This window comes from Argopecten irradians, chromosome 11 (assembly GCF_041381155.1).
Source record: "Argopecten irradians isolate NY chromosome 11, Ai_NY, whole genome shotgun sequence".
Taxonomy (NCBI): Eukaryota; Metazoa; Mollusca; class Bivalvia; order Pectinida; family Pectinidae; genus Argopecten; species Argopecten irradians.
Window position 1 is genome coordinate 41064126 of NC_091144.1, and position 60948 is coordinate 41125073.

Here is a 60948-nt window from a genome sequence, read left to right on the forward strand (position 1 = left end):
GTCTTAAACTATCGTTAAAAAAATACGACCGCTCATGAAATGACAGCACGCTTCAGAAAGTAAGACGGTAACCCTCGCACCCCCATGCTACATCAAAGGCTGCGGCGGCGAATATCAAAGGAAATCAGTCGTCGCCCAACGTCACGGTCAGTGCACAAACACAAAAGCGCCTGCGCTGTCTTTGCCCAAAACTCAGTGTGACTAATCCTTCTCATATACGTCCTTGATTTCCGACATCGACTGTGCATTGTTAGGCCTACCTGTACCTGCAGTTATCGTGATTTTTCATGCAACTTAGTAGAATTTTACGATGCATACGCAGTAGAAAGATATAATCTAAAAAAGATTGTATTGTACAATTTCTCATTGCATATAACTTTGATATTCCATGGTATAAAATAAAAACTGTCGTTTTCTCCGTATCAACGTAACACGAGCCTGTCCTTCGTCTCGGCGAAATCTAACTCATTCCTCTCAGAGGGTGTCTTCACCGACGTTCGAGCATATCAGAAAAAAAATCAATAAAATAACAAAGATTATCGTATACCAGGTATATTAAAGAACAACGAGAAACTTTGTGATTTGTGATCAATGTGTTATTATCATTTTTTCACTTTTCTTCATGTTGAAACAACAGCTACATGCACATTACATTTACAAATTTTCATTTTTCCTATTAGGAAATACTCAATCATACATCATAAAAAATAACAATGTTATCTGCTTCTTATAAAAAAATCATCGTATATAAAAAAGCAGAAATCAGGCTTAGTTCTTCTGATCTTTCGATTCTCACCACCGGCGGCAATTTTTCCGTTTTTTTTAATATATCATGCAAACATGCCTATTCAAACTATTCTCAATATTTGGCGAGGGCTACATGTACATGTAGCTCTATTACTACAGAATAAATAATTATATAGCTGAGGATTTACATCGGATATATACACGGTCAGTATCTTACAGTAGCTAGGCCAAGGACGTGTCCCTGAATAGGCCTGTTAGTTTTATTTTGGTGTTGACACGGAAAGACGAGATGACTCCTGTCTCCTGGACATTAAAACAAATCATTTATTTCATCTAGGCAAATAATAATTTGAAAATTCCATATACCGCCTGCAAGGAGACGTCCTAGGCCTATCGCTACCCACAATACACTCGATCGTGGTCTTATACATATGTATTATGTAACTTTTCATCGATAATTTGATCCAGATATATCTGTCTTCGACAATTATATTTAGAATTATGAATATGTGGAAGGAACGTATGTACAAGATAAAAACAACCCATCTCAACTGCTATTCCGGGACCGTGAAATGTAATATTGGTCACCTCAGCCCAAGCACAGGGGCACGCAAATTATTCATCATGTAAAATAATTCCTATGTACGTCATGTCCACATGACTGAAAATTGCGAAAAATGAATTATATATTATGTAAATATCGGTTAGCTTGTTAACTTACATTATATATAATAATAATAATAAAAATACTGTAAGAGATATCTTCATAATTCCAATTGTTCTGAAATCAGAACGATTTTTTAAGTGTTCCAGCAAAATTAATGTAGTGTAACTTACTTACTTTTGGAGAAAATCGTCTTTTTGTGTCCCTATTTCCCTGATGCAAATTTTCACTTGGAAGGTCTTTATCACTACGGTGTTTATTCACGTTGAAAACAAGCGTTCTGACGCCCTTCGCGGGTTAAGTTCATTTTACGAATTTAAAATCAACAAAAGGAGCGGAATAATATCAAGAAACAATGCATTTTCAGCTGTAATATCGACATTAGTCGGGCACAAAACCCAATATCGGATAATAAGAATTTCCTGTAATAGTTGCAATAGGAAAATATTACGATGTCAGTAAATAAATGTTTAATTTCTTTCGTTTGATTCAATTTCTAAAATTGTTGACTTGATCTCGAACATTCCAGTGACGTCACTTTTAGTAGGAATGAATGAAACGGCAGTCAATCCCGCCAAACAGTGACGTCACAATCACCGGAATGAACATTCTGTGTAAATAACAGGCAATTTGCTTTCGTTTTGATTACCATCTTCTGTATGTATAATGAAAAAGTTGCAGGATAAACAGAATACCCGGTCGCTATCTTACAATACAAGTTTTATTTTGGTGTCGACAGGGAAAACAGAGATGACTCTGAAAAACCTCCTCATCTCATCTCATCTCACCTCATCGCACAAACGATAGCAGCAGCGATATTAATTATAGCAAAATAAAAATGTCCAACGTTGGAAATATTGCAAGTACATTCATTATTTACATAAACCAGTAATTAGAATAATCATTTATTTCATCTAGACTAAATAATTTGCGAGTCCCGTACATCGCCTGCAAGGAGACGACCTTGGCATATCGCTACCCACGATGCTCTCGATCGTGGTCTTATATTATGTAACTTTTCCTGGGATATTAATTCTAGATATATCTGTTTTCGACAGTTAAATTTATTTGAACATGTGTAAAACAAGCAGTCTCAACTGCTATTCCGAGACCGTAAAATTCAATCTTGATCACCTCAGCCAAAACACAGGGGCACGCAAATTATGACAGAAACGTTTACAAGTAATTTGATACGTATGTCATTTGAAAGTATTGGAGACCTTTTGATATGCACGTGTATGTATATCATGATGTTTCAAGTGGATGCCCGTATTATTTTTTGTGAAAAATGAATTATATATATTATATATATGTTATAAAATTCGGTTAGCTTTTTTATTGTCATTATTGTTATATACACTGTATGTGATATTTAAACGAAAACACATATTTTACCTAAGAAGCCAATCATATATATAATGTAAGTATCGGTTAGCTTGTAATTAACTTACATTATATATAATAATAATAATAAAAATACTGTAAGAGGTATCTTCATAATTCCAATTGTTCTGAAATCAGAACGATTTTTTAAGTGTTCCAGCAAAATTAATGTAGTGTAACTTACTTACTTTTGGAGAAAATCGTCTTTTTGTGTCCCTATTTCCCTGATGCAAATTTTCACTTGGAAGGTCTTTATCACTACGGTGTTTATTCACGTTGCAAACAAGCGTTCTGACGCCCTTCGCGGGTTAAGTTCATTTTACGAATTTAAAGTCAACAGAAGAAGCGGAATAATATCAAGAAACAATGCATTTTCAGCTCTAATATCGACATTAGTCGGGCACAAAACCCAATATCGGATAATAAGAATTTCCTGTAATAGTTGCAATAGGAAAATATTACGATGTCAGTAAATAAATGTTTAATTTCTTTCGTTTGATTCAATTTCTAAAATTGTTGACTTGATCCCAAACATTCCAGTGACGTCACTTTTAGTAGGAATGAATGAAACGGCAGTCAATCCCGCCAAACAGTGACGTCACAATCACCGGAATGAACATTCCGTGTAAATAACAGGCAATTTGCTTTCGTTTTGATTACCATCTTCTGTATGTATAATGAAAAAGTTGCAGGATAAACAGAATACCCGGTCGCTATCTTACAATACAAGTTTTATTTTGGTGTCGACAGGGAAAACAGAGATAACTCTGCAAAACCTCCTCATCTCATCTCATCGCAAAAACGATAGCAGCATCGATATTAATTATAGCAAAATAAAAATGTCCAACGTTGGAAATATTGCAAGTACATTCATTATTTACATAAACCAGTAATTAGAATAATCATTTATTTCATCTAGACTAGATCATTTGCAAATCCCATACACCGCCTGCAAGGAGACGTCCTTGGCCTATCGCTACCCGAGATTCTCTCGATCGTGGTCCTATATAAAAAAGCAGAAATCAGGCTTAGTTCTTCTGATCTTTCGATTCTCACCACCGGCGGCAATTTTTTCCGTTTTTTTTAATACATCATGCAAATATGCCTATTCAAACTATTCTCAATATTTGGCGAGGGCTACATGTACATGTAGCTCTATTACTACAGAATAAATAATTATATAGCTGAGGATTTACATCGGATATATACACGGTCAGTATCTTACAGTAGCTAGGCCAAGGACGTGTCCCTGAATAGGCCTGTTAGTTTTATTTTGGTGTTGACACGGAAAGACGAGATGACTCCTGTCTCCTGGACATTAAAACAAATCATTTATTTCATCTAGGCAAATAATAATTTGAAAATTCCATATACCGCCTGCAAGGAGACGTCCTAGGCCTATCGCTACCCACAATACACTCGATCGTGGTCTTATACATATGTATTATGTAACTTTTCATCGATAATTTGATCCAGATATATCTGTCTTCGACAATTATATTTAGAATTATGAATATGTGGAAGGAACGTATGTACAAGATAAAAACAACCCATCTCAACTGCTAATGTAATATTGGTCACCTCAGCCCAAGCACAGGGGCACGCAAATTATTCGTCATGAAAAATAATTCGTATGTACGTCATGTCCACATGACTGAAAATTGCGAAAAATGAATTATATATTATGTAAATATCGGTTAGCTTGTTAACTTACATTATATATAATAATAATAATAAAAATACTGTAAGAGATATCTTCATAATTCCAATTGTTCTGAAATCAGAACGATTTTTTAAGTGTTCCAGCAAAATTAATGTAGTGTAACTTACTTACTTTTGGAGAAAATCGTCTTTTTGTGTCCCAATTTCCCTGATGCAAATTTTCACTTGGAAGGTCTTTATCACTACGGTGTTTATTCACGTTGAAAACAAGCGTTCTGACGCCCTTCGCGGGTTAAGTTCATTTTACGAATTTAAAATCAACAAAAGGAGCGGAATAATATCAAGAAACAATGCATTTTCAGCTGTAATATCGACATTAGTCGGGCACAAAACCCAATATCGGATAATAAGAATTTCCTGTAATAGTTGCAATAGGAAAATATTACGATGTCAGTAAATAAATGTTTAATTTCTTTCGTTTGATTCAATTTCTAAAATTGTTGACTTGATCCCGAACATTTCAGTGACGTCACTTTTAGTAGAAATGAATGAAACGGCAGTCAATCCCGCCAAACAGTGACGTCACAATCACCGGAATGAACATTCTGTGTAAATAACAGGCAATTTGCTTTCGTTTTGATTACCATCTTCTGTATGTATAATGAAAAAGTTGCAGGATAAACAGAATACCCGGTCGCTATCTTACAATACAAGTTTTATTTTGGTGTCGACAGGGAAAACAGAGATGACTCTGAAAAACCTCCTCATCTCATCTCATCTCACCTCATCGCACAAACGATAGCAGCAGCGATATTAATTATAGCAAAATAAAAATGTCCAACGTTGGAAATATTGCAAGTACATTCATTATTTACATAAACCAGTAATTAGAATAATCATTTATTTCATCTAGACTAAATAATTTGCGAGTCCCGTACATCGCCTGCAAGGAGACGACCTTGGCATATCGCTACCCACGATGCTCTCGATCGTGGTCTTATATTATGTAACTTTTCCTGGGATATTAATTCTAGATATATCTGTTTTCGACAGTTAAATTTCTTTGAACATGTGTAAAACAAGCAGTCTCAACTGCTATTCCGAGACCGTAAAATTCAATCTTGATCACCTCAGCCAAAACACAGGGGCACGCAAATTATGACAGAAACGTTTACAAGTAATTTGATACGTATGTCATTTGAAAGTATTGGAGACCTTTTGATATGCACGTGTATATCATGATGTTTCAAGTGGATGCCCGTACTATTTTTTGTGAAAAATGAATTATATATATTATATATATGTTATAAAATTCGGTTAGCTTTTTTATTGTCATTATTGTTATATACACTGTATGTGATATTTAAACGAAAACACATATTTTACCTAAGAAGCCAATTATATATATAATGTAAGTATCGGTTAGCTTGTAATTAACTTACATTATATATAATAATAATAATAAAAATACTGTAAGAGGTATCTTCATAATTCCAATTGTTCTGAAATCAGAACGATTTTTTAAGTGTTCCAGCAAAATTAATGTAGTGTAACTTACTTACTTTTGGAGAAAATCGTCTTTTTGTGTCCCTATTTCCCTGATGCAAATTTTCACTTGGAAGGTCTTTATCACTACGGTGTTTATTCACGTTGAAAACAAGCGTTCTGACGCCCTTCGCGGGTTAAGTTCATTTTACGAATTTAAAGTCAACAGAAGAAGCGGAATAATATCAAGAAACAATGCATTTTCAGCTCTAATATCGACATTAGTCGGGCACAAAACCCAATATCGGATAATAAGAATTTCCTGTAATAGTTGCAATAGGAAAATATTACGATGTCAGTAAATGAATGTTTAATTTCTTTCGTTTGATTCAATTTCTAAAATTGTTGACTTGATCCCAAACATTCCAGTGACGTCACTTTTAGTAGGAATGAATGAAACGGCAGTCAATCCCGCCAAACAGTGACGTCACAATCACCGGAATGAACATTCTGTGTAAATAACAGGCAATTTGCTTTCGTTTTGATTACCATCTTCTGTATGTATAATGAAAAAGTTGCAGGATAAACAGAATACCCGGTCGCTATCTTACAATACAAGTTTTATTTTGGTGTCGACAGGGAAAACAGAGATAACTCTGCAAAACCTCCTCATCTCATCTCATCGCAAAAACGATAGCAGCATCGATATTAATTATAGCAAAATAAAAATGTCCAACATTGGAAATATTGCAAGTACATTCATTATTTACATAAACCAGTAATTAGAATAATCATTTATTTCATCTAGACTAGATCATTTGCAAATCCCATACACCGCCTGCAAGGAGACGTCCTTGGCCTATCGCTACCCGAGATTCTCTCGATCGTGGTCCTATATAAAAAAGCAGAAATCAGGTTTAGTTCTTCTGATCTTTCGATTCTCACCACCGGTGGCAATTTTTTCCGTTTTTTTTAATATATCATGCAAACATGCCTATTCAAACTATTCTCAATATTTGGCGAGGGCTACATGTACATGTAGCTCTATTACTACAGAATAAATAATTATATAGCTGAGGATTTACATCGGATATATACACGGTCAGTATCTTACAGTAGCTAGGCCAAGGACGTGTCCCTGAATAGGCCTGTTAGTTTTATTTTGGTGTTGACACGGAAAGACGAGATGACTCTTGTCTCCTGGACATTAAAACAAATCATTTATTTCATCTAGGCAAATAATAATTTGAAAATTCCATATACCGCCTGCAAGGAGACGTCCTAGGCCTATCGCTACCCACAATACACTCGATCGTGGTCTTATACATATGTATTATGTAACTTTTCATCGATAATTTGATCCAGATATATCTGTCTTCGACAATTATATTTAGAATTATGAATATGTGGAAGGAACGTATGTACAAGATAAAAACAACACATCTCAACTGCTTTTCCGGGACCGTGAAATGTAATATTGGTCACCTCAGCCCAAGCACAGGGGCACGCAAATTATTCGTCATGAAAAATAATTCGTATGTACGTCATGTCCACATGACTGAAAATTGCGAAAAATGAATTATATATTATGTAAATATCGGTTAGCTTGTTAACTTACATTATATATAATAATAATAATAAAAATACTGTAAGAGATATCTTCATAATTCCAATTGTTCTGAAATCAGAACGATTTTTTAAGTGTTCCAGCAAAATTAATGTAGTGTAACTTACTTACTTTTGGAGAAAATCGTCTTTTTGTGTCCCAATTTCCCTGATGCAAATTTTCACTTGGAAGGTCTTTATCACTACGGTGTTTATTCACGTTGAAAACAAGCGTTCTGACGCCCTTCGCGGGTTAAGTTCATTTTACGAATTTAAAATCAACAAAAGGAGCGGAATAATATCAAGAAACAATGCATTTTCAGCTGTAATATCGACATTAGTCGGGCACAAAACCCAATATAGGATAATAAGAATTTCCTGTAATAGTTGCAATAGGAAAATATTACGATGTCAGTAAATAAATGTTTAATTTCTTTCGTTTGATTCAATTTCTAAAATTGTTGACTTGATCCCGAACATTTCAGTGACGTCACTTTTAGTAGAAATGAATGAAACGGCAGTCAATCCCGCCAAACAGTGACGTCACAATCACCGGAATGAACATTCTGTGTAAATAACAGGCAATTTGCTTTCGTTTTGATTACCATCTTCTGTATGTATAATGAAAAAGTTGCAGGATAAACAGAATACCCGGTCGCTATCTTACAATACATGTTTTATTTTGGTGTCGACAGGGAAAACAGAGATGACTCTGAAAAACCTCCTCATCTCATCTCATCTCACCTCATCGCACAAACGATAGCAGCAGCGATATTAATTATAGCAAAATAAAAATGTCCAACGTTGGAAATATTGCAAGTACATTCATTATTTACATAAACCAGTAATTAGAATAATCATTTATTTCATCTAGACTAAATAATTTGCGAGTCCCGTACATCGCCTGCAAGGAGACGACCTTGGCATATCGCTACCCACGATGCTCTCGATCGTGGTCTTATATTATGTAACTTTTCCTGGGATATTAATTCTAGATATATCTGTTTTCGACAGTTAAATTTCTTTGAACATGTGTAAAACAAGCAGTCTCAACTGCTATTCCGAGACCGTAAAATTCAATCTTGATCACCTCAGCCAAAACACAGGGGCACGCAAATTATGACAGAAACGTTTACAAGTAATTTGATACGTATGTCATTTGAAAGTATTGGAGACCTTTTGATATGCACGTGTATATCATGATGTTTCAAGTGGATGCCCGTATTATTTTTTGTGAAAAATGAATTATATATATTATATATATGTTATAAAATTCGGTTAGCTTTTTTATTGTCATTATTGTTATATACACTGTATGTGATATTTAAACGAAAACACATATTTTACCTAAGAAGCCAATCATATATATAATGTAAGTATCGGTTAGCTTGTAATTAACTTACATTATATATAATAATAATAATAAAAATACTGTAAGAGGTATCTTCATAATTCCAATTGTTCTGAAATCAGAACGATTTTTTAAGTGTTCCAGCAAAATTAATGTAGTGTAACTTACTTACTTTTGGAGAAAATCGTCTTTTTGTGTCCCTATTTCCCTGATGCAAATTTTCACTTGGAAGGTCTTTATCACTACGGTGTTTATTCACGTTGAAAACAAGCGTTCTGACGCCCTTCGCGGGTTAAGTTCATTTTACGAATTTAAAGTCAACAGAAGAAGCGGAATAATATCAAGAAACAATGCATTTTCAGCTCTAATATCGACATTAGTCGGGCACAAAACCCGATATCGGATAATAAGAATTTCCTGTAATAGTTGCAAGAGGAAAATATTACGATGTCAGTAAATAAATGTTTAATTTCTTTCGTTTGATTCAATTTCTAAAATTGTTGACTTGATCCCAAACATTCCAGTGACGTCACTTTTAGTAGGAATGAATGAAACGGCAGTCAATCCCGCCAAACAGTGACGTCACAATCACCGGAATGAACATTCTGTGTAAATAACAGGCAATTTGCTTTCGTTTTGATTACCATCTTCTGTATGTATAATGAAAAAGTTGCAGGATAAACAGAATACCCGGTCGCTATCTTACAATACAAGTTTTATTTTGGTGTCGACAGGGAAAACAGAGATAACTCTGCAAAACCTCCTCATCTCACCTCATCGCTAAAACGATAGCAGCATCGATATTAATTATAGCAAAATAAAAATGTCCAACGTTGGAAATATTGCAAGTACATTCATTATTTACATAAACCAGTAATTAGAATAATCATTTATTTCATCTAGACTAGATCATTTGCAAATCCCATACACCGCCTGCAAGGAGACGTCCTTGGCCTATCGCTACCCGAGATTCTCTCGATCGTGGTCCTATATTATGTAACTTTTTATGGGATATTAAATCAATTTCTATGAACATGTGTAAAACAAGCTATCTCAACTGCTATTCCGAGACCATAAAATGAAAATTTGGTCACCTCGGCCAAAACACAGAGGCACGCATATTATGACAGAAACGTTTACTAGTGAATTGATACGTATGTCATTTGCACGTGTATATCATGACGTTTCAAGTGGCTGCCCGTATTATTTTTTGTGAAAAATGAATCATATATATGTTATAAAATTCGGTTGGCTTTTTTATTGTCATTTTTATATACACTGTATGTGATTTTTAAACGAAAAACATATTTTACCTAAGAAGCCAATTATATATACATGTATAATGTAAGTATCGGTTAGCTTGTTACTTACATAATATATAATAATAATAATAAAAATACTGTTAGAGGTATCTTCATGATTCCAACTGTTCCGAAATCAGAATGATTTTTTTAGTGTTCCAGCAAAATTAATGTATTTCATTTTTCTTACTTTTTGAGAAAATCAACTTTTTATGTCGATGAAAACATGATGGATTTACTAAAGCGCAATAACCCTAAGGAATTTTATAAAACCTTTGCAAAGCGGAATGTCAGTAGTGTTGGAGATATAACATTAGATGAGTTTTTTCTTCATTTCAAGAGTCTTGCTGGAGATCATATCACGTCTGACACTGATAGTAGCTTGGATGGTAAAAATCTCGATAATGTTTTTCCTGAATTAGACGTGGATTTTGAATTAGATGAAGTTATTCAGGCAATTAAAGGTCTGTCTAGAAATAAGTCGGCTGGTACCGATATGATACTAAATGAGTACATGATTGAATATAAAACCATTTTTGCGCCTGTTCTGTTAAAATTGTTTAATAGTATTATGGAAGTCGGATATTTTCCCGATTCCTGGGCTCAAGGTATACTTATTCCTGTATATAAAAAAGGTGATAAGAACAATGTAAATAACTATAGAGGTATTACATTGATTAGTCATGTAGCAAAGATATTTACCAGTCTTTTGAACAAAAGGCTGTTAAAATGGAGCGAATCTGTATCTGCTGTTACAGATGCGCAATTTGGTTTTAAACCCGGTTTCGGTACTCGTGATGCTATATTTGCATTAAGTAGTCTAATTACTAATACTTTACAACAAAATAAAAAGCTTTATTGTGTATTTGTCGATTACAGTAAAGCATTTGATAGCATTGTACATAATAAGCTTTGGCTTAAACTATGGCGATGTGGAATTAGGGGTAGATTGTTGAAAGTGATTATATCAATTTATGATAATGTAAAATCATGTACAAAATTAAGTGGAAAACTATCTGCAATGTTCGATTTACATGTCGGACTCTTACAAGGGGAATCTTTGTCTCCGATACTTTATTCTCTTTTTGTTAATGATATAGAAAGTGAATTGATAAACTCCAATTGTCAAAGCTATCAACTGCAACTTTTAAATTTGTTCATACTTATGTATGCTGACGATACAGTTTTGTTTACTGAAGATGCTACTGACCTGCAAAACATGTTAGATTGTCTGCAAAATTATGCAAATAAATGGAGTTTATCTGTTAATATAGATAAAACCAAAATAGTTGTTTTTAGAAAAAGTAAACGTCTACAGGCTAATGAGTACTGGACCTTTCAAGGAAGGGCTATAGATATTGTTGATAATTTTTGTTACTTGGGGCTAGTTTTCAATTATAATGGGAGATTTACTCTAGCGCTTAATACTTTAGCATCACAAGGAAGAAAGTCATACTATCTCCTTAATAGTAGAATGAAAAAATACATGCTTAATGTTGAAACAAAATTATCCTTATTTGATACTTATGTTTCATGTGTGCTTAATTACTGTTGCGAGGTATGGGGCTCGCACCCAGCACCTAAGATTGAATCTGTACATCTTTTATTCCTGAAGAGTCTATTGAATGTGAAAAAAACAGTCAATAGTTCTATGGTGTATTTTGAGACTGGAAGGTTTACTTTACATATACAGCGTAAAATAATGGTGATGAAATATTGGTTAAAGCTATTAAGAACAGATAACTGTATTTTAAAGTCATGCTATAATGCTCTATTTGAGCTCATTATGAAAAAAAGCCTAATTATAAATTAAATTGGTTGTATGATGTAAAAAATGATTTAGGCAGATGTGGTTTCAACAATATTTGGATTGCTCAGAATGTAGATAATGAAAAACACTTTTTGGAATTTTATTCACAGCGCTTGCATGATATATTTATTCAGGAACTGCGTTGCGCATTTGACGTGTCTCCTAAATGTGAAATTTATAAACATCTTGTTGATAACTTTGAAATTCAATTTTATTTAAAGAAGCCTTTGAATTCTAAAACTAAACAAATATTGAGTAAATATCGCATGCAAGCCCACTCTCTGCAAATTGAAGCTGGCCGTTATAACGCCGTTCCCAGAGGCGATAGACTTTGTACTGTTTGTGACAAAAATGATGTAGAAGATGAAATGCATTTTGTATTACTATGTCCTGCGTAAAAAGTTTATAAAAACTTATTACCACAAACACCCAAGTTTAAATAAATTAATTATGTTATTTTCATCTAAAAATGTAAAGAGCTTAAATCTGTTGGGGAAATATTTGATCCAGGCAACAGAAAAAAGGAAAATTATCATTAATCAGCAGTAGTAAATATATTAACTCATGTATTAATCAATTTGTTTAATTTGGTATGAAGTATATCGGAATTATCCTCCGCCATCTTGAAACATAACAATGATCATTGTATTATGTATTTATGTATTGGTTAAACCTATCTGCTGTATTGCATTTGGAAAATAAAAAACTCTAAACTCTAATTTGACAGGGCTTAAAACTAAAAAAAAAAAAACAAAAAAAAAAACACCTATAATACTGATTGAAATACAGGTAAATCTCAGGTGACTTTACAGGTGAAAACAAAGACAGCTTATATGAAACAGTATATAATTGCCTTCCTATTGTTTCCTAAAACAACACCTACCTATTGTTGATAAATATGTTGGCGTTCAGAGAACACCCCACACGGAGTGCACAGATCTAGACTACAGGTACCCATGGAGGGGTGTTCTCTGAACGCCAGCATATTTATCAACAATAGGTAGGTGTTGTTTTAGGAAACAATAGGAAGGCAATTATATACTGTTTCATATAAGCTGTCTTTGTTTTCACCTTTGTTTCATGCAAGTTTCAGCCAAATCGCACCGGTAGAACTTGAGAAGAAGTTCAAAATGTGTTTTCAAGATGGCGGATGTGACGGCCATCTTGGATTTCGGATCGACCCGAAAAATAACAACACTTTGTCGGGACCATGTCAGGATCATTTCATGCAAGTTTCAGCCAAATCCCACTGGTAGAACTTGAGAAGAAGTTCAAAATGTGTTTTCAAGATGGCCGCTGTGGCGGCCATCTTGGATTTCGGATCGACCCGAAAAATAACAACACTTTGTCGGGACCATGTCAGGATCATTTCATGCAAGTTTCAGCCAAATCGCACCGGTAGAACTTGAGAAGAAGTTCAAAATGTGTTTTCAAGATGGCGGCTGTGGCGGCCATCTTGGATTTCGGATCAACCCGAAAAATAACAACACTTTGTCGGGACCATCTCAGGATCATTTCAGGTAAGTTTCAGCTCAATCCCACTGGTCAAACTTGAGAAGAAGTTCAAAATGTGAAAAGTTAACGCACGGCGGACGGCGGACGGCGGACGGCGCACGCACGGCGCACGACGGACGAAACATGACGACTATAGGTCATCCTGACCCGAAGGGTCAGGATGACCTAAAAATAGTCAGAGCAGATTTATAATTAGAGTATAACCGCCTACAATTATCATCAAACCATGGTTTATCAGGTACTTTCTTAGTAGACTTTAAACAATGACAAGAACAAGTACAGTTTACTATTTCTCGTCGACGTAAGCAAAACTGATCAAACAAAGAACGTGTACATTTAACAAAATTATCCAAACAATCGTCGATACTTTCCTTAGTATTACTTAGCTGATCTACAGATCTCTCAATTATATGCATGTTTTCTAAAATACGTTCATTCTCTTTGGCCTCATGAGACCAGACTACATTCATGACAGGATGCTTAATATCATCTGAGCAACAATTACATTTATCACTTATTGTCTTTTGACAATTCAGGGTAGCATATATAGGTGCATGATCTGAGAATTCATTAAAGCAGCCTACACTAAAACTGGTAACATTTGACAAAGCCATTATATCAGCAAGCACATAGTCAATTACACTTGTACCATGTGTATTATAAAACGTGATCTTACCATTTCTATCTCCAGATAAACGACCATTGACAATCTTTAAACCGGTAGATTTACATAGTTCAATAAGACTACGTCCAAACGTATTAAGTCGTATATCTTCGGATTTACGTTCAGGGACAGTCTGTTCTACGTTATAAGATATAAAGCCGTCGTTTAAACTATCTATGTTATTGTGCATATACATATTGTCGAATGTTATAAAATCTGGTTCTACTCCAGTCCGACTGTTCAAGTCACCAATAACAAAAACATGACCTTTCTCACTATAATGACCAACCCCATTCTCTAACACCTGGAATATATCTTCATCATAGGAACCATAGAAAATAGATCTCTCTGGTGGAATATAGGTAAAAGCCACATAAACATCTTTCTTATCATCAAAGAGAGAGCCATCTATTCTGATCCACATAATACTATCTAATTCTATCATTTCTACTGACACGAACGGACAAAGCCATGCTTTGAGTAAGCAAACGATACCTCCACCTTTACACTTTGCTCTAATGACTGGCTTACAAAATTCAAAACCATCTATTACAAGGTTGGAGTCATTATCTAACCAACATTCTGACAAAAACACAATATCTGTTTTGTTAAATACATTACAAAAGTCTATATTTTCCAGCTTAAGTCTTAAATTGCGCTGGACATTCCAGCTACATATAGTTAATGAGGTATTACCCTCCTGTAACCTTGTTTAACGTGGGTTTCGTCAAGTTCAGGATCCGAGCTCTGCATAGATGACGTAGTAGCGTGCTGTTGTGGTGTGACATCATCGCTATCTCTCTGAGATCTTCCGGTATTGTCAGACGGGTCTGATGGTCCAGACACCGCTGTCGCATCGCGAGACGTAAGGTCTAGGGGCTGGAACTTGTTATCGGTTGTAATACCTCTGACTGGACCTCCCGATAACGGATATAGGTAACATTTGTGGATTTTGGAAAATAATTCCTTCAATATATTCTGTACAATATACAATGTAAACTATTAATTAAAGATAATCGGTGCTTTAATATACATAAAATCATAAACATTGCAAATGCTAAGAATCAATAAGGAGCTACATGCGGATTATTAAGAACAATGCATTTTAAGTTCCAGGTGAAATATTTTTTTACAAAAACCATATCTCAATTTTATCAGAAAAACAGGTTTCTTGATCAATGTATATTCTAATGTAATAGTATTCTGTATTGACATAGGAGTTCTCCAGGGCTACATTCTTAGCCAACTTTCATTTCTTGTGACCGTGCATAGTTGATTTCTTTTATCGCAGAGACATACACCTTTAAGTATTTGGTTTGAAAATGAGTGGAGAAAAACAATATCATAAAAGTTTAAATTAATTTTGTTGGAAATTTTGACCTGTTTATTATAGTTTCAGTTGATAATCTTTTAAAGCCGACACAAACACACATATATGATGTTTTATAAACATTGGTAATAATATATCATTGCTATATGTATTTTAGATACAAAATATTTTTAGAAGTAACTTAATGAAAATACCAAATGAAATGAAATTGAAGACTGTTACTTAGGGTCTTAACCATATTCATTTTAATACACATTACTGATGTTAATATAATGTTGCAATACTGGCAAAATTATTTCAAGTCGAAATGTTGTAGGTCTTGTAATTCTCAAAATGTTGCAAACTTTTAGTGCTCAGAATACCAAATTAACAGTTTTCTTATTTTTTTCTATTTAAAGATTACAGTACATATACCAATTTGTATCTAGCAACAATGTTTGACCGAAAATCAACCATAGGAAAGAAATTTATAAATTATTTCTAACATGCACAAAAATATATAATATTACTTCACTGTTAACCGACAACAGTTTAATTATTGGGTGCTCTTATGCTATAATGACATACATTTACATTATAATGTAACATCACGCTGATCTAGACATACCATCTTAGGATAAGAAAGCAGGAAAATTATATAATTATGATAAATTATTCATCCTAATGCAACTTTCAAAATATATTGTATGTTCTGTTAACTTAAAAAGGTCAGTCAAGTATAAGTAATACATTTTAAAGTTTTGAAATCATATTTGACATAAATTCACTTACTCTTTGGTAGGTAATTAACGCAGATGTTACATGTACTTTATATTATATAAGGTCACTTAACAGACATATATGGAAGACCTTGTTGAAAAATATCACGTTTCAACTGGCAAAAGGCTTATATTATTTCAAACTTTTAATCGAATTGGTGTAAAACTAAGTTGAAATAGGATAATTCCTTTTTGGATTTTTTTCTTTGATATTACTGAATGGGAAAGTTACTTCCATGTGAAATAAGTTTCAATGAATTTTGCTTGATTTTAGTATCAATCTATTGAAAATCTAATGAGATTGATACCAGAGATTTTAGATATATCAAGGAAATCTTTAAAATTCTTGAAATAAAATCATTGCGAATTTAATTCAATTTCATTCATAGATTCTATTGTTATATTTTCATAGATATTACCAGAAACATATATTATGTATATATGTATCTGATATTAAATCTGAACACTTATTGAAGTAAAAATTAATCAATATACATTTAGATAAGTATCAACACAGGTAACTTTTACAGGTAAATTTACCTGTTGGCATTGGGACTGCTTTTAGGAAAAAGACTATAACCACTGTCACAACAAACTACCCCACAGGTAAATCCAAAATGTTGGCGTTCAGAGATACACCCAACACGGAGTGCACTACATGTGAACAAGGTGTCCACTACGGGTGGACATGGTGTCCAGGTACATTCAGACTTAACGTTAGACAGACAAGTTGATGTGTTATAGCTAGGGATCGGGGGAATACATTCTTCAATTTAAAAGAATACATAATTATAATGTTTTAGAGTTTATTTTTTTGATTACAACATCTACAATGAAGTGTACAGTATATATAACTATACTTTATTTTTCTTAGTAAATACATCTCTGCTACATTAATAAAACCTTTTCACTGCAAAAGTAAAAAAGATTAATTTATGTTCATTAAGTATATGTCTATTTGATTTTATATCTGTAGTTTCCATTTCATATCTAAAATATATTACGTTTTCAAAAGTCAATGTATTATAGGTAGATTGCATTTATCTTGTATATCATTTACATGAAATACAAGCATTTTCACAAGTCAAACACAACTTTGAATTGCAGCAAAAACCAGTCTTATTGTGCTTTTGAGACACTTTTTATTTCATAATAAACTATAAGTAATACAATCATATACCCTGTAATACATAGCTTTTAAATAAAAAAAAGATTTGATGCATATCAATCAGTTATCTAGCGATACTGTTCTAGATCGTCTTTCATTAAAATATACACTTGTAATAATAATAACAATAATAAAAACAGAACAAAAACAATAGGTCTTTTCACCACATGGTGAAAAGCCCTAAGAACGAAATGTTGCGAACAAGTCAAAGAAAGGGGAAGGAAACGCAAAAATAAGTCGTTAAATACATGTACATATTGTACAATATAACGACGTTTACAGGTATAATAAAGGTCATTTTTTGGTAAGATTTGATTATATACATCATTTATTTACAGAGCAATGTTAATCCTAATGCAATCAAATTACAGTGTACATAAGGCTCCGTGACAATCGGACATCTTAAAGCTTGTATGTTGGTAAGATAATTCATAGAACGTATGTGTGTGAGATATATCATAAAATATCACATATCAACTTTTTTATTATTATCTTTTTATATTTTGATGTAATTTTGAGGAATGACAATTTGACTTCCATAGAAATTGTCAGATCAGCAGTGCAGAAAAAATGTTTTCTTAAAATACAACTATACGTTAATTTTAACTACTATATAACTTACAATATTTACTGATTTTCGGACTAACGGGCCTTCGGACTATTGGACCTTCGGACTATTGGGCCGTAGGGATATAAGGGTGTCATGTGTGTCTCCCGTCTGAGAATGCAAGCTTAGTATAATGTGAGGACATTACCAGGTTAGCTGGTTTCCAACATATTGTCCTTGATGCACCAGATTGATTTATCCTGGATGCATTTCTTTAAGTTACAATAATCATAATTATTGCAAAGGGCAATAACTACATTCAGTACTGTATGCCAGTTACAATCAAATCAAGCCAATTTTCAAACTCATCCAAGATTTTTCGCATTTTTGTCTGCAGACAAAATTTCATTAAGGTCAGTGATTATTTATCGTGTTCACAAGATCCAATATGATTATTATTGCAGGGGGCAATGACTCTGTAAGTTACAATGGAATAAGAAGAGTTTTCAAAAGTGTTTTCTAATCTTAGTCTATGTAAAATGTGTTTCATTAACTTAGGTCAATATTTACACAAGTTATTGTGTTCACAACTTCACAAGGTCCAATAATAATTATTATTGCAAAGCGCAATAGCTATGTCAGTTACAGTTGAATTAAGCAGATTTTCGAACTCGTCTCATACCCTTGCAGTGTCAGTCTTAAAGTAAAGTTTCATTTAAGTTGGCGCAATTTACTTAAGTTATCATGTTTAAAAGTCAGTGTTAATGGATGACAGACGACAGACAACGCACGACTTTAAATATATTGAACAAAGTAAAAAGACAATTGGGCACAAGCTGTACAACATAGGACTGTCATCTCCCATACACAACAGACAAGACCATCACAATAGGTCACCATGACAATCTATACAGTCACTTCATATGAAAATGTATAGAGTGTCTTACAGTCGTGACTATGTAAGTCATATGCTTGTCAAGCGAGTCCAATAATTTGAAATGCAATGAGCCTTTAGGCGAGTGGCATACAATAATATTAAACGAATTGATAAATTTCATATTACATTGTCACAAGTGTAAGATTCTATTTATCACAAACTCTAATGTATAGAAATATGAGTGAAACTTATAATTTCATATCCATATGAAACAGTAGAAATTTAAAAAACAACAAAAAAACAACAACTAGAAATCCAGCTCAGATGTGACGTTGCTGTCTACAAGGACAATCGTGTGACGTCATATATATATTTACAGTGTGCACTGACATGGACTCAATAACCATGCTTTCTAGTATAATTATAATTATCAGTGGATAATGATAGTACAACACGTGTGGCGAATCTATTGTTACGGGAATAGTCGCTGGCATAGCAACGTGGGGTCATGACCCCACTTTTGGTGGGAACATATAAATGACTCGATTCCAATCAGCTGTTCAAACGAATTGGTTGACGATGACGGGAATGAACAAAATATGGGCATTTTAATAATCGCCAGGGTTACATAATTTACACGTGCTCCATTATCATTATACCCTCATAACCTCAACAAAATAAAATTTTATTCCTTAAATATTATGATGTCAACGTCATATATATATTATGACGTCAAAACTACATGTGACATCATAACAGTGACATTACACATGTGTCTTACGATATTTATGATACGGTTGTCATATCATGGCAGCCGATACAAATCTTCTTGTTGAATCAACCAATTCCATAGTTTACAAAGGGACACTGTCACTTAGCACTATAAATCTGCTTTAGTTTGATGTCTATATCAATGGTTTCCTTCGGCTGTACCTCCTTGTATTTTTAATCCGGGATCCCTTAAATGTGTGTGTATATGGAAGAATTGCAGGACACCTCATATAGAGTCCTTTCCCTCCGGGAGTGTAAGCCTTAATCTTGACCTCGTCCCCTTCCGTCCCAAACAAAACTGTCACAGACACCCAGCCTGTGTAGAATATACAAAATGTGACATTGTAACGCACAATCAATTTTAAACAAATGGTCCAAGGACCTTGGTGTCAGTTAAATAGGAAAAGAAATTAATATAGTTTTTCAAGAAGTTGATTTTGGCGCCAATCTTGGATTTAAGAAAAAGTTCAAATTTTGTTTTTAATATGGTGGCTGTTGTGGCCATTGTGAATTTCTGATCAATCTGAAAAATAAAACACTTGTTAAGGAAAATGTCCAGATCATTTCAGGCAAGATTAGCTAAATCACGCTGTAAAATTGTATTCCAAGTGTGTTTTCAAAATGGCGGCCATTTTTGAGATCGGAACGACCTGAAAAATACCAACACTTAGCCGGGAATATATCAAATTATTTTATGCAAGTTTCAGCCAAATTGCACAGGTAGAACTTGAGAAGAAGTTCAAAATGCATTTTCAAGATGGCAGCAATTTTGGACTGACACGAAAAATAACAGCACTTGATCTGGACCATGTCAGGATCATTTCAGTTAAGCATCATCTCAATCCCATAAGTGAATCCTGAGAAGAAGATCAAAATGTGATAATTTTACAGACAGTGAACGGCACTTTGGGTCAGATGACCTACATGTAATAACATCAATATCAGGCTTAATTACTATAATATCGTCCACTGGAGAGCCCCTTGAGAAATATCAGATATCTAAATCACTCTGCCACACAATGAATTCACGCAAAATGAAGTCCTTTATACCTTTATTTAAGAGGCCAAGAAAAGGTTTTAAAAAGAAATATACCCAGAGAAGAAAGCTGAATGTCTGCTGCAGCTGTCTGGTAATCCGTCCTCTGAATTGTGAATGTTTTGCCAACAAGAGGGGGAAGTTTCTCCAGTCTTTTCTGATCCCCAATTGGTACCTATTAATGAAGGAATATTTCATTGAATTTAGTGACAAATATATCCAATTTTCACTTAAACATTCATTCGATTAACAAATATCTTCAACTAAAACTTTAACATTCACAAGAAAAAGACTGAGAAGGGAGATAACTTTACATACATTTTGCCATTCAAGTAATTTTATTACAGAGATAGCATTGATAGCACATCTTCAAGCTAGTTAATGCTTATAATGATCAATGTTACAATGACGGTGAAGGTAGATAACTTTGATTAATGTCAGTATAAGTCATTACAATGACAGTGAAGGTAGATAACTCTGATTAATGTCATTCTAAGTCATTACAATGACAGTGAAGGTAGATAACTCTGATTAATGTCAGTATAAGTCATTACAATGACAGTGAAGGTAGATAACTCTGATTAACGTCAGTATAAGTCATTACAATGACAGTGAAGGTAGATAACTCTGATTAATGTTAGTACAAGTCATTACAATGAAGTAAAGGTAGATAACTCTGATTTATGTCAGTATAAGTCATTACAATGACAGTGAAGGTAGATAACTCTGATTAACGTCAGTATAAGTCATTACAATGACAGTGAAGGTAGATAACTCTGATTAACGTCAGTACAAGTCATTACAATGATAGTGAAGGTAGATAACTCTGATAAATGTCAGTATAAGTCATTTCAATGATAGTGAAGGTAGATAACTCTGATTAACGTCAGTATAAGTCATTACAATGACAGTGAAGGTAGATAACTCTGATTAACGTCAGTACAAGTCATTACAATGATAGTGAAGGTAGATAACTCTGATTAATGTCAGTATAAGTCATTACAATGATGGTGAAGGTAGATAACTTTGATTAATGTCAGTATAAGTCATTACAATGACAGTGAAGGTAGATAACTCTGATAAATGTCAGTATAAGTCATTACAATGATAGTGAAGGTAGATAACTCTGATTAACGTCAGTATAAGTCATTACAATGACAGTGAAGGTAGATAACTCTGATTAACGTCAGTATAAGTCATTACAATGACAGTGAAGGTAGATAACTCTGATTAATGTCAGTATAAGTCATTACAATGATAGTGAAGGTAGATAACTTTGATTAATGTCAGTATAAGTCATTACAATGACAGTGAAGGTAGATAACTCTGATTAATGTCAGTATAAGTCATTACAATGATAGTGAAGGTAGATAACTCTGATTAATGTCAGTATAAGTCATTACAATGATAGTGAAGGTAGATAACTCTGATTAATGTCAGTATAAGTCATTACAATGACAGTGAAGGTAGATAACTCTGATTAACGTCAGTATAAGTCATTACAATGACAGTGAAGGTAGATAACTCTGATTAACGTCAGTATAAGTCATTACAATGACAGTGAAGGTAGATAACTCTGATTAATGTCAGTATAAGTCATTACAATGATAGTGAAGGTAGATAACTCTGATTAACGTCGGTATAAGTCATTACAACTCTGATTAATGTCAGTACAAGTCATTACAATGACAGTTAAGGTAGATAACTCTGATTAACATCAGTATAAGTCATTACAACTCTGATTAATGTCAGTTCAAGTCATTACAATGACAGTGAAGGTAGATAACTCTGATAGTGAAGGTAGATAACTCTGATTAACGTCAGTATAAGTCATTACAATCGCAGTGAAGGTAGATAACTCTGATTAACGTCAGTACAAGTCATTACAATGATAGTGAAGGTAGATAACTCTGATAAATGTCAGTATAAGTCATTTCAATGACAGTGAAGGTAGATAACTCTGATTAACGTCAGTATAAGTCATTACAATGATAGTGAAGGTAGATAACTCTGATTAATGTCAGTATAAGTCATTACAATGACAGTAAAGGTAGATAACTCTGATTAATGTCAGTATAAGTCATTACAATGATAGTGAAGGTAGATAACTCTGATTAACGTCAGTATAAGTCATTACAATGACAGTGAAGGTAGATAACTCTGATTAACGTCAGTATAAGTCATTACAATGATAGTGAAGGTAGATAACTCTGATTAATGTCAGTATAAGTCATTACAATGATAGTGAAGGTAGATAACTTTGATTAATGTCAGTATAAGTCATTACAATTATAGTGAAGGTAGATAACTCTGATTTATGTCAGTATAAGTCATTACAATGACAGTAAAGGTAGATAACTCTGATTAATGTCAGTATAAGTCATTACAATGACAGTGAAGGTAGATAACTCTGATTAATGTCAGTATAAGTCATTACAATGACAGTGAAGGTAGATAACTCTGATTAATGTCAGTATAAGTCATTACAATGACAGTGAAGGTAGATAACTCTGATTAATGTCAGTACAAGTCATTACAATGACAGTGAAGGTAGATAACTCTGATTAACGTCGGTATAAGCCATTACAATGACAGTGAAGGTAGATAACTCTGATTAACGTCAGTACAAGTCATTACAATGACAGTGAAGGTAGATAACTCTGATTAATGTCAGTATAAGTCATTACAATGACAGTGAAGGTAGATAACTCTGATTAACGTCAGTATAAGTTATTACAATGACAGTGAAGGTAGATAACTCTGATTAACGTCAGTACAAGTTATTACAATGATAGTGAAGGTAGATAACTCTGATTAACGTCAGTATAAGTCATTACAATGACAGTGAAGGTAGATAACTCTAATTAATGTCATTCTAAGTCATTACAATGACAGTAAAGGTAGATAACTCTGATTAATGTCAGTATAAGTCATTACAATGACAGTGAAGGTAGATAACTCTGATTAACGTCAGTACAAGTCATTACAATGACAGTGAAGGTAAATAACTCTGATAAATGTCAGTATAAGTCATTACAATGACAGTGAAGGTAGATAACTCTGATTAACGTCAGTATAAGTCATTACAATGACAGTGAAGGTAGATAACTCTGATTAACGTCAGTATAAGTCATTACAATGACAGTGAAGGTAGATAACTCTGATTAATGTCAGTATAAGTCATTACAATGATAGTGAAGGTAGATAACTTTGATTAATGTCAGTATAAGTCATTACAATTATAGTGAAGGTAGATAACTCTGATTTATGTCAGTATAAGTCATTACAATGACAGTGAAGGTAGATAACTCTGATTAATGTCAGTATAAGTCATTACAATGACAGTGAAGGTAGATAACTCTGATTAACGTCGGTATAAGTCATTACAACTCTGATTAATGTCAGTACAAGTCATTACAATGACAGTGAAGGTAGATAACTCTGATTAACATCAGTATAAGTCATTACAACTCTGATTAATGTCAGTACAAGTCATTACAATGACAGTGAAGGGTAGATAACTCTGATAGTGAAGGTAGATAACTCTGATTAACGTCAGTATAAGTCATTACAATCGCAGTGAAGGTAGATAACTCTGATTAATGTCAGTATAAGTCATTACAATGATAGTGAAGGTAGATAACTCTGATAAATGTCAGTATAAGTCATTACAATGATAGTGAAGGTAGATAACTCTGATTAACGTCATTATAAGTCATTACAATGACAGTGAAGGTAGATAACTCTGATTAACGTCAGTATAAGTCATTACAATGATAGTGAAGGTAGATAACTCTGATTAATGTCAGTATAAGTCATTACAATGATAGTGAAGGTAGATAACTTTGATTAATGTCAGTATATAAGTCATTACAATGACAGTGAAGGTAGATAACTCTGATTTATGTCAGTATAAGTCATTACAATGATAGTGAAGGTAGATAACTCTGATTTATGTCAGTATAAGTCATTACAATGACAGTGAAGGTAGATAACTCTGATTAACGTCAGTATAAGTCATTACAATGAAGGTGAAGGTAGATAACATTACAATGACAGTGAAGTAGATAACTCTGATTAATGTCAGTATAAGTCATTACAATGACAGTGAAGGTAGATAACTCTGATTAATGTCAGTATAAGTCATTACAATGACAGTGAAGGTAGATAACTCTGATTAACGTCGGTATAAGTCATTACAATGACAGTGAAGGTAGATAACTCTGATTAACGTCAGTATATAAGTCATTACAATGACAGTGAAGGTAGATAACTCTGATTAAGTCAGTATAAGTCATTACAAACAGTGAAGGTAGATAGTATTAAGTATAAGTCATTACAATGACAGTGAAGGTAGATAACTCTGATTAATGTCAGTATAAGTCATTACAATGACAGTGAAGGTAGATAACTCTGATTAACGTCGGTATAAGTCATTACAATGACAGTGAAGGTAGATAACTCTGATTAATTGTCAGTATAAGTCATTACAATGACAGTGAAGGTAGATAACTCTGATTAACGTCAGTATAAGTCATTACAATGACAGTGAAGGTAGATAACTCTAATTAACGTCAGTATAAGTCATTACAATGACAGTGAATGTAGATAAGTCTGATTAACGTCAGTACAGTGAAGTAGATATTACAATGATCGGTGAAGGTCATTAACTTTGATTAATGTCAGTAACAAGTCATTACAATGACATTAACAGTGGCGTCGCTAGGTAGATAACTCTGATTAATGGAGCGCCGAAGGCGCTAGAATTTTGGTTATTAGGGGGTCAGGGGGGTCACCCCGAGAAAAAAAAAAACTATTTAGAATGGCTGAGATGAATTTTTACGATGCATTCTTATGATTTTTAAGCGTTCTAAACGTGGTAATTTTTCGAAAAAAATAACAATGAAAACGGATTAATTCATATTGCAGATTGAAAATTAGAAATCTACCCATATTTAGAAATTATAATTGTAAATGACGTCATATCTTTATTCAAACATGTACTGTATTTTTGCCAAAAGCGCCTTGTCTTAGGTGCTTTTCCTACTACAAGTGCGATTAAATGGTAGAGCAATTTTGATAAATTTGTAAGAGTTTTCTTTATGCATGTAAGTATTGATACTTTCATGACATTGGATCACATAAAAACGCATTGTTAAAGGTAGGTTTCGCCTGAATGCACAAAAAGGACTAAATGAAAATTGAATGTACAAATGTATTCTTTATTTGTACACTTATTTTATTGTGATAGAGACGAAGACTAGTCATATATCAAAGTTCAGTATAACATCCTCCTGTTTTTTAGCCCATCAAAAATGTCAATAACGGTATCCACGTCTATTGGCATGTCCTGGTGCATATGTAAGAGAGTCAAAACCCATTTAATTTTCGCAGGTTTTAAGGCGTTTCAGAACACTAAGTCTTCCTGGTTGCTAAGATCTGAAAGATCGTGTGTATATCAGGTTATAATTTCTTGTTTAGTCAACTATTGTCTTGTTCCTGTCGGGTTTTTGGCTTAAAAAAACTTCAATTTTCTGACACGAGCTCGCACAAACTTTTTGCAAGTATAATTGTATATTGTGGAAAAGGACCGAAAATGTAATTTTCCGGAAAAAGTAAACCTAAAAATAAAATAAAAGGCGATCCGGATAACAAATTTAAATGTATAATGTTAGTCTCGGTTTCTACTTATAGTTTGACTTTGAAAATCATCTGATTTTTTTTGAGAATTGATTGATGTGCACGCAGTTGCGTTTTTGCGTCAATGGTAGCTACACCACTGGTTAAGGTAGATAACTCTGATTAACGTCGGTATAAGTCATTACAATGACAGTGAAGGTAGATAACTCTGATTAACGTCAGTATCAGTCATTACAATGACAGTGAAGGTAGATAACTCTGATTAATGTCAGTATAAGTCATTACAATGACAGTGAAGGTAGATAACTCTGATTAATGTCAGTACAAGTCATTACAATGATAGTGAAGGTAGATAACTCTGATTAATGACAGTATAAGTCATTACAATGACAGTGAAGGTAGATAACTCTGATTAACGTCGGTATAAGTCATTACAATGACAGTGAAGGTAGATAACTCTGATTAATGTCAGTATAAGTCATTACAATGACAGTGAAGGTAGATAACTCTGATTAACGTCAGTATAAGTCATTACAATGATAGTGAAGGTAGATAACTCTGATTAATGTCAGTATAAGTCATTACAATGACAGTGAAGGTAGATAACTCTGATTAACGTCAGTATAAGTCATTACAATGACAGTGAAGGTAGATAACTCTGATTAACGTCAGTATAAGTCATTACAATGATAGTGAAGGTAGATAACTCTGATTAATGTCAGTATAAGTCATTACAATGACAGTGAAGGTAGATAACTCTGATTAATGTCAGTATAAGTCATTACAATGACAGTGAAGGTAGATAACTCTGATTAACGTCAGTATAAGTCATTACAATGACAGTGAAGGTAGATAACTCTGATTAACGTCGGTATAAGTCATTACAATGACAGTGAAGGTAGATAACTCTGATTAATGTCAGTATAAGTCATTACAATGATAGTGAAGGTAGATAACTCTGATAAATGTCAGTATAAGTCATTTCAATGATAGTGAAGGTAGATAACTCTGATTAACGTCAGTATAAGTCATTACAATGACAGTGAAGGTAGATAACTCCGATTAATGTCAGTATAAGTCATTACAATGACAGTGAAGGTAGATAACTCTGATTAATGTCAGTATAAGTCATTACAATGACAGTGAAGGTAGATAACTCTGATTAACGTCAGTATAAGTCATTACAATGACAGTGAAGGTAGATAACTCTGATTAATGTCAGTATAAGTCATTACAATGACAGTGAAGGTAGATAACTCTGATTAATGTCAGTATAAGTCATTACAATGACAGTGAAGGTAGATAACTCTGATTAACGTCAGTATAAGTCATTACAATGACAGTGAAGGTAGATAACTCTGATTAACGTCGGTATAAGTCATTACAATGACAGTGAAGGTAGATAACTCTGATTAATGTCAGTATAAGTCATTACAATGACAGTGAAGGTAGATAACTCTGATTAATGTCAGTATAAGTCATTACAATGACAGTGAAGGTAGATAACTCTGATTAACGTCAGTATAAGTCATTACAATGACAGTGAAGGTAGATAACTCTGATTAATGTCAGTATAAGTCATTACAATGACAGTGAAGGTAGATAACTCTGATTAATGTCATTCTAAGTCATTACAATGACAGTGAAGGTAGATAACTCTGATTAATGTCAGTATAAGTCATTACAATGACAGTGAAGGTAGATAACTCTGATTAACGTCGGTATAAGTCATTACAACTCTGATTAATGTCAGTATAAGTCATTACAATGACAGTGAAGGTAGATAACTCTGATTAACGTCGGTATAAGTCATTACAACTCTGATTAATGTCAGTACAAGTCATTACAATGACAGTTAAGGTAGATAACTCTGATTAAGTCGGTATAAGTCATTACAACTCTGATTAATGTCAGTAAAAGTCATTACAATGACAGTTAACAGTGGCGTCGCTAGAAGGAAATTAATGTGCACGCAAATTGTAGTCCGAGCGCCGAAGGCGCTAGAATTTAGGTTATTAGCGGGTCAGGGGGGTCACCCCGAGAAAAAAAAACTATTTAGAATGGCTGAGATGAATTTTTACGATGCATTCTTATGATTTTTAAGCGTTCTAAACGTGGTAATTTTTCGAAAAAAATAACAATGAAAACGGATTAATTCATATTGCAGATTGAAAATTAGAAATCTACCCATATTTAGAAATTATAATTGAGTAAAAGACGTCATATCTTTATTCAAACATGTACTGTATTTTTGCCAAAAGCGCCTTGTCTTAGGTGCTTTTCTACTACAAATGCGATTAAATGGTAGAGCATTTTTGATAAATTTATAAGAGTTTTCTTTATGCATGTAAGTATTGATACTTTCATGACATTTGGATCACATAAAAACGCATTGTTAAAAGTTCAATTGAATGCACAAAAAGGACTAAATGAAAAATTGAATGTACAAATTATCAATCTTTATTTGTACACTTATTTTATTGTGATAGAGACGAAGAACTAGTCATATATCAAAGTTCAGTATAACTTCCTCCTGTTTTTTAGCCCATCAAAAAATGTCAATAACGGTATCCCAACGTCTATTGGCATGTCCTGGTGCATATGTTAAGAGAGTCAAAACCCATTTAATTTTCGCAGGTTTTTAAGGCGTTTCAGAACACTAAGTCTTCCTGGTTGCTAAGATCTGAAAGATCGTGTGTATATCAGGTTATAATTTCTTGTTTAGTCAACTATTGTCTTGTTCCTGTCGGGTTTTTGGCTTAAAAAAAACTTCAATTTTCTGACACGAGCTCGCACAAACTTTTGCGAGTATAATTGTATATTGTGGAAAAAGGACCGAAAATGTAATTTTCCGGAAAAAGTAAAATCTAAAAATAAAATAAAAGGCGATCCGGATAACAAATTTAAATGTATAATGTTAGTCTCGTTTCTACTTATAGTTCTGACTTTGAAAATCATCTGATTTTTTTTGAGAATTGATTGATGTGCACGCAGTTGCGTTTTTGCGTCAATGGTAGCTACACCACTGGTTAAGGTAGATAACTCTGATTAACGTCGGTATAAGTCATTACAATGACAGTGAAGGTAGATAACTCTGATTAACGTCAGTATAAGTCATTAGGCAATGGACAGTGAACTGGTAGATAACACTGATTAATGTCAGTATAAGATCATTACAATGACAGAGAAGGTAGAAGATAACTCTGATTAATGTCAGTACAAGTCATTACAATGATAGTGAAGGTAGATAACTCTGATTAATGTCAGTATAAGTCATTACAATGACAGTGAAGGTAGATAACTCTGATTAATGTCAGTATAAGTCATTACAATGACAGTGAAGGTAGATAACTCTGATTAATGTCAGTATAAGTCATTACAATGACAGTGAAGGTAGATAACTCTGATTAATGTCAGTATAAGTCATTACAATGACAGTGAAGGTAGATAACTCTGATTAATGTCAGTATAAGTCATTACAATGACAGTGAAGGTAGATAACTCTGATTAATGTCAGTATAAGTCATTACAATGACAGTGAAGGTAGATAACTCTGATTAACGTCAGTATAAGTCATTACAATGATAGTGAAGGTAGATAACTCTGATTAACGTCAGTATAAGTCATTACAATGACAGTGAAGGTAGATAACTCTGATTAATGTCAGTATAAGTCAACACAATGACAGTGAAGGTAGATAACTCTGATTAACGTCAGTATAAGTCATTACAATGATAGTGAAGGTAGATAACTCTGATTAATGTCAGTATAAGTCATTACAATGACAGTGAAGGTAGATAACTCTGATTAATGTCAGTATAAGTCATTACAATGACAGTGAATGTAGATAACTCTGATTAACGTCAGTATAAGTCATTACAATGACAGTGAAGGTAGATAACTCTGATTAACGTCGGTATAAGTCATTACAATGACAGTGAAGGTAGATAACTCCGATTAATGTCAGTATAAGTCATTACAATGACAGTGAAGTATATATAACTTCTGAATAAGGTCGGTATAAGTCATTACAATGATAGTGAAGGTAGATAACTCTGATTAACGTCAGTATAAGTCATTACAATGACAGTGAAGGTAGATAACTCCGATTAATGTCAGTATAAGTCATTACAATGACAGTGTGAAAGGTAGATAACTCTGATTAATGTCATTCTAAGATCATTACAATGACAGTAAAGGTAGATAACTCTGATTAATGTCAGTATAAGTCATTACAATGACAGTGAAGGTAGATAACTCTGATTAACGTCGGTATCAGTCATTACAACTCTGATTAATGTCAGTATAAGTCATTACAATGACAGTGAAGGTAGATAACTCTGATTTACGTCGGTATAAGTCATTACAACTCTGATTAATGTCAGTAAAAGTCATAACAATGACAGTGAAGGTAGATAACTCTGATTAAGTCGGTATAAGTCATTACAACTCTGATTAATGTCAGTAAAAGTCATTACAATGACAGTTTAACAGTGGCGTCGCTAGAAGGAAATTAATGTGCACGCAAATTGTAGTCCGAGCGCCGAAGGCGCTAGAATTTTGGTTATTAGCGGGTCAGGGGGGTCACCCCGAGAAAAAAAAAAAAACTATTTAGAATGGCTGAGATGAATTTTTACGATGCATTCTTATGATTTTTAAGCGTTCTAAACGTGGTAATTTTTCGAAAAAAATAACAATGAAAACGGATTAATTCATATTGCAGATTGAAAATTAGAAATCTACCCATATTTAGAAATTATAATTGTAAATGACGTCATATCTTTATTCAAACATGTACTGTATTTTTGCCAAAAGCGCCTTGTCTTAGGTGCTTTTCCTACTACAAATGCGATTAAATGGTAGAGCAATTTTGATAAATTTGTAAGAGTTTTCTTTATGCATGTAAGTATTGATACTTTCATGACATTGGATCACATAACAAGAGGCCCATGGGCCTTAACGGTCACCTGTGTTCAGATACAGAATGAAACAAAGACATGCATATAAACACTATATATTTGCCCATCAGGCCCTTGAAGTCAGTCAGTGATTTTATAAAATTTGACTTTTTAATCTATGAAGATTATTTGGTTCCATCAAATCTGTGAAATCAGAAGAAAGATTTTTGAAATGTTATCCATTTTGACCCCTTTTGGCCCCACCCCTCTGGCCCCTGGGGGTCGGCCAGGACCAATATGGATATGATGTTAAAATGCTATCTCAGACTAATAATTCTAACCCAGTTTGACTTATTTCCTATGAAAAATAGGCAAATAATGTTCATAAATGTGTTTTTCCTATATAAACTAAAGTAAACTTGACCCCCTCCCCAGAGGGAAACATGGGACCCCAGGCCATGAAATTCACAATTTTTGTAAAGGACTTTAAGACCTTTCAATCTATGCAGAGTATTTGATTCTACCAGTTCCAGAATTTCAGAAGAAGATTTTTGAAGTTTTAGCCTATTTGACCCCGTTTTGGCCCCGCCCCTAAGGCCCCTTGGGATCAGTCATAGAAAATTTGGTAATAAGATTCAATGGTCATCACATAGGGATAATTCTGACTACAATTGACTAATTTCCTATTATAATGACTAAATAATGCTCAAAAATGTCTTTTCCCTTTATAAACTATAGTAAACTTGACCCCCTCCCCAGGGGGAAAACGTGATGGGTCATATAATTCACAATTTTCATAAAACACCTTAAGACCTGTCCATCTAAGAAGAGTATTTGGTTCTACCATTTCCAGTATTTAAGAAGAAAATTTTTAAAGTTTTAGCCTATTTGCCCCTTTTGGCCCCGCCCCTCTGCCCGAGGGGGTTGACCAGGACCAATATAGATATGATATTAAAATGTTATCTCAGGCTAATAATTCTAAACAAGTTCGACTCATTTCCTATGAAAATTGAGCAAAAAAATGCTCATAAATGTGTTTTCCCTAGTAAACTTGACCCCCTCCCCAGGGGGAAACGTGAGACCCCAGGGTCATATAATTCACAATTTTTGTAAAGGACCTCAAGACCTTTCCATCTATGAGTATGTGATTCTACCATTTCCAGGATTTCAGAAGAAGATTTTTGTAGTTATAGCCTATTTGACCCCTTTTGACCCCACCCCTAAGGCCCCTGGGGGTCAGTTATGGAAAATTGGTTAATAGGATTCAATGGCCATCTCATACGGATAATTCTGACAATATTTGACTCATTTCCTATTACAAATGATCAAATAATACTCAAAAATGTGTTTTCCCTATATAAACTATAGTAAACTTAACCCCCTCCCCAGGGGGAAACCTGAGACCCCAGGGTCATATAATTCACAATTTTTGTAAAGGACCTCTCAAGACCTTTCCATCTACGAAGAGTATGTGATTCTACCATTTCCAGGATTTCAGAAGAAGATTTTTGAAGTTATAGCCTATTTGACCCCTTTTGACCCCACCCCTAAGGCCCCTGGGGGTCAGTTATGGAAAATTGGTTAATAGGATTCAATGGCCATCTCATACGGATAATTCTGACAATATTTGACTCATTTCCTATTACAAATGATCAAATAATACTCAAAAATGTGTTTTCCCTATATAAACTATAGTAAACTTAACCCCTCCCCAGGGGGAAACCTGAGACCCCAGGGTCATATAATTCACAATTTTTGTAAAGGACCTCAAGACCTTTCCATCTACGAAGAGTATGTGATTCTACCATTTCCAGGATTTCAGAAGAAGATTTTTGAAGTTATAGCCTATTTGACCCCTTTTGACCCCGCCCCTAAGGCCACTGGGGGTCAGTTATGGAAAATTGGTTAATAGGATTCAATGGCCATCTCATACGGATAATTCTGACAATATTTGACTCATTTCCTATTACAAATGATCAAATAATACTCAAAAATGTGTTTTCCCTATATAAACTATAGTAAACTTGACCCCCTCTGTAGGGGGAAAACTGAGACCCCAGGGTCATATAATTCACAATTTTTGTAAAGGACCTTAGGACCTTTCTATCTATGAAGAGTATTTAATTCCATCACATCTGTGAGTGGAGAAGAAGATTTTTGAAATTTTAGTCAATTTTACCCCTTTTAGCCCCTCCCATAGCTCCCTGGGGGGTGGGGACCATATAATTCACAATTTTGATTGGCCTTATGCCTTAGAAGGTTTGTGCAAAATTTCATTGAAATTGCTTCAGCAGTTTTGGAGAAGAAGCTGAAAATGTAAATTGTTTACGGACATACGACGGACGACGCACGACGCACGACGGACGGACGGACGACGACGGACAAAAGGCGATTAGAATAGGTCACTTGAGACTTCGTCTCAGGTGACCTAAAAACGCATTGTTAAAAGTTCAATTGAATGCACAAAAAGGACTAAATGAAAATTGAATGTACAAATGTATTCTTTATTTGTACACTTATTTTATTGTGATAGAGACGAAGACTAGTCATATATCAAAGTTCAGTATAACATCCTCCTGTTTTTTAGCCCATCAAAAATGTCAATAACGGTATCCACGTCTATTGGCATGTCGTGGTGCATATGTAAGAGAGTCAAAACCCATTTAATTTTCGCAGGTTTTAAGGCGTTTCAGAACACTAAGTCTTCCTGGTTGCTAAGATCTGAAAGATCGTGTGTATATCAAGTTATAATTTCTTGTTTAGTCAACTATTGTCTTGTTCCTGTCGGGTTTTCGGCTTAAAAAAACTTCAATTTTCTGACACGAGCTCGCACAAACTTTTTGCAAGTATAATTGTATATTGTGGAAAAGGACCGAAAATGTAATTTTCCGGAAAAAGTAAACCTAAAAATAAAATAAAAGGCGATCCGGATAACAAATTTAAATGTATAATGTTAGTCTCGGTTTCTACTTATAGTTCTGACTTTGAAAATCATCTGATTTTTTTTTGAGAATTGATTGATGTGCACGCAGTTGCGTTTTTGCGTCAATGGTAGCTACGCCACTGGTTAAGGTAGATAACTCTGATTAACGTCAGTATAAGTCATTACAATGACAGTAAAGGTAGATAACTCTGATTAATGTCAGTATAAGTCATTACAAATGATAGATACTTGATTAAGGTAGATAACTCTGATTAATGTCTAATTCTAAGTCATTACAATGATAGTGAAGGTAGATAACTCTGATTAATGTCAGTATATGTCATTTCAATGACAGTTAAGGTAGATAACTCTGATTAATGTCAGTATAAGTCATTACAATGATAGTGAAGGTAGATAACTCTGATTAATGTCATTCTAAGTCATTACAATGACAGTTAAGGTAGATAACTCTGATTAACGTCGGTATAAGTCATTACAATGATAGTGAATGTAGATAACTGATTAATGTCAGTATAAGTCATTACAATGACATTGAAGGTAGATAACTCTGATTAACGTCAGTATAAGTCATTACAATGACAGTTAAGGTAGATAACTCTGATTAACGTCAGTATAAGTCATTACAATGACAGTGAAGGTGGATAACTCTGACTAACGTCAGTATAAGTCATTACAATGACAGTGAAGGTAGATAACTCTGATTAATGTCAGTATAAGTCATTACAATGACAGTGAAGGTGGATAACTCTGATTAATGTCGTTATAAGTCATTACAATGACAGTGAAGGTAGATAACTCTGATTAATGTCAGTATAAGTCATTACAATGATAATGAAGCTAGATAACTCTGATTAACGTCAGTATAAGTCATTACAATGACAGTGAAGGTAGATAACTCTGATTAACGTCTGTATAAGTCATTACAATGATAGTGAAGGTAGATAACTCTGATTAATGTCAGTATAAGTCATTACAATGACAGTGAAGGTGGATAACTCTGATTAATGTCAGTATAAGTCATTACAATGACAGTGAAGGTGGATAACTCTGATTAATGTCAGTATAAGTCATTACAATGACAGTGAAGGTAGATACTTGCCTTGAAAAGATCTTTGCCAATATTTTCCTTGTAAATGGTGTCTGCTTCTTCTAATGTACAGTCAACTACAGGAAGTTGGGAGTTCACAAACGTCGTAATCAACACTTTTGAATTTCCCTGAAGGATAAAATATCATCTGATCATTAAATTATGCTTCAATTTGATTTTCAAATATTAATTGATGATTTTATTACAATGGATTGGTTATCCAAAATGTCAAGAAAACATGGGGAATACCAGCCCCAAACATGTTTGTGCTCATTTCACCCAAGTCTTAGACCTAACAATTTGTTTATATTCATTTACCAGGTAATTAGTGCAGTGCATTGTGGGAGGTCACTGAAGTTCAATGCTATTTTTATTGCAATCGTGACTGGACTAGTCAACAATACAGAAAGGTGAAATTTTCAATATAATATTTCATTTCCACATATTTGCACAGTAACTGATACATATTACTTAGTAAGGTATCTGACAGGTCACAAATATGTATTTTACTCAATCTTACAGGTTTACTTATGTTCATGTACCTTTAAAGTCAACAATTATTTGTTTATCTTCCACTAATGACCAATTACCTCCAGATAGTCCACTCGGCTCAGTCCTGTGACAAACAAAACCTCGGCAGGTTTGAGGAGGAAGGGGCGTGGCATGATGATGTTGGATGGAATGACAGCACTCAGCTCATCTGGACTTAGAAAAGGCAGTATCTACAACACAAACATTTCTATTTTCATTTTTCAACTCAAAAGACTTCCTCACTCACCTGTCCAAATGACAATTCTTTAAAAATACCTGTCCAAATGACAATTCTTTAAAAATCTTAAGATATAAATAACAGGAGATTCAAATATTCTATGTAAGATAATTTCTGCTTTTCTCTTCTGTACCCTCTTTCTTTGAAATATTGAATACACATATAGAATTAAAAGGTTAAAGTATTTCTCTGTACTTTTGTTTACCACTGTTTTACAAATTCTGAATTTCATGATAATAATCCAGCCTTCAAAATAATATAGAATCAAATTATGTTTTTCTAACCATCTACCAGGTATCAATGGGTTTGCCTTACCGACTCTTGGTTACTGACTCCAGGTGTATCACAAAGCCACATTGACCTTTTGTACTTGCTTTCGTCAAATTTGACCTTTTCCTGATCAGGAGCACCTTTTTTCTTGAAAACTAGCTGGTCCTCTGAATATTCATAGGTAGGAGATTCATAGCCAGCGAAACGGTCCTTCTCTCTCTCCTCATTTCTAATATCTTTATCGTCACGCAAATCTGTAGTGCTTACGATATCTGTAAAGAAAAAGAATTACATTGACTGCATTATTTTTGTATTCTTAATAATCCAGAGTTATCTACCCTTTGGGTTACATTGGAAAAACAAATAGGGTCGGTAGGTCAACAGGATTTTTTTTCCGCTCTAAAATAATGGCCGTAACCGGAGTCTCAGATCAAAATCCTGACTTTTAATTTTTTTTCATAGAAAAGTGGAAACAAAATTAGGGTCGAGGGTAAAAAAATAGGGTCGGTCGGGTAACTCTCAACAGAAATTTTTTTTTTTTGGCCTAGGTGAAATATGACTACAATGTACATCCAAAATATCCCAATTTACTTTAGCCAAATGTAATACAGGCTTAATCAATATCATACGCTCCAAAGAATAAGATCACTTGGCCAGATAAAAACCTACCCGCTAAAGAAGCATATTTCCAGTTGCCTTTCTGAGCCTTTGACCGCCTTAGGTCTAGTTCTTTCTGGTAATTGTCCCGTTCCCTACCAAATCTCTGGGCTCGTTTGGCCAGCTTCCATCCCATCGGAGTAGTGATAGGGAATTTCAGAACACTGGCAGTTGTTCCTATAAAGTGAAATAGTGGTTACAGTGAGTCATTGTTAATTTTCTGTGTGATGACAACATATTTGACAGAGAGAAGCAATGTCAAGTTGACAAGCAATTTTAGCCACATGAATTTCACATGAAGACTCTTTTAGGTGAAATTCATGTGAATATTTACTTCATGTGAAATTCATGTGCATTAAACATGAAATTCACATGAATTTCACCTGAAAGGGCCTTCATGTGAAATTCACGTGGCGAAATATTGCCTGTGTATAATAAGTCAACTTAACATTGCTTCTCTCTGTCAAATATGTTGAATTTAACATGAAATTCATTTCACTTTTTTACCCATGCAGGTTCATGTAAAATTCACGTACAGAAACATTGCCTGTGATATAGGTTAATTATACATCACTCAGTCACATCCTTATCAAAGGCTAACAACGTCGCAATCAACATATAACTGCAATGTCACAAAGAAATTCATCATTTAAACATGAGATACAATTCTTACCCCTATATAATTGTATTTTTACTGCAGACAATAATGCCAGACTTTAAAACTTTAAATGCCTAATAATAATGTCTCTTAAAGCATACAGCAAGTTTTAGAAAATATTTTCTTATCAAAATCAGATCAGTTGAATTATAGACCAGAAATTACACCTTCACAGCTCAGACAATTACCTGGCCAGTCGGCGACAGTTGCTTTTGAAACTGCTTTTCTGGCAGAAAATTTACAGTAGTCAGATCGCAGAAGAGCATTGAACAGAGTTGATTTTCCAGCGTTCACATGTCCAACCAAATAAACATTACCTGAAATACGATCATAACGATGTAAATGGTTCAGAGGGCCTGCACATATCATTCTTACTGGACCTAATTCACATTAGTACATAAAGTAAGAAAATTCTGATTGGCTATATACACACATGGATACTGGCTTCTGATTGGCTACACATATGGATATTGGCTTCTGATTGGCTACACAAATGGATACTGGCTTCTGATTGGCTACACACATGGATACTACTACTATGCTACACACATGGATACTGGCTTCTGATTGGCTACACATATGGATATTGGCTTCTGATTGGCTACACAAATGGATACTGGCTTCTGATTGGCTACACACATGGATACTACTACTATGCTGCAATAGTCTTGCATCTCCATATAACGTATGATTAAACATTAATACAAAGTAACATGACATAATAGTAACATTGCGCTGGACTTAAAATATTGTTAAAATTTCATATGGAGTCTGAGATAGATTTCGACTTAAAACTTTAAGGGCCACTACCTTTCCGAAACTGTTATTAATGTTTTTAAGAAACCTTTAAATTTTGCTCCGGAAAGGTAGTGGGCCTTTAAGACTTGAACAAGAGGCCCATGAGCCTAAACATTCATCTGTCTATTGACACAATACAAAGTATACAGTAGGGTAAAACAACTTTGCATCAATAGAAAAGAATAAAATAGACTGATAATGATAACCTTATCTTCAACTAACAATTAAAGGATTATAAAAAAAGACAATCTTAAGCTGTTGTAAGTTTCTGCTATATTCATTTTGACAGCTGCGAACTTGAATGAAGGTCAAGGTCATCTGTTTGAACAAACTTGCATTTTACAAGTCCAATATGAGGTCTCTAGGCTTCTTAGTTATTCAAATGAACCTGCTTAAAGATTTTAGCCTATTTGACCCCTGTGACCTTGAATGAAGGTCAAGGTCATTCATTTTAACGAATTTGGTAGTCCTTCATCCCAGCATGTTACAGACCATATGAGGTCTATAGGCTTTTAATTTATTCAAAGGAAGTCATTTAAAGATTTATGCCTACATGTATTTGACCCCTGTCACCTTGAATGAAGGTCAAGGTTATCTATATGAACACACTTGGTAGCCCTTCATCCCAGCATGCTACAGGCCAAATATCAGTACCCTGGTTATTGAGAAAAAGTCTTTTGAATTAAAAAACGGTGAACGGCGCACAAGGATGGACAAAACATTATAACACTATAGGTCATCCTAGCCCTTCAGGTCAGATAACCCTTTTATAATCAATTTATTTCTTTAATTGCTAATTCAAGTGTGAAAATTCAATCAAATTCTGCATTTTAAAATTTCTTTTCAATTTATGTTTGTGCTACACATGTACAGTTTATTGAATATATTTTGCTAATTTATTGATGGACTATTTTTTTCTATAATAATCAGGGCTAGATCAATATACACTTTGGATTCACCTGTTCTCAATACTGAAGCGACTGATTTTAATGCAGTTTTCAACATTCTTTTTCTACAAAAGTTAGGGCTAGATCAATACACACTTTGGATTCACCTATTCTTGGTTCTGAAGCGACTGATTTTAATGCAGTTTTCAACATTCTTGTCAGGTGACAAAACAGATTGAGAATTATAATATATATGGTATCAAAATATAGTTTTTCGTTGAGGGCCGCACTTAAGTTAATATTTCATGGATATTAATGTCGCTGAGCTATTTATCTATTATAACCTGATTAAGAGGACACTGTCTATTATATGTGGCAATAGTGCCCTCTCAACCAGGCTATAAATAGCTCAATGTCAATCATATCCATGAATTAATGACTGTTAGTGACTCCAGTCCATGTAAAATTGGAACAAGACTAGATGCCAAAGCGTGGGTCAATAGGAGGGGTAGGGGTATTATATTGTATTAAAATGATTTTTAACAAACATAATTACCATTAAGTCTCCAATCCGTCATAAGTTTTGTAATAAGTCTTTCAATGCCATATCCTGTAAGGCTGCTGATTAGAGCAATATGTTGAACATGACCACTGTGTACATCAATGCCGGCTTCCATACAAGCACTGAGGACCTCTGATTCCAGCCTTTCAAGGAACCCGTCTCCATCCTTGGGAATCATATCCACTTTACTCCCTATGATATATAAATCCTTATCAGGTCCAATCAGGTCTGGTATGTTCTTTGGAATACTGTTACGGATGTCGAGTAAATCCAGTACTAACAAAACAAGACACCTTTCAGACCTGATGTTTTCAAACAGTATCGGAAACTGATCTTCACCAATGTCAACTTTAAGAGTTAATTTACGTCGCCTTATCAAGTAACATCTTTCACATAATGTGTCTTTCAGCTCCTCGATAGTGGAAGATTTGAATTTTGTGCTACACATATAGCCTGCTACAGAAGAGTTTTGACAGTGTAAATTGGCGCCGCATCCTTTACAAGGAATGTCTGATATTGGCATATTGGGGTCGGGCTGTGTCCTTGATTCAGCAAGCCTTCTTTTCTTTCTATTAGCAGGTTGCTTGGAATCAAGGTCAATGGTTTCTATGAATCCATCCAGATCGACATCATCCTCATGGTGACCATCTGGACTTGTTCTCGCCTTTTTTATTATGGCATTCATATCCCACTGAATAGTTTTAAGATTGTCTTTTAATTTCTCCAATGTTACCTCCTTATTTTTAAATCTGTCTGTCCCGAGATCAAAATTTGCAATCTTCCTACTTTTCATCAAAGCTCTTACCGATGAAGGCACGTTATCTATTTCGACATCAGCATTCACCACCCCTTTGTTTCGTTTTAACTCCCTCATCTCCTTTATCGTCTTCGGTCTCCTTGCAGAAATATGAATGTTGGATTTTCGATACCCAAGAAACATTTTCGATGGTTGTATGATGGAACAAGACACATTGCTGATATTTTTAACATCTGAATAATTAAAGCGAGTTTTCCGTATGAAATTCATTTTGAAATAAATCTACATCTGTATGAGGGTCCAGCAGGTATCCTTTGGTTTCAGCCACTCTTGCGTTTTCATATTGTTTACACGTGCAGTGTGGTCAAGTAGCAAGAACGCTTGAATCAGACGCTTGCATTTTGATCGACGTGCAGCACAAGCTTGTATTCATGGAGGGGATTTCGTGTACGCCGTTCCCAATACCGTACGCAATTAATCTGTGTCTCGATCTCAATATCCACGTACCGGTACCACGGGAGATAACTCTTATTGACAGTTGCAATATTTATCTGATTTTTATTTCAACATATTTTATTTGTATCAAATTGTCCAATTTTAATTTATTAATGACACTATTCTCCAATGCTGACAGTAGAAGATTTAACAATGCTCTTTTCGATGCTTTCTGCTGTTTCAATGATGTTTAATGATGTATCTGACAAATGGTATTTTTTCACTATCAAAAACAGGAGCAGACGATTTAGTATTTTTCTTCAGTTACAAAAGTTACTTACTTTACACCATTACCACCATTGAAAAGTTTGAGCTTCTAATTTTACTTCAAGTTAAAAATGTGACAAATAATTAATTGCATCCCGAAAAAATTCCGTGTCACTATATATCCTATATGGAAGGAAGTACTGATTGCGCATGCACCAAAGGCGAAATAAATTATTTTATATTATTTTTGTGTGAATTAGACATATATATACACGATCAAACACCAATTATTGTTCAACTGAGGAATATGATTTTGCTCCGTCGGAGGTGGAGCATCTTTTGTATTGATAAATATATATGGAGTTGCTCCGTACATCTTCATTTTATATGAAAGTGTCATTGAAAAAATACCCACCAAGGCCACATGTGTACGGTCTGTCCATAATTATAAATAATAATCCATTTAACGAATGTCCTCACCTGCTTGTAAGACAATCAAAAACACCCGATGCACTCGGCCAAATTTGCTCACGGCTACAGGCATCCTCGATACTCCAGGGGTTCCGATCACTTACAATCTCTACACTTCTGGACTATCTTATAGTAAAACTGGAGGCAACAGAACAGATACTTTAATCTTTTGATGTACATCAAAAGAGTCGTATAACGGTACTGTAACGAATTTAGAACATTGTTATAATATTGTACAACACTTGCAGGGATTTTTATAAATCGTATAGTTTATCGGATGCTAAATAATGTTAATTATATCCTGTAAATTCATTATTTGAGTATATAGAAAGCATCTTTTATGCTCTATGTTGCATTTATGTTTTTGCAAGATCTGCACGCAACTGGACTTTGGGTGGTAAAACTGTGAATGAGTCTGAACATACGACACATGCTAGAATATTTTTAGACAAATATAAACTTGGTTGTCCTGATGTTGAAAATGTACTTCACAAATTTAGAAGCTTCTCGTTTTTTAAATGAAGGCTTTTAAAATCGGTAATTCGATAAACCCTCTTATTGTTTTGAAGCTATTTCGCTCTATCACACTTCCGTGCAGTTTATTTGGTGTCGAAGTTATGGTTTTCATTAAGTTCGAAAAATTGGTCGCGGCTTGAAATAATTCAATATTTTTGTGCCAAAGTCATTCAGGGGTTTCCTTTAAGAACTAGATCGGACATGGCACTTGGTATGTTGTGCCTTATCTCTTTGAAGTCGAACAGTCTAAACTTCATTTTGTTTGGTTCGATGTGTCTTCTGAGATCTTCAGCTGCTGTAAAAAAGCTATTTCTGTTAAGGTTATACCAGAAACACCTCGGTGTTTACTGAAGGTGTCATTAACGACATCTGGGTTATTATATTTAAGGACGGTCTAGAAAAAGACTTGAACATGTTTCTGGAAGACGGGTTTTTCCCTTCCAAACAGTCTTGGAAATTGTTTGTTAAAAATGCTATTTATTGGAAAGAACAATCTGAATTGCATGTGCGCCTTAGCAATTGTGATGATTTTAGTCGATTTAAATGTTTGCATGGATCACTTCGTCCGTCGTCTCTTTGGTTTCTTTGGAAACACTTATCTTCTTTTCAAGCTAAAATTTGCAGTAGAGTAGGAAGTCTGTGGTTGTTAAGTCCACGTTGTGAACTGTTATGTGCGAAATGTAATGTGATATCTCATGATGCTTTAGCCCATTGCTTACTTGATTGTAAACATCAAGATCTATTTGATCTACGTGATGAATTCTTCACAAATATTGTCAACAATTATCCAGTTGAGTTTTAGTAAAATTAGACAATTTAGATAGACACGAACTTATTTGTGTCCTATTAGGGTACATCCCTGATTATACACAGGAACTATTACCGGATGATGGGTATTCTATAAGATTTGCTTACGTTTGTTGTTGCTTTTCTGTGAAAGCTGCTAAATTAGCTTTTCAGTAAATATGTTTACATTTTTCCATTTATATCATGATGTCTTTGAAGATGTCAGTTTGTATTTAATCATTTTCCCTTATTGATGTATTGAATTGTTTCCCTCTCTCTCTCTATATTTTTTTCCTCTCAATTTTCTTAAAATAATGTCCTGATTTAGGACGTCAAATATGTATTATTTATGTAATCGCTTCCATTTTTCTTTTTGTAATTCTTTGTCTTAAGGTTTTGTATAAACTCTTCACTTATGGAGGAATAAAGTCAAAGAAGAAGAAGAGAAGAAGATGTAAGTGCCATATTGGCTAAGGTTCCGCTAAGTTTTAATGGTTTTCCGTATTTACTTGTATTTTATGTAGTTTTGGCGAGTCGTACGAAGTTTAGTATCGCCGCAATCTTTGTTATCAGTGACGTCAAAAAGGCTGAGAGTGAACATTCTACCAAATATTGACCTTTTGCTAGCTGAGACAGCTATTATCAAGCGGAGATAACTGAGCTCCTTCCTAGTCTTAAAGGCTGTGTTGACAAGCTTCGGGGTGCAGAATCTCTACAGCTATTCCTGGTATTTGGTACCAGCTGACATAGTGTCCTACGTGCATCTTCAAGGGTAGTAGTCTGTGACTACGACTCGTTATATTGATTAGAGAATCCGGACGTGACGCGATTGTGCGTTACATTGGTGGCAGCGGTGGAATACCTCACTTTTTAAGGTTATTACTCAAGGACACGGCACAACTGGAAGAAGCTATGGCTACGGCGGACATAAGTGAGACGTCACTCATCGGTATACATGTAGATGAGGGACCCGGAGTAGATCTGACGCAGCTCACCCAGACCAGGCAGTACATATTGGGGTACCCAAATGGAGAGGTACAGTAAAGAGTTCCAACACGGGACACTGGACTAGGGGCAGACGAGGGATATGGCGTTTACAGAGTTGGAGAGGTCCAACCCGGAGCTACGCAAGCGGATATCAGAGTTGCAAGAGGCTTTGAAGGTAATATCGGTTGAAATTAAGGGAAACACCCATGGTGAAATGCCAGAGGTGGTGAGGCCGGGACCGATGGATCTTGCCAGTACCGGATTGATGGGAAGATCTGATATGAGTAACTCACATGTGGGCATGTCGAACACCGGTTATACATATGAAAGACATCCACATACATCCAGGGAAACGGGTGGTGATCCCAGCACATGTAAGGTGATTTATGGTTCCACACTGGACACGGAGTACTCAGGGATGCGGAGTTCGGGAAATTAGTATTTAGCTCATCGGCAAGATATACAGGAACCGTAGAGTCGAGAGTCAAGGGGAACTCATGAGTTCCGCGCAATAAACTCTTCTGGTGTTACAAAGCCTAGGAAGCTTGCGACCTATTACGGGAAGTCAAGTTGGCAAGATTTTCTTGTTCATTTCGAGATGGTAGCAGAAATGAATGGATCGAGTAGTCAGTCAATGACTATGGAGTTAGCCACTATATTACGGGGAGAGGCACAAAGTATATTACTGGATCTGAGCTACACGGAGAGACGTAGTTATGGCATATTGGTATCGGCATTAAACAACAGGTTTGAACCTAAGAACCTGAGTGCACTGTACAAGACACAGCTTCGCAACAGGTTGCGCCAAAAGGGGGAAACCATACCTGAATTGGTTACAGATGCCAAGAGGCTAGTACGGATAGGCCTATCCGATAGCGCAGCAGGGTATTAGGAAGCAGTTAGTTTTGGACACTTTTATAGAATCATTAAATGACTCAGAGCTTGAATGGGCAGTGCATCAAGCATAGGTTACATCTATAGAGGAAGCAGCTCGAATAGCTTTGCAGTATGAGGCATTCCAAACTGGTCATAGAAAGAACCGAGTGCGACAGCAGAGAGAAGTTAGCGAAGAAGACCTGGAAGCAATAGACAAGTAACACAAACAGGAAATCTCAGGTGGAATCCTATTTTTGTCGCAAGATAGGACATATTAAGCATGATTGTTATGCATATAAGAAGAAACTGCAGAACCAAAAGCAGAAGACGGGAGCGAAGGCATGTTAAAAGAGCAAGATGAGCCATCGTGACCTCACTAAGATATTTTATAGTGTCCATTATAATGTAATTGGTATAGCTACGGATATTCATAACTTCGGTGGCACAAAACTAAGGAGAGACGTGGATAACCAGGTGATACACCTGATTGGAAGATTCAGAGGGTGCCTAATTCTGTTGGGAACCGGCAGAGACGTAACCGGAGTCTGCCGTGTTGGATGGCTGATTTGCAAGTTAGAATCCATAGCGGCTAATATTTTAATACCGGTTTACATAAAGAGCAGTATGGATAGCGCGATCTTTGATTGTGAGACAGAGGCGACAGCTGCTTGGAGGTTTCTAAGTAACCAGGTATCGGTTGAGTGCTATTCAGGAATCATCTTTGTCGGGACACGTTATGCCGTCTAGCGAACCAGGGCCCATAGGTGAAGCACGACGAGCTGAGAGCCAGAAGGGATGTTCTAGGGAGCCACTGGGATGTCTCTACTAATGGACGAGTTTCCGATGGAGTCACTATTCGAAGAGGAAGGAATTCATTAACTTATTGCTGTAAGACCCCAATAGAAAATTGTTATAAATGTAAATCATACAAGTTTAGACGAGTCACGGTCGGGGAGTGAAATGTCTTGGTAAGTTATTAAAATTTTAATATTGCCAATTACTGTTAGGAACTAGGTACAGTAAGGGTTTTAGCCCTTTCTCATGATGTAAGAGTTGTGGCCCTTTATGATCATAGGGTTTTAGCCCTTTCTTGGATTGTAAGAGTTGTGGCCCTTTATGATATTAGGGTTTTAGTCAAATCTTGGGTTGTAAGAGTTGTGACCCATTATGGTCTTAGGGTTTTAGCCCTCTCTTGGGTTGTAAGAGTTGTGGCCCTTTCTGATCTTAGGGTTTTAGCCCTTTCTTGGGTTGTAAGAGTTGTGGCCCTTTATTATCTTCAGGTTTTAGCCATTTCTTGGGTTGTAAGAGTTGTGGCCCTTTATGATCTTAGGGTTTTAGCCCTTTCTTGGGTTGTAAGAGTAGTGGCTCTTTATGATCATAGGTTTTCAACCCTTTCTTGGGTTGTAAGAGTTGTGGCCCTTTCTGATCTTAGGGTGTTAGCCCTTTCTTGGGTTGTAAGAGTTGTGGCCCTTTCTGATCTTAGGGTTTTAGCCCTTTCTTGGGTTGTAAGAGTTGTGGCCCTTTATGATCTTAGGGTTTTAGCCCTTTCTTGGGTTGTAAGAGTTGTGGCCCTTTATGATCTTAGGGTTTTAGCCCTTTCTTGGGTTGTAAGAGTTGTGGCCCTTTATGATCTTAGGGTTTTAGCCCTTTCTTGGGTTGTAAGAGTTGTGGCCCTTTATGATCTTAGGGTTTTAGCCATTTCTTGGGTTGTAAGAGTTGTGGCCCTTTATGATCTTAGGGTTTTAGCCATTTCTTGGGTTGTAATAGTTGTGTCCTTTATGATCTTAGGGTTTTAGCCCTTTCTTGTGTTGTAAGAGTTGTGGCCCTTGTATGATCTTAGGGTTTTAGCCATTTCTTGGGTTGTAAGAGTTGTAACCCTTTATGATCTTAGGGTTTTAGCCATTTCTTGGGGTTTGTTTTAGCCCTTTCTTGGGATGTAAGAGTTGTGGCCCTTTATGATCTTAGGGTTTTAGCCCTTTCTTGGGATGTAAGAGTTTTGGCCCTTTATGATCTTAGGTTTTAGCCCTTTCTTGGGTTGTTAGGTTGTGCCGGCCTTTATGATCTTAGGTTTTAAGCCCTTTCTTGGGTTGTAAGAGTTGTGGCCCTTTATGATTTAGGGTTTTAGCCCTTTCTTGGGTTGTAAGAGTTTTGGCCCTTTATTTCTTGTTTTAGCCTTTCTTGGTTGTAGTTGGGTTTTAGCCCTTTCTTGGTTGTAAGAGTTGTGGACCTTTATGATCTTAGGGTTTTAGCCTTTTCTTGTGTTGTAAGAGTTGTGGCCCTTTATTTAGGGCCCTTTCTTGGGTTGTAAGAGTTGTGGCCCTTTATGATCGTAGGGTTTTAGCCCTTTCTTGTGTTTGTTAAGAGTTGTGGCCCTTTATGATCGTAGGGTTTTAGCCCTTTCTTGGGTTGTAAGAGTTGTGGCCCTTTATGATCGTAGGGTTTTAGCCCTTTCTTGTGTTGTAAGAGTTGTGACCTTTATGATCGTAGGGTTTTAGCCATTTCTTGTGTTGTAAGAGTTGTGGCCCTTTATGATCGTAGGGTTTTAGCCCTTTCTTGGGTTGTAAGAGTTGTGGCCATTTATTATCTTAGGGTTTTAGCCCTTTCTTGGGTTGTAAGAGTTGTGGCCCTTTATGATCTTAGGGTTTTAGCCCTTTCTTGGGTTGTAAGAGTTGTGGCCCTTTATGATCTTAGGGTTTTGGCCCTTTCTTGGGTTGTAAGATTTGGGTTTTAGCCCTTTCTTGTGTTGTAAGAGTTGTGGGCTCTTTATGATCATATGGTTTTAGCCCTTTCTTGGGTTGTCAGAGTTGTGGCCCATTATGATCGTAGGGTTTTAGCCCTTTCTTGGGCTGTAAGAGTTGGGCCATTTATTATCTTAGGGTTTTAGCCCTTTCTTGTGTTGTAAGAGTTGTGGCCCTTTATGATCATATGGTTTTAGCCCTTTCTTGGGTTGTCAGAGTTGTGGCCCATTATGATCGTAGGGTTTTAGCCCTTTCTTGGGCTGTAAGAGTTGTGGCCATTTATTATCTTAGGGTTTTGGCCCTTTCTTGGGTTGTAAGAGTTGGGTTTTAGCCCTTTCTTGGGTTATGGCCCTTTATGATCTTAGGGTTTTAGCCCTTTCTTGTGTTTTAAGAGTTGTGGCCCTTTATGCTCTTAGGGTTTTAGCCCTTTTTGGGTTGTAAGAGTTGTGGCCTTTTATATCTTAGGGTTTTGGCCCTTTCTTGGGTTGTAAGAGTTGGGTTTTAGCCTTTCCTTTCTTGGGTTTGGCCCTTTATGATTTTAGGGTTTTAGCCCTTTCTTGTGTTGTAAGAGTTGTGGCCCTTTATGTCTTAGGGTTTTAGCCCTTTCTTGGGTTGTAAGAGTTGGGGTTTTAGCCCTTTCCTGGGTTGTAAGATTTTGGTTTTAGCCCTTTCTTGGGTTGTAAGAGTTGGGTTTTATGATCTTGGGTTTTGCCCTTTCTTGGGTTGTAAGATTTGGGTTTTAGCCCTTTCTGGGTTGTAAGATTGGTTTTAGCCCTTTCTTGGGTTGTAAGAGTTGGGTTTTAGCCCTTTCTTGGGTTGTTAGATTTGGGTTTTAGCCCTTTCTTGGGTTGTTAGATTTGGGTTTTAGCCCTTTCTTGGGTTGTAAGAGTTGGGTTTTAGCCTTTCTTGGCTTGTTAGATTTGGGTTTTAGCCCTTTCTTGGGTTGTAAGAGTTGGGTTTTAGCCCTTTCTTGGGTTGTAAGATTTGGGTTTTAGCCCTTTCTTGGGTTGTAAGAGTTGGGTTTTAGCCCTTTCTTGGGTTGTAAGATTTGGGTTTTAGCCCTTTCTTGGGTTGTAAGATTTGGGTTTTAGCCCTTTCTTGGGTTGTAAGAGTTGGGTTTTAGCCCTTTCTTGGCTTGTAAGATTTGGGTTTTAGCCCTTTCTTGGGTTGTAAGAGTTGGGTTTTAGCCCTTTCTTGGCTTGTAAGATTTGGGTTTTAGCCCTTTCTTGGGTTGTAAGAGTTGGGTTTTAGCCCTTTCTTGGCTTGTAAGATTTGGGTTTTAGCCCTTTCTTGGGTTGTAAAAGTTGTTGCCCTTTATGATGATATTCATATCGATGAGAACTTCCTTGCGGTGGGTCTGTTATTTCCCGACTCTTGTTTTATTTTAGAGTTGATCATTAACAACATAATTCTTTCTGTTAAGATTCTTGTACAAAAAGATATTTTAGACTTTCACTTTAAGCAGTGATTGTATAGAATTGAATGTTAATAATGTTCATGTGTATAATTTGACATTAAAGTAAATATTAAATTTGCTCCAATTTTCCAATTTTCATCAGATTTAACTTCTACTATTGGAAAAAATGTGACATATTTATTTGTTTTAAACCCTACATCTCATCTTGTAGAAAGTATACTAAATAACAATAAGTGTAACATCAATAAACCTGCCAGAGAAACATGTTTTGGCAATATGCCCAGGTATTCAGTTTCATTTATTTAGGAATATAAATCTTTGTGTAAGTATTAACCTTAATGTGTGTCCATTTTGAAACTAGGTCAACAGCAATCCATTTCCTTACATGTCCAAGGTTAATAACAGTAATAAAAGTGTTATAGAGTATACACTGTTTATGTTGTGTCAACATTTCTCTTTACAACACCAGTTTTGTTGTTAACCCATGGTGACATAAGTGTTTACCAGTAAATAATAACAAAAACAACTATTTCAGTAATTCTCAATATTTAAAATTGTTTATCGTGTGGTGAAATTTTCTAAATCTGTCACACTTGTCATTAAAGTTCAACATTGATCTGTGAAAATGACCTCTAACCTCTTCTTGAGGAATAAATAATTTGACCAAGCCAGTTTCTACATGTTATTAGCATAATCTTGACCTTTGACACTGTCTACATTAGCATATTCTTGACCTTTGACATTGTCTACATTAGCAAATTCTTGACCTTTGACACTGTCTACATTTGAATATTCTTGGCCTTTGACACTGTCTACATTAGCATATTTCTGACCTTTGACACTGTCTTCATTTGCATATATTTCTTACGTTTGATACTGTCAACATTTGCTTTGACCTTTGACCCTATTTGACCTTTTGATGATGTTCCAGGTTGGACTGTTCTTCTGTCCCGCTCCTGTTGAGAGTCTAGCCATAATCAGCCAATCAACAACCGACAAATCCCAGATTCGTCTTGTTTGTGGGGACCAACTTGGGACCATACATTTCCTGACCTGGAGAAAATAGACATTGGTATAGCAAGTACAGTTTGGGACTAGTATCAGAGTCAATTCTATATTATAGCACTAAATACAGTGATAGCATTTTTTTTTAATTGAACATGATGTGTCTAAAAAAGCAAGAGATTTTAATATTTTCAACCGTTTGAAGGAATTCACGGCCTATGGTGACCAGTTCTACAATGTGTATACAAGAGATAATTATCATCTGTTACAACCATTTATGAAAAAGAAGAATAGGTGATGGGCTATTCAAATTGCCATTTGTCAATGGTCCTTCATTCGTTTGTCCGTCTGTCTTTTAACAATTCTTGTTACCACTATTTCTCAGAACCCTAGGGATCTATCTCCAATTTCATATGTAGGTTCTCTAGGTCTCTAGTTAATGTGTAAGTTAGGGTTGTGGAGCGATACTGTACACTACACCAGTTTATCAGCAAGATATATTAAAGTTTGACCACAAAAATACTCTATAACTCAAGCCTGTCATATGCTCATTTTAAAGATAGGTCATGAATTTTCATGGGGCCTTTCATGAAAATGAAAATGAGAATGCATACCAACAGATATTTTTTACCATGATGGACGAGCTATCAGACTATATCTATTTGTTTAAATCAGATTACTTTTTCTACATTAAGAAGGTTAATTGCTAGTGTGAAAAATGACTCGTATATCAACTGTCTTGATAAAAAAATGAACAAATTTGTCAGACCATTTTTTTCATTCCGTGATATTTCCATAAGTTGACATTGCTATTTCCTTATAAGTTATATAAAGTAATATTTAGAGAGTGAGTAATGCGAATAGACATCTGCACTCATTTACCCCAAGTTTGACAACATTAAAATGCAGACGTCTGATGTGAACTCCCAGCTGTATCTGGAATCCATTATACCTCTCCCCTCGTTATATCTGTTCTGTGTCATTCCTTTAAATGTCGTCTGCTGTGAGGTCATGTGACAAGGTCAGCGGAAAGGTCAAATCTTTGACACATGAAAAAATGTTGTAATTTGTACACATCAACAAAAAAGGCAAGAATAGTTGAAAATTTGTGATAAAGGTGACATTATGGCCTAATAAATTGATAAAATTAATTAATACAATCATAAAAATAATACGGTTCATTATTCATCTGGGTTTGTTTTTGTCTTTTAGCTCAACTGACCCAGTTTTTTATTATTTAATGGTATATATCTGTAATGATATTTTATAATGGATTCTATGTATGGTAGAAATGATATTTTATTTCAATCCTAACAAGAATTTTCATTGCAAATGTTTTAAACTTTCACAACTAATACTTTATTGAACAAGCACATAGACTTCATTACATTTTTTTTTTATATTTGGTCATGTAGATATATCTTGAATTGTCTTGTTTTTAAGGACTGTTTGTCAATTTTGTTGCTTGCATTGACTGATGAAGAAAGTTAATCTCGTGCAAATGAAGTTAACTAAGAAGCAGTTCATGTAACATTTGCATGCGAAGTGAAAATGTAAATACAATAAAAACAATGTATTGTATTATAATTTTACACACCTCCTGTGCAGCTATGTTTTGTGTTGTTTGACCCAGGGCCGAATGCACTCTACATGTACAGGTAGCAGTATGACTTTATCACACTTTGTCACTTCTAATTAATATTGAAGAAAACTTACAAGTCATATAAATGTCTTAAAAGTTGTGAAATGGTTATTTTCACACATAAAAAACTTTCATGGTTTCATAATGTTAATGAATATTCAAATTATGGATGTAAATTCAATTCACTACACACTTTTTTTCTAGACAAGCAATGTCATTTTGCCTTTAAACTGTCGTTCGAAAAATGACCTTTTATGTTTTAAATTTGAGCTAAATACATGTACATAAAAATAGATAGGTTTGTCATGACGTAAATATTAATATCAAAAGTGTTTTTGTTTTTATTTTGAATGTACAATTGTACAATTTTCATTCTTCCTTCTGTGTTACATACAAGTATCCACATCAACCTTCTGTGTTACATATAAGTATCCACATCAACCTTCTGTGTTACATATAAGTATCCACATCAACCTTCTGTGTTACATACAAGTACCCACATCAACCCTTCTGTGTTACATACAAGTATCACCCACATACATCACACCCCTTCTGTGTTACATACAAGTATCCACACCAACCTTCTGTGTTACATACAAGTATCCACACCAACCTTCTGTGTTACATACAAGTATCCACACCAACCTTCTGTGTTACATACAAGTATCCACATCAACCTTCTGTGTTACATACAAGTATCCACATCAACCTTCTGTGTTACATACAAGTATCCACATCAACCTTCTGTGTTACATACAAGTATCCACACCAACCTTCTGTGTTACATACAAGTATCCACATCAACCTTCTGTGTTACATACAAGTATCCACACCAACATTCTGTGTTACATACAAGTATCCACATCAACCTTCTGTGTTACATACATAGTATCCACACCAACCTTCTGTGTTACATACAAGTATCCACACCAACCTTCTGTGTTACATACAAGTATCCACACCAAACTTCCTTCTGTGTTACATACAAGTATCCACACCAAACCCTCTGTGTTACATACAAGTATCCACATCAACCTTCTGTGTTACATACAAGTATCCACACCAACCTTCTGTGTTACATACAAGTATCCACACCAACCTTCTGTGTTACATACAAGTATCCACATCAACCTTCTGTGTTACATACAAGTATCCACACCAACCTTCTGTGTTACATACAAGTATCCACACCAACCCTTCTGTGTTACATACAAGTATCCACATCAACCTTCTGTGTTACATACAAGTATCCACACCAACCTTCTGTGTTACATACAAGTATCCACACCAACCTTCTGTGTTACATACAAGTATCCACACAACCTTCTGTGTGACATACAAGTATCCACACCAACCTTCTGTGTTACATACAAGTATCCACACCAACCTTCTGTGTTACATTACAAGTATCCACACCAACCCTTCTGTGTTACATACAAGTATCCACACCAACCTTCTGTGTTACATACAAGTATCCACACCAATTCTTCTGTGTTACATACAAGTATCCACATCAACCTTCTGTGTTACATACAAGTATCCACACCAACCTTCTGTGTTACATACAAGTATCCCACACCAACCTTCTGTGTTACATACAAGTATCCACATCAACCTTCTGTGTTACATACAAGTATCCACACCAACCTTCTCTGTGTTACATACAAGTATCCACACCCAACCTTCTGTGTATAAAGTATCACACATACTGTGTTACATACAAGTATCCACACCAACCTTCTGTGTTACATACAAGTATCCACACCAACCTTCTGTGTTACATACAAGTATCCCACACCAACCTTCTGTGTTACATACAAGTATCTACACCAACCTTCTGTGTTACATACAAGTATCCACACCAACCTTCTGTGTTACATACAAGTATCCACACCAACCTTCCTTCTGTTACATACAAGTATCCACACCAACCTTCCTTCTGTGTTACATACAAGTATCCACACCAACCTTCTGTGTTACATACAAGTATCCACACCAACCTTCTGTGTTACATACAAGTATCCACACCAACCTTCTGTGTTACATACAAGTATCTACAACAACATTCTGTGTTACATACAAGTAATCCACACCAACATTCTGTGTTACATACAAGTATCCACACCAACCTTCCTTCTGTGTTATATACAAGTATCCACACCAACCTTCCTTCTGTGTTACATACAAGTATCCACACCAACCTTCCTTCTGTGTTACATACAAAGTATCCACACCAACCTTCTGTGTTACATACAAGTATCCACACCAACCTTCCTCTGTTACATACAAGTATCCACACCAACCTTCTGTGTTACATACAAGTATCACACACCAACCTTCTGTGTTACATACAAGTATCCACACCAACCTTCTGTGTTACATACAAGTATCCACACCAACCTTCTGTGTTACATACAAGTATCCACACCAAACCTTCTGTGTTACATACAAGTATCCACACCAACCTTCTGTGTTACATACAAGTATCCACACCAACCTTCTGTGTTACATACAAGTATCCACACCAACCTTCTGTGTTACATACAAGTATCCACACCAACCTTCTGTGTTACATACAAGTATCCACACCAACCTTCTGTGTTACATACAAGTATCCACACCAACCTTCTGTGTTACATACAAGTATCCACACCAACCTTCTGTGTTACATACAAGTATCCACACCAACCTTCTGTGTTACATACATGTATCCACACCAACCTTCTGTGTTACATACAAGTATCCACACCAACCTTCTGTGTTACATACAAGTATCCACACCAACCTTCTGTGTTACATACAAGTATCCACATCAACCTTCTGTGTTACATACAAGTATCCACACCAACCTTCTGTGTTACATACAAGTATCCACACCAACCTTCTGTGTTACATACAAGTATCACAAATCAACACCTTCTGTGTTTACATACAAGTATCCACACCAACCATCTTTCTGTGTTACATACAAGTATCCACACCAACCTTCTGTGTTACATACAAGTATCCACACCAACCTTCTGTGTTACATACAAGTAATCACACCAACCTTCTGTGTTACATACAAGTATCACACAACCAACCTTCTGTGTTACATACAAGTATTCACACCAACATTCTGTGTTACATACAAGTATCCACATCAACCTTCTGTGTTACATACAAGTTTCCACACCAACCTTCTGTGTTACATACAAGTATTCCACATCCAACCTTCTGTGTTACATACAAGTATCCACACCAACCTTCTGTGTCACATACAGGTATCCACATCAACCTTCTGTGTTACATACAAGTATCCACATCAACCTTCTGTGTTACATACAAGTATCCACACCAACCTTCTGTGTTACATACAAGTATCCACACCAACCTTCTGTGTTACATACAAGTATCCACACCAACCTTCTGTGTTACATACAAGTATCCACACCAACCTTCTGTGTTACATACAAGTATCCACACCAACCTTCTGTGTTACATACAAGTATCCACATCAACCTTCTGTGTTACATACAAGTATCCACACCAACCTTCTGTGTTACATACAAGTATCCACATCAACCTTCTGTGTTACATACAAGTATCCACATCAACCTTCTGTGTTACATACAAGTATCCAACACCAACCTTCTGTGTTACATACAAGTATCCAACACCAACTACTGCTTCTGTGTTACATACAAGTATCCACACCAACCTTCTGTGTTACATACAAGTATCCACACCAACCTTCTGTGTTACATACAAGTACCCACATCAACCTTCTGTGTTACATACAAGTATCCACACCAACCTTCTGTGTTACATACAAGTATCCACACCAACCTTCTGTGTTACATACAAGTATCCACACCAACCTTCTGTGTTACATACAAGTATCCACATCAACCTTCTGTGTTACATACAAGTATCCACATCAACCTTCTGTGTTACATACAAGTATCCACATCAACCTTCTGTGTTACATACAAGTATCCACATCAACCTTCTGTGTTACATACAAGTATCCACATCAACCTTCTGTGTTACATACAAGTATCCACATCAACCTGTGGTTTATCAAGTATCCACACAACCTTCTGTGTTACATACAAGTATCCACACAACCTTCTGTGTTACATACAAGTATCCACACCAACCTTCTGTGTTACATACAAGTATCCACATCAACCTTCTGTGTTACATACAAGTATCCACATCAACCTTCTGTGTTACATACAAGTATCCACACCAACCTTCTGTGTTACATACAAGTATCCACACCAACCTTCTGTGTTACATACAAGTATCCACACCAACCTTCTGTGTTACATACAAGTATCCACACCAACCTTCCTTCTGTGTTACATACAAGTATCCACACCAACCTTCTGTGTTACATACAAGTATCCACACCAACCTTCTGTGTTACATACAAGTATCCACACCAACCTTCTGTGTTACATACAAGTATCCACATCAACCTTCTGTGTTACATACAAGTATCCACACACCAACCTTCTGTGTTACATACAAGTATCACACCAACCATCTTTCTGTGTTACATACAAGTATCCACACCAACCATCTTTCTGTGTTACATACAAGTATCCACACCAACCTTCTGTGTTACATACAAGTATCCACACCAACCTTCTGTGTTACATACAAGTATCAACACCAACCTTCTGTGTTACATGCAAGTACCCACACCAACCTTCTGTCTGTGTTACATACAAGTATCCACACCAACCTTCTGTCTTGTGTTACATACAAGTATCCACACCAAACTTCCTTCTGTGTTACATACAAGTATCCACATCAACCTTCTGTGTTACATACAAGTATCCACGCCAACTTCTGTGTTACATACAAGTGTCCACACCAACATTCTGTGTTACACTACAACCTTCCTTCTGTAATTACATTGTATAGACATCATTCAGGGCATACTTACATGAAGTATGTATCTATACCACCTAAATATAGATTTATATTCAGTTTCTTTTCGCATGAATATTTTATCTTCATAATATTTTAGTTATCTCCAAGAACAATCAACTACTACAAACACAGGTCCTTGACCACTTCTACCTTACTTTTTGTATACAATAATATTATAGCTCAGAATTGGTAGATGAAACAAATGCCGGTGCATGAATGATAGGAAATTGTGCTGTGATAGTGCAAGTGTACGCATGAACGAGAACGGTTATTTATGTGTGGAAGAATAGTGGGAATGTATGAATGAAAAGGAGAAACAAGATTATTGCTAGATGGAAAGAATGATGACCCAGACGTAGAAAGAAGGATTTTAAGATTGATGGACGGATGAGTGACGGTATGTGAGGTCGATGGACGGATGAGTGACGTAATGTGAGGTCGATGGACGGATGAGTGACGGTATGTGAGGTCGATGGACGGATGAGTGACGTAATGTGAGGTCGATGGACGGATGAGTGACGTAATGTGAGGTCGATGGACGGATGAGTGACGTAATGTGAGGTCGATGGACGGATGAGTGACGGTATGTGAGGTCGATGGATGGATGAGTGACGTAATGTGAGGTCGATGGACGGATGAGTGACGGTATGTGAGGTCGATGGACGGATGAGTGACGTAATGTGAGGTCGATGGACGGATGAGTGACGGTATGTGAGGTCGATGGACGGATGAGTGACGGTATGTGAGGTCGATGGACGGATGAGTGACGGTATGTGAGGTCGATGGACGGATGAGTGACGGTATGTGAGGTCGATGGACGGATGAGTGACGGTATGTGAGGTCGATGGACGGATGAGTGACGGTATGTGAGGTCGATGGACGGATGAGTGACGGTATGTGAGGTCGATGGACGGATGAGTGACGGTATGGTGAGGTCGATGGACGGATGAGTGACGTAATGTGAGGTCGATGGACGGATGAGTGACGGTATGTGAGGTCGATGGACGGATGAGTGACGTAATGTGAGGTCGATGGACGGATGAGTGACGGTATGTGAGGTCGATGGACGGATGAGTGACGGTATGTGAGGTCGATGGACGGATGAGTGACGGTATGTGAGGGTCGATGGACGGATGAGTGACGGTATGTGAGGTCGATGGACGGATGAGTGACGTGAATGTGAGGTCGATGGACGGATGAGTGACGGTATGTGAGGTCGATGGACGGATGAGTGACGGTATGTGAGGTCGATGGACGGATGAGTGACGGTATGTGAGGTCGATGGACGGATGAGTGACGTAATGTGAGGTCGATGGACGGATGAGTGACGTAATGTGAGGTCGATGGACGGATGATGACGTGACGGTATGTGAGGTCGATGGACGGATGAGTGACGGTAATGTGAGGTCGATGGACGGATGAGTGACGTAATGTGAGGTCGATGGACGGATGAGTGACGTAATGTGAGGTCGATGGACGGATGAGTGACGGTATGTGAGGTCGATGGACGGATGAGTGACGTAATGTGAGGTCGATGGACGGATGAGTGACGTAATGTGAGGTCGATGGACGGATGAGTGACGTAATGTGAGGTCGATGGACGGATGAGTGACGTAATGTGAGGTCGATGGACGGATGAGTGACGGTATGTGAGGTCGATGGACGGATGAGTGACGTAATGTGAGGTCGATGGACGGATGAGTGACGTAATGTGAGGTCGATGGACGGATGAGTGACGGTAATGTGAGGTCGATGGACGGATGAGTGACGGTATGTGAGGTCGATGGACGGATGAGTGACGGTATGTGAGGTCGATGGACGGATGAGTGACGTAATGTGAGGTCGATGGACGGATGAGTGACGTAATGTGAGGTCGATGGACGGATGAGTGACGTAATGTGAGGTCGATGGACGGATGAGTGACGTAATGTGAGGTCGATGGACGGATGAGTGACGGTATGTGAGGTCGATGGACGGATGAGTGACGGTATGTGAGGTCGATGGACGGATGAGTGACGTAATGTGAGGTCGATGGACGGATGAGTGACGTAATGTGAGGTCGATGGACGGATGAGTGACGTAATGTGAGGTCGATGGACGGATGAGTGACGGTATGTGAGGTCGATGGACGGATGAGTGACGGTATGTGAGGTCGATGGACGGATGATGTGACGGTATGTGAGGTCGATGGACGGATGAGTGACGGTATGTGAGGTCGATGGACGGATGAGTGACGGTATGTGAGGTCGATGGACGGATGAGTGACGGTATGTGAGGTCGATGGACGGATGAGTGACGGTATGTGAGGTTGTTGACCGAGTCTGTCTAACATGTTATACTAGCAATCCTTCACAGAGAAGGCCAAATGGATGACATGTTAGGATTATTTTGTACTTTATTGACACAAATTTATTTGTTGAAATAAAGATTTCTATGTCTTAACACATTTGCCATCTTTGTCTTTTCCCAAGCCTCTTCCATTCTACTCGCCATTTGTCTGTCGTCATCCGACCATAAATATTTTACATTTTCGACTTCTTCTTCCCAAACCACTGAACCAAATAAATTGATTTTTTACAGAACTATTTTATAACCAAAGAACTATAAAAATAGTTAGTTATATTGCCTTTAACCCCAGGAGCCTGTGGGGTGGGGCCAAAAAGGGGTCAAAATGACAAAAAACCCACAAATGGTAGAATCAAATACTTTTATATGTAAGGCTCTTAACAGCCTTCACAAAAATGCTTAATTTTATCCAGGGGAGGGGTCAATCTTATCTAAGTATTGATGTCACTATTTTTAACCCACCAGGTCACGAAGAACTAAGGGGAGCTTTTGCGATGACACGGCGTCCGTCTGGCGTCTGTCCATCAAACAATCGAATTCTTCTTTATAACTGTTGATCAGAATTTAACCAAATTTGACTGGTAGCATCCTTATGAATTGTTGACTAAACATTGTACAAATGATCGGGCTGACCCTCCCGTGGGTCTGAGGGGCGGGGCCAAAAGGGATCAATTTGGCTTTTTCCATAAAAACTATGTAATTCTAATACGAAATTAAGCATTTGATATCACTCATATTGCATTGGTAGCATCATTATGGTGGGGGTCTGAGGGGGTCAAATTTGCTATTTCCAATTGTAAGAGTTTTTAGCTCACCTGGTCCGAAGGACCAAGGTGAGCTTATGCCATACCGTGGCATCCGGTGTAACGTTGAAAATGGACCTCCGTTGAAAATTGACCTTGGGTCATTTTTCAACGTTGAAAACGGACCCCGAATGCCGTTGAAAATTGAACATGCCGTTGAAAATTGACAGCGTTTAGGGTCAATTCTCAACGGCAGGTCTGTTGAAAAATGACCGTTGAAAAATGACCTTGGCAAATTCTCAACGAATCGTCTGTTGAAAAATGACCTTCGTACATACACATATATAGCTGTTGCCCAAACATTCTCGAATTCTGTATTGTTAATATCATCGTAACAAATACCTCATTTAATTAATTGTAAGTGTTGTGTGTAGTTGGATTGTGTGTTGTTTTTGTGTGATAAGTTGTTGGGTTTTGTGGTGTTGTTGTGTTGTGTGATGTTGTGTTGTGTGGTGTTGTAGTGTTGTGTGGCTGTGTAGTTTTGTGTTGTGTGTTGTTGTGTGTTTTTGGTGTGTTGTGTGTTGTTGTGTTGTCGTATTTTGCGTTGTTGTGTTGTGTGATGTTGAGTTGTGCTGTTGTGTTGTTGTTTGATGTTGAGTTGTGCTGTTGTGTTGTTGTGTGAGGTTGTGTGTTATGCTGTTGTGTGGTTTTGCTTTGTGATGTTGTGTTGTATTTTGATGTGTTGTGTTGTCGCATGGTGATGTTGTGTGTCGTGTCATTGTATATTGCATTGTTGTTGTGTATTGTGGTGTTGTGGTGTTGTTGTGTGTTGTTGTGTACTGTGTTGTTGTGTGTTTTTGTATGTTGTTGTGTTGTTGTATAATGTTTTGTTGTGTGTGTTATGTTGTTGTGTTATTGTGTTGTTGTATCATTGTGTTGTGTTGTCGTAAGGCGTCCGTCGTCTGTCGTCCATCGTCCGTCGTCTGTCCTTCCGTCAACAATCGACTTCTTCTCCATAACCTCTGGTTGAAATTCAACAAAATTTGACTGGTAACATCCTTATGGGTTACTGACTTATAGGGTGGGAATTCAAAATTGTACAAACGATTGGGCTGACCCCCCGGGGGCCTGAGGGGCAAGGTCAAAAGGGGTCAATTTGGCTTTTTCTATATAAACAACTTCTTCTCATAAA

General features: G+C 35.9%; 1 protein-coding gene, 1 long non-coding RNA gene and 1 pseudogene across 2 annotated transcripts; 1 reads left to right on the forward strand and 2 right to left on the reverse strand.

The window, feature by feature from the left end:
* The first annotated feature begins 10899 nt into the window (after positions 1-10899).
* On the forward strand, positions 10900-12924 carry LOC138335585 (uncharacterized; annotated as a pseudogene).
* A 2286-nt stretch (positions 12925-15210) lies between these two features.
* Positions 15211-40974, reverse strand: LOC138335587 (nitric oxide-associated protein 1-like). The gene is made up of 8 exons (XM_069284746.1): positions 39839-40974; positions 37786-37914; positions 36952-37116; positions 36328-36554; positions 35834-35965; positions 35256-35372; positions 20732-20849; positions 15211-19954 (listed from the first exon to the last, which is right to left on the reverse strand). The coding sequence occupies exons 1-8, from the start codon at positions 40869-40871 to the stop codon at positions 19773-19775; spliced, it is 2103 nt and encodes a 700-aa protein (XP_069140847.1). The 5' UTR covers positions 40872-40974; the 3' UTR covers positions 15211-19772.
* Positions 40975-53314: 12340 nt separating this feature from the next.
* On the reverse strand, positions 53315-55997 carry LOC138334253 (uncharacterized). Its single transcript, XR_011210076.1, has 5 exons — positions 55821-55997; positions 55474-55505; positions 53839-53946; positions 53544-53639; positions 53315-53356 (listed from the first exon to the last, which is right to left on the reverse strand). It is a non-coding gene; the product is annotated as an uncharacterized lncRNA (long non-coding RNA).
* Between the last annotated feature and the right edge of the window lie 4951 nt (positions 55998-60948).

Excerpts from the sequence above, each read along its gene's own strand:
- LOC138335587 (XM_069284746.1), bottom strand. The coding sequence starts at position 40,871 with ATGAATTTCATACGGAAAACTCGCTTTAATTATTCAGATGTTAAAAAT. Across the intron at positions 36,555-36,951 it reads GAAATATGCTTCTTTAGCGG|ATATCGTAAGCACTACAGAT; the intron begins GTAGGTTTTTAT and ends TTTTCTTTACAG. Across the intron at positions 35,966-36,327 it reads GAGTCAGTAACCAAGAGTCG|ATACTGCCTTTTCTAAGTCC; the intron begins GTAAGGCAAACC and ends TTTGTGTTGTAG.